At 33.5% G+C, this 69,744-nt stretch overlaps 6 protein-coding genes across 10 annotated transcripts; 3 read left to right on the forward strand and 3 right to left on the reverse strand.

Annotated features, from left to right (window-relative positions):
• Positions 1 to 383: 383 nt before the first annotated feature.
• On the forward strand, positions 384 to 10,381 carry LOC124543558 (DCN1-like protein 5). Of its 4 annotated transcripts, none has more exons than XR_006967483.1 (10): positions 384 to 488; positions 748 to 864; positions 1,598 to 1,719; positions 2,360 to 2,460; positions 2,570 to 2,698; positions 3,567 to 3,691; positions 4,007 to 4,214; positions 5,164 to 5,259; positions 6,099 to 6,159; positions 10,230 to 10,381. XR_006967483.1 is itself a non-coding variant. In XM_047121790.1 (9 exons), exons 3-8 carry the CDS (start codon positions 1,610 to 1,612, stop codon positions 5,238 to 5,240), a joined length of 750 nt encoding a protein of 249 aa, XP_046977746.1. In that variant the 5' UTR covers positions 384 to 488; positions 748 to 864; positions 1,598 to 1,609; the 3' UTR covers positions 5,241 to 5,259; positions 6,099 to 8,045. The 4 variants fall into 4 exon arrangements, 2 of the variants coding, with proteins under 2 accessions (XP_046977746.1, XP_046977747.1); XR_006967482.1 differs by lacking the exon at positions 10,230 to 10,381 and adding an exon at positions 7,180 to 8,045; XM_047121790.1 differs by lacking the exon at positions 10,230 to 10,381 and having other exon boundaries at positions 6,099 to 8,045.
• Positions 8,531 to 11,674, reverse strand: LOC124543557 (protein FRG1 homolog). Its single transcript, XM_047121789.1, has 4 exons — positions 11,432 to 11,674; positions 10,771 to 11,141; positions 9,080 to 9,269; positions 8,531 to 8,700 (listed from the first exon to the last, which is right to left on the reverse strand). Exons 1-4 carry the CDS (start codon positions 11,491 to 11,493, stop codon positions 8,553 to 8,555), a joined length of 771 nt encoding a protein of 256 aa, XP_046977745.1. The 5' UTR covers positions 11,494 to 11,674; the 3' UTR covers positions 8,531 to 8,552.
• Positions 11,675 to 12,367: 693 nt separating this feature from the next.
• Positions 12,368 to 29,975, forward strand: LOC124543244 (SR-related and CTD-associated factor 8). Of its 2 annotated transcripts, XM_047121391.1 has the most exons (23): positions 12,368 to 12,537; positions 12,610 to 12,900; positions 13,293 to 13,434; positions 13,670 to 13,767; positions 14,055 to 14,263; positions 14,889 to 14,970; positions 15,103 to 15,168; positions 15,275 to 15,396; positions 15,942 to 16,049; positions 16,919 to 17,031; positions 18,321 to 18,529; positions 19,308 to 19,499; positions 20,322 to 20,512; positions 20,945 to 21,009; positions 21,686 to 21,748; positions 22,175 to 22,290; positions 22,933 to 22,998; positions 23,939 to 24,201; positions 25,113 to 25,217; positions 25,974 to 26,173; positions 26,837 to 26,884; positions 27,087 to 27,128; positions 27,200 to 29,975. In XM_047121391.1, the coding sequence occupies exons 1-23, from the start codon at positions 12,502 to 12,504 to the stop codon at positions 28,579 to 28,581; spliced, it is 4,209 nt and encodes a 1,402-aa protein (XP_046977347.1). In that variant the 5' UTR covers positions 12,368 to 12,501; the 3' UTR covers positions 28,582 to 29,975. The 2 variants fall into 2 exon arrangements, with proteins under 2 accessions (XP_046977347.1, XP_046977357.1); XM_047121401.1 differs by lacking the exon at positions 25,113 to 25,217.
• Positions 29,976 to 32,123: 2,148 nt separating this feature from the next.
• Positions 32,124 to 36,194, forward strand: LOC124543776 (tubulin-folding cofactor B). The gene is made up of 5 exons (XM_047122075.1): positions 32,124 to 32,357; positions 33,463 to 33,662; positions 33,900 to 34,043; positions 34,455 to 34,613; positions 35,486 to 36,194. Exons 1-5 carry the CDS (start codon positions 32,235 to 32,237, stop codon positions 35,601 to 35,603), a joined length of 744 nt encoding a protein of 247 aa, XP_046978031.1. The 5' UTR covers positions 32,124 to 32,234; the 3' UTR covers positions 35,604 to 36,194.
• A 645-nt stretch (positions 36,195 to 36,839) lies between these two features.
• On the reverse strand, positions 36,840 to 55,801 carry LOC124543956 (pleiotropic regulator 1). The gene is made up of 8 exons (XM_047122296.1): positions 55,566 to 55,801; positions 53,444 to 53,568; positions 52,898 to 53,119; positions 52,573 to 52,659; positions 52,300 to 52,385; positions 46,436 to 46,630; positions 45,421 to 45,741; positions 36,840 to 37,060 (listed from the first exon to the last, which is right to left on the reverse strand). The coding sequence occupies exons 1-8, from the start codon at positions 55,679 to 55,681 to the stop codon at positions 36,869 to 36,871; spliced, it is 1,344 nt and encodes a 447-aa protein (XP_046978252.1). The 5' UTR covers positions 55,682 to 55,801; the 3' UTR covers positions 36,840 to 36,868.
• Positions 55,802 to 61,742: 5,941 nt separating this feature from the next.
• On the reverse strand, positions 61,743 to 65,026 carry LOC124543708. The gene is made up of 4 exons (XM_047121981.1): positions 64,946 to 65,026; positions 63,470 to 63,672; positions 63,077 to 63,182; positions 61,743 to 62,872 (listed from the first exon to the last, which is right to left on the reverse strand). Exons 2-4 carry the CDS (start codon positions 63,669 to 63,671, stop codon positions 62,401 to 62,403), a joined length of 780 nt encoding a protein of 259 aa, XP_046977937.1. The 5' UTR covers position 63,672; positions 64,946 to 65,026; the 3' UTR covers positions 61,743 to 62,400.
• Positions 65,027 to 69,744: the final 4,718 nt, after the last annotated feature.

Here is a 69,744-nt window from a genome sequence, read left to right on the forward strand (position 1 = left end):
ACATATAGGTTTTCAATATCTGGTGGCGTCCGCTTCTGTAACTTTAGTATGTTATATTAAAACTTTAATTTTAAACTTTCTAATTTGAAATAAATAAGAAATAAACGATAATTTTCGTGTTAAAAAGCTTTACAGACCACAAACCCGTATATATAATTATATATTATGCTCAAAATGTTACTCCATAATAATATTATAACGAATATCGTAACATAATATATTTTATTTGAGTAAACTTCACAAGGACGCGTATAAGTTTATTTAATATAAATAAATATAAACATGCTTTTATATATCTACCTACTTAATTTTTAAACTATTAATGCAAAATTTAAATACAACATATTACCTATGCAATATCGAAACGTAGCTTGGGTTTTATTTTGTTGTAATCTGTTGTCTAAAAAGTTTCGTTTTGAGTTTTTCTCCTCTCTGCCGCTGTGTTTGCACTTTAATTTTGTAAAAAATATTATTATTTGTTATGAACGGTATGTTTTATGTGTTATTAGGGCACTAAAAATATCGGTTGTATCCTTTTATTTCATATAATCTCGATATTATTAGTGTTATCATCGAATTATATCCAAGACATCAATACTGCTTATGATTTTAAATCACTTCGCTACTTGTTTTTTTATGAAATTTTTGTTATATTAATCTCAGGTACTTGTTAAATGCCCTTGTAATGTGATTGTTATATATGTTGTTCTCGTCTCCCTTTTTCCTCACATTGATTTTTTATTTCAGGTTATTATCGACCTGTCAAGTAGACATTTTTTCGTCAAGCTGTCTCCGCAAATTCGCAAAATAGGAGACGAAAATCCTTTCAAGTTCTCTAGTTTTATAACGAATCTGCCACCTATAGTAAGTATCAATCATATAAATATACCATTATTGGATTACAAATAGTTCTTTGTCAAAATTTTTTGATGAATTTGAAAAAAATATCATAACTAATGCTTGTCCGTGACTTTTCTCGCGTAGGTGTTAAGATCTAAACTTAAGTTCATGCTTGATATAACCTACAGATCTGTAAAACACTATTTCAATAAAATATGATCTATCTAAGAGCTACAACTGTAAAATAAAAGCAATTATGTTACAGGTATGGAATAGTACATTATAACAATATTTTTTATCATTTGCCCATGCATAAAAGTTATAGCAAGTAAAAAAAATGTGTAAATTAAAGTGACAAACATAAATAATATATGATTAGTCATTGGATGATTTGATGATGAGAAAAATTTGATATCCAAAGATTGTGCAGAACCACATTAATTCTGTCTGACAATTAAGAAGTATCAGCATTTAATAATTAAATGTAGGTTATTGGGGTCTGAAACAATGCAGCATTTATAATTTCGCCCGTATGCACTTTACAATATAAAAATAAGAAGTATATTATAAATGACATTAAAAAATATAACTTTTGAGATATCATATGGCAAAATTCATGTTAAGTGATGTTCATTAAATATTTGTTATGTGTAATAATATAGTTAAATATATTTTGTTTACATCTTTAAACAAATTTGAGATACATAGTTTTGCTATGCTATCTTCTTACAATAAATAATTCTTCTATTACCGACAGGGTGGTAGAACAATGCCGCGGTGCAGCAAGCGCACGCGCAGTGGCGCTCCCGCTGCAGAACTATTGCCTGGCACTACCTCCCTTGAAGATCACCATCACCACAAACGTTCCAGAAATACTAGGTAATATTACCATTAAATAATAATATAAAATTTGAAAACTGTCCTTCACTGCTGCTCATACAACAAATATAGTCTATTCCAACTATTAGATAAAAGAGAAAGAACCACATTAGACATTGAATTGATGCAATCTACTTTATAATTATAATTTATTCATAAATGAATGCCAAAAAATGCCATTTGGAATGCCAATAAAACCGCTATTGGCACTTTGAAACTAAAATTAAAATGGATATAAATATTTAATTTGTATAGTTGTATGTATTATAGTTGAATTATTAATAAATTGTTTTTAATCAAGAACTTTTAGTAGTGCACACCAATATCAGTCAAATGTAATATGTAAATCTTAGGATTATTAATCTTCATTCCTTCTTCAATTGAAATAGGAAGTAGATTCATGCCATATTTTTTTCATTATTTACTAGTAGAACATATTATGGTAATAAATGGTATATCAAGTAATCTTGCACAAAGCTTTACCATTACTTAAAGAATATTTGCAAGTTTTTTTATACCTTTTATGCCAATTAGTCAATTCAAAATCCTTTATTCAAAATATAAGCTATACAATTACTTAACAATTGTCAAATTTGAAACTGCCTATAATATTTCCTAATAATATTGTTTTTAAATCTAGTTCCAGAAGACATTCCAAATCAGAAGACACAAGTTTCAGTGTAAAAAAATGCCTAACTTGGTTTAAAGAATACACGACAGTTTCAGAACCAGATGTTTTAGGTAAGATTCTTATTTATATATAGCTATGTTATATAGTTCCACTTAAGTATATGAATGAATAAAATGTAAGAAACAGAACAGATGTAAAACAATTTTTTACTGTTTTTAGGACCAGAAGGCATGGAAAAGTTTTGTGAAGATCTGGGCGTTGATCCAGAAAATGTTGTGATGCTAGTCATTGCATATAAAATGGGTGCCAAACAAATGGGTTATTTTACACAAGAAGAATGGATAAAAGGTTAGATTTTGTGTTTTTATATATGCATCTACTAAAATAAGTTTTTCGAATTAACAACTTTCCTTTTTAGGAGAGTTAACTTTGTATGAAACTTTGTCTTTATTGTTTAAATTTACTTTTTTTTTCTATTTGGTAGGCTGATAAGCAATTGGTATATTGTCAATACCACCCATAGATATTAGCTAAATAAGAAATATTAAACATTCCTTACATTGCAAATGCACCATCTTGGGAGTTAAGCTGTTATATTCCTTGTGTCAGTTTCTACCCAGACCACCTTGCACAATCACACCACCGAGTAATGTTAATATTCAAATAGAAAAGTGATCATTCTCTTTGATTCTTAAAACTGAGTACATTAATTGCTTTTTTAATTTGTAATTATCCAATATAAATAAAATTTGACATGAACCAAATAAAGCACCATCCTTTAAAGCAAGACCACCTAGCATATGTAATATAATTTAGTTACAATATTTAATCATTCATATATGTATAAATTTTTTTTTTTTCATTATTTTTTATATGCCAAAACTATAAAAGTGTATATAGCTGGCTGGCTAATCATTAAGTACTACTTAATATAGAACCAGTTATATAAAGTACATTTATTAGATGGACTATTGACTAAATAAAACATCTAACAATAGGAGTACCATTTATAAATATAATAAAAAAAAAAAAAGTTTTGTGTGTAACATTTGTATATAATAAATTAATTTTGTATTTAATTTAATTTTTTTATGTATGTAGTACAAATATAATTATATTTCATATAAATTGCATATTTAATGAGGAGATATAGTTAATGCCATAAATAACATACCATAGACGAGTGTCTAAATAAAAGTATTAATTTTCTTTTCAGGTTTAACGGAACTTCAATGCGATAACGTGCACAAATTACAAAACAAATTAGAATATTTACGCAGTTTACTCAATGACCCCTATATATTTAAGGCAGTGTACAGATATTCATATGATTTTGCGAGAGTGAGTACTATTATCTATTTTTTTATTTATTTATTTATTTATTAAACCAAAAGAACAATACATTAATAATACACAAGAACGGTACAACAAAAACCACAGTCGGTTTTCCTGCACACCACGGATTAAAACGACGATATCAACATATTAAAATGATAACGAATTAACAATGAGTATGAGTAAAAATAATAAGTGTAACAGAAATACATAATTGGATATTATAAATAATCTATTCCAATGTTATTAAATGATGATCTCCTGGATTGTCCAATTTAAATGATCTCCTGTATCGCATAACTGCATTGTCGGCCGTTGCAGGACAAGGATCAGCGTTCGCTGGACACGAGCACGGCGCGCGCGCTGCTTGGCGTTCTGCTGCCGCGCTGGGCGCTCCGGGCTGCGCTGGGGGACTTCCTGTCGCGAGAGCGCCGATACCGCGTCGTCAACCGCGACCAGTGGTGCAACATCCTTGAGTTCAGCCGCACCGTCGACGCCCAGCTCACCACCTACGACGCTGACGGCGCCTGTGAGTCATTCACCCCATGTTGGGTGAAAATGCTTCTAACGCTCTGTTATTCTACCGCCAAATAACAGTACTAAGTAACGTTGTGTTCCGGTTTGAAGGGTGAGTGAGTGTAACTACAGGCACGAGGGACATAACATCTTAGTGACCAAGGTTGGTGGCGCATTGACGATGTAAGGAATAGTTAATATTTCTTACAGCGTCATTGTCTATGGGTGATGGTGACCACTTACCATCAGGTGGCCCATATGCTCGTCCGCTAACCTATACAATAAAATAAAAAAAAAAAACAAAACAAATCTTGGGTGGTTGTTATATTTGATGACCTCCATGATCGAGTAGTGTGTACACCGGTTTTCATGGGTACGCCACTCTGATGTCCCGGGTTCGATTCCCGGCCGAGTCGATGTAGATTACCATTAGTTTTCTACGTTGTCTTGGGTCTGGGTGTTTGTGGTACCGTCGTTACTTCTGATTTCCATAACATTCCATCCATAAGTGCTTAAGCTACTTACATTGGGATCAGAGTAATGAATGTGATGTTGTCTCATATTTTTTTATTTATTTATGTGGTCAGTTTGTAGATGTGGATACCAAAATTTACATTCTACTCTACCGATACCACACTGCACCAGTTAATTACTGAAGCTGTTCATTGTTATACTTAAACCATATGGGCACAAAGGATATGATGTATTTTTTGTGTGGTTATTATAATCTATATAATTATATAGAAGCTAGATTGGAGCATTTATGAAGAAATGTAATGAATTTCTTCCGCCATCTAAATTCTACCTCAAGTAAAAAATACCAAATAGAGTAAATAACTTTACTCAAACTCAAGTTTAAAACTTTATCTGAGGTTCCAAAGTAATATTATATTTAGATAGTTGACATTTCTAGTCAAATTTTTATTTATAAGGAATAAATGTTTTTTTTTTTTTTGTCACAGGGCCAGTAATGTTAGACGAATTTGTAGAATGGCTAAGAGCTGAACGAGGTGGTGATTCCTCAATGCTGGCCAGCTGAGACTGTCCACCTGTCAAAGGTAAATGATGTTTATTTGAATATTTATTGTAATTATAGGGAAACAAGTGTAAAATTGACTATGTATTATTGTCTCAGTATAAAAATATAACATTATTATTTGCACTGTTTAAAACATGTAAGAGCCATTCGCCTTATTAATCTCATCAATAACAATTTCAATCTCATTAAAATGATTACATGATATCAAATTTTGAAAAACATTTTTTATAATTTAAAATAATGTTTTAATAAACATTTAATAGATATTTATCTATTTGATGTTTATTAAAACTATATAGATAACTATATAAGATATTTAGTTTTTACCTATTTTTACCATTCTGGCCTGCTTGGAATTCTGTACGTTTTTGGAAAACATCATCATCAACGTCATTTAACACATTCCTAGGTAGGGAGTGTAAAGGTAGACAAATACCTTTTGAATAATGTGTCCATAGGAGGTATTTGACAGCATATGCTTAGACTCATTGGAGTAGAAGATAGAGAAAACAAACATTCCGATAATCGTTCTGACATTGAAAATGTTCAGCCCCAATTAATGGACATATATGCTAATATTAGGTATTTCGCATAGTGTTACAATAACCGAGTTCTTGCAATTTATGTAATCTTCATTTATTTCTGTGGATAATATTTTAAATGAAAATCAATATAAGATGCTTTCTTACCTTTACACTTCATAGTTCTATAATAATCATTAAGAAAGTTACAACAACAACTTCAAATTTAAACGGCGTTTTAATATTTTAAACCGTTGATGTAACTTGTGCCAACATTAAATAATAAATTTAAATTGTTACAAATCCAATGTGATAAATGTATTAAATTTGTCATCAGCCTCACAAGGGTCGGTCTGCCGGCGGCTCGACCGGCGACGTGGCCACGTTAAACTTTAATTGTAAGTCCTCATGTATATTATTAATGTTATGATTCATTTTATTTGTATTTATGTATATTATGATTTCAGCGTTCATTCACGCTTAATTCAATCTGAATCTAATGAATTACACATGAGATTATGTGTATGAGTTTTGACATGTGCATATATGTTGTGTTTTTTTGCAGTTATGTATTGTATTTCATTGTGTAAAGTTCGTTGTTATAAACATTCATATGTGTATAGATGCATGTATTATGCTATGTCATAATGTTAAGAACTTTAATTATTAACAGTAATATTGTGGTATTAATTTTAGTGTAATTCATCGGATTCAGAAATAATTTGCTTAATACACACCATTGTATTCCAATATTTTATTGTATCACTATCATTTAAATTGTATGCAATCTCAAATACTCTGAAATATATTTGATATCTGTTGAGACAATATTTGTATAAGATAATTTATTTAAATTTTAACGCCCACCGAATCAGTTATGTTATTTCAATAAAGAAATAGTACAAGCATTAATGAGTATAATTTTTTTTAAGTGGCAAGTGCAGTCTATGTTTTTTTTTAAAACTGATTTACCAAAATTAGGTAAAATTAGGCTGTTTAAAAAAAGTATCCTATCGATTTCAAAGACTATGTAAAAAAAAACTTTTGATGTATGTAGATGAACAAAATTGCAAATTAATGAGAAAATATAATATTGTATGTTAATATTTTAATAATTTTGATTGTGTCTAAATATTATAGTGAGTACTATGACTACCTGAACAAATATGTTAACTTTGATTGTAGGCCAACTATGTGGTAGAAAAAGGGGGTTGTAGTACTTAATATACACAAATAAAATCAATAATTAAAATGTGTGGTCCTGTCCTTATACGTATAACCATCCTCAAAATTAGGCAATAGAAATTATAAAAAAATATTTATCCCCACATTTATAATCTATGTTAACTGATGCTAGTTTTTAATTTTCTGCAATTTCATACTCGAATCATTGAATCTATCGAATTAAACAATTACAGATATACTTTGAGAAGATCAGAGATATATTATACTGCTATGAATTCTAACTTATGAAGGAAGAATGGTGGGACCTTGATAATTTAGCATTATGCCAAGTCTCGACGCGCACTGGTCCTCATTAGTGCCCAATTATATTATTTTGTCAACTTGTCTTGTAAATGTCCACAAAACACGCCTTAATATTTTTGTAATGAATAAACAGAATAATCTGAATGTGTAATAATAATAGTTTTATATATACAAGCAATAATAAATTCTCACCTCATTCCAATTTAAATATAGTATATGGGATAAATGTTACAAGTCAAGTTGTCAAATACTAAATGCCAGTATAATTAAAATATTAATTGTAGGTAATCGATATGTGATCGATATGAACTCGACTGAAAGCTTTCTACTTTAAGTGTCGCTTACTTCGGAGACTAATTTGCATTTTTGTATTTCGTCTAGTTCGCAAGCCTGTTTTATGAGCGACAGTTTAATTTATATGTAAAAAGTTATTAGCGCCTTTCAAATGAGGCGTTAAGATAAGATTCTGTTATTTCAGTCCCAAATTAAGTATAGGAAATTGTACTCATTCTAGTGTTTAATTAATTTAAGCGATATAACAGGCTTTTGAACTATTCAAAGATGAAACAATGCTCTGAATCAAGTTCCGATGGACTAGAACATCTAGTCTAATACTTTAGGTTTAGGTGTAGATATGGTTTTTTTATAAGACATGTAGGTAGTATTTTTCAAATTCTCTATGATTGTAACGAATACGGTGTTTCTGTAAGAAAGCGGTGTATACAAAAATTATCTCAAACGTTTAGGCCCCTTGTACCGAATGTCATTGCAAGAGAAATAAATCATTCAAAAATTATGCCTGTCTTTTAATCAATCGTACCTAACATTAAATCTTTATTTAGGGTAAGTGTCTAAGCAGCTTGTAAATGATTTGACATACTAATAGCTGGTGTCTATGGGTGAGTTTACATATTAATGGTTATCATGAAATGAATAATAAAAATATTTAAGACACAAAAACGAATCAAATATTACAAAACACAAACTGATGTAAAATATTAAATTTTATTTACCATTTTTCAAATGGAAGATGGAATTGATATACTAAAACTCCAAACTTTACACTTACAAAACTTGAGTGCTGACTTAATTATAAATGTTTACTAAATTGTTTGTTTCGACTGTAAGTTAAATTTTTTTATATGGAAGTTTGAGTACAGTTTACAATCTGTCTCGTGAGATTGTAATCTAACAAATTTTGTAATCTAATGGTGACATATACATCTTAGCTAATATTTAATTACTTAAGTAATAATAGGTATAAATAAATGAAATAGCTACTAAAAGGTATCTTTATATTAAGTTATTTACAATATCTGTCAGCTTTCATTTTACTTCTACGATCCAAGAGTGTTTCATGGAGATTTCCTTCAGTTTTGGCACGTTTCAGTTCAATAATACCACCATCATTGAGCCGTAATTTTTTGTCTTGGAATTTCTGGAACTTTTTTCTGAAGCAAAACATACATCTTGTTTAATACACAATGATCTGAGTTCTGATACAAAACAACAAATAACGTTATGCTATAATATAACATTTTTATTAGGAGAATTTTGTCTCCAATATATACATATATATATATATATATATATATATGACAAATACTAATTACTCGATTCTTATAAAATTAGAATTTGTAACAAAAATGACAATTTACACAAAGCAATACATTTGAATCAAAATAAATGTTAATATGATTACATTAATTTAGATTTTTCTTGTGTTTTGTTGTTTTTGGAAGTTAGAGAATTATTTTAAGTATATTTTTTTTAATTAGCTATCAAAGAATTCTTTCATCGCACAATCAAAAATTATTATATTTTACTTACACATAATTGACTTCTACTTCATTAAGATTCCCCTCTTCCTCGACTACCACAGACTTGCTGGTCTCACGGCTTTTATTACTGCGTATGTTACAGATGACATTATCATTAGCTGTTGGACTTTGAGCAACCACTGAATCATCTTCATCAACTGACATAAACTTATTCAGTGAACTAAGGATGGCTGTTTTACCTGAAATTTTAATATTTATATTTTAGTTAGTGTGTATTATACAGAATACAAACAATATTTTAATACAGACAAAATTGTGGCTTTAGTATTTTAAAAAAATTTAAGAGATGAATGCAAATATTTTGACACTGAAAAAAGCAGAACATTAGCTGGTCATGTGAAATTGATGTTAAAAGTTTCTTCACAAAGAAAAATGGAATGTAATCTTATTTTAGATTAATTTTAGTAAGAAATTCATATGGTACTTATAAGTAACAGAAAAAGTCAAATTTCTTTTAAATACAATATTATACTTAAGGCCAGAAATCCCTTTAGAAATATATATTTTTTTTACCTATTTTCAAAATGTAATACCCAAAAAATATACTGACCAAAGGGAAAGTCGAAATAAAGAATATTTGCGGAGTTATTGTATATTTTAGAGTGGAGCGACTAGCTCCGACCGTTAGAGGCGGAAAAACCTTTACATAACAATGCTCCCTTATTTACCTTTTTTAACTAGGTAGATGTTTAGAGGAATTTTATTAATAGGTAGGTTGTCCGTTGCCGAAAAAACAGATTCGGGTACGCGCGTACGGTATTCTATACGCGCCTGGCAAGTCAAGTAAGTCACTACAATTACTAGTTTTCACATGTCGAAACTTTAAACGCGATTATCTCGAAACAACATTCTCAAAAACTGCTCGTGTTCGTGCTCCAAAACTTATTGACCGATTTCGATGAAATTTTGGGAGATCACACTCAGTAATATTATCGGAAGGATGTAAACCCAAAGGTTTGAACGGTAGCGTGTAAACAAATACCTTTAAGAGGTAAATTTGGTCGAAATTTCGACCTTTAGAATATAATATAAAGAAGGGCGCCCAAATTTTCAATTTTGCACTTAGTCATCATTTTTTAGTTAAATCCTTCCCCTTAATATGTTAGTAAACAAATGACACTTGTTAATTTTTTTTTCAGATCAACAGCAAAAGAATGACAACTGCAACACTTTTGGATGTCACGGAAAATAGGCACCTGAGACCCTTAATAACGCCGCCATTTTGTGTATAATCGGAACAAAAAAAAAAACAATTATCATTTGGATTGCTCTAATAAAATTATTAATTTTTTTAGAAATTTTTCCCCTCTAAAAAAATTCTCCAAAAATACCTATTTTTCACACTTGTAAAGGAATTTCTGGCCTTAACAAAATATTAGATTCTACTATAAACTGTAATTACTGCCCCAAAATAATGCACCAAGTACGGATCTAGCTATAAAATTCAAACATTCAATTCTGCCTGTCAATAAGGATAGAAAATTCTGTAACTTCACAAAGTAAAACTAGCAATACATAAATAAAGTTTACTTTGTATGTTGACCATAAATACCATTTAAATATCCTTTGATTCTTTTTATAATTTCTTGAAGTCAATATTGTCAACAATATTAGCTACAGGTATAATTGTTAAAAATATTTGTTATAATGAAAACAAAAAGAATGTAAAAGTTAACTTGCCATCTTGCCAAACTGGCTCCCATTGTTCCATTGGGCCAACTGCATCTGACCGTCCAATAACAACACCCGTTTTTGATACACCGAGATATTTCCCATACCCTGATTTCAGTGCAAACTTATTTTCACCAGCTGGGAAAGCTGTGAATATTTCTTCTGGTGATGGCCCTTCACCGTCGCCATGAGGGGCTCCTATCGTAAAGAGGCCATTATCTAATGCTGATACATAGGCATTGTTTCCAAATTCAATAGCAATTGATCCAGAAATATCATCAATTTTTTCGACCTTCCACCATCCCGCATGTTTTACAGAATCCTCATCAATTCCATCACCTTCTGATTTTTCCTTTTTCTTATGTTTCCGTTTCTTTGCTCTATAATTATATCGAGATTTGAAAAACAGCATACTATTAAATTCATCAAAATAAGATTGTTGATTATTATTAATTCGCACGAAAAGACCAAATTGAAACTGGAAATCATCAAATTATTTAAGATATTAGACTTAAATGCAGGGATTATTAAAAAATCTAAAGCCTCATGTAGAGGGGAGCTGGTTAAATAAAAACCTACGGTAAGGCGCCCCTGAAGGTCTCAGAAACATATTTTATGCACCAACACAGCTAAGATAGGGCTAGGTTTATCATTCCTAATAATTACTTACTTCGGTTTATCCCCTTTAAGAATTAGCTTTCCACGTTTAACAGCTGCGTATTCATCAGTCATATTTATTTTATTTTGTATTACAATTGAGTTATAAGTACTAAAAACAAACTAACTAACAAAAACTTTATGAATGTCGTTTTTATATTTGTTTATTTATTATTCTGGCGTATATTATTTTGTAGTTAAATGCAAAACTAACAAATCAAACTATAGTCACTCTACCACTGACATTTAAAACTTATTTGACAGCTGATACACAAATGTAGTATCTAAATAGAATTTCACAGATTAATACGATGGAGAATTTTAATTTTTTGTTTGGTGCGATTCAAACAAAACAATCAATAAATAAAAAGGAAAACAAGTTATTGTTTCTTGTCCTTATTATAAGTTCAAAAGCTGATATTATTTATGATACATAAATCAATAATGAAAATATAATTGTTTTTCATTATGATAAATAATTCATTTTAATAGTGCAATAAAAATAGATCACTTAGTACTTCAAAGGTAATTTTACTAACTATCGTGTAAAACAAATCGAAATACTGTTCTTGTAAATTTTAGTAATTAATAAAATCAATTCATCTGACTATGAAACCAACATTCCAGCTAAAATTTGGATTTTATTTTCGTAGGCAAAATATTTGCAGTCTTTAAACTTTTTGTTATCTCATTTTTTCAAAAATACTGTATTAGATTTACACTATATCAGTGATGATTATAAACATTTTTTTTTTATTTCATATATCTTAGTTACTAATATTTCCTTTTTCTAAAACTTTGAAAGATAGATAGATAAATATAGAAAGATCTAATAGTATTACACCTAAATATGTACAGTTTTTATCAACTTTAGATTTATCTTTAGCGGAAAAAAAATCAAGTTTCGTTTCGTTGAGCGAGAGCGACACTAGACATAGTGCAAGTGGCAACCCTTTAATAAGCACGCCATTTTGTAATTCTGAGCATGTTGATGTGCTCACGAAGATGATTTTCTTAAGGCAAATAAATATTTTTAATAGTGTAGTTTGTTAATATTTAAGCTTTAGTGAATAAATTAACAAAATGGATATGCTGGAAGTAAAATCGTTCAACGCGGAGGTATTTTCCGTTAAATTATCGTATCGGTTTATGTTAACCGTGGCATCGTACTAACTAATGTTAAACTTTCAGTTATCCGGGTTGTACGAAAACAGGCCTCCTATTTCGAAGGCGAAGATGAGTGCTATCACGAGAGGTGCTATAAAGGCCATAAAATTCTATAAACATGTTGTACATAGTGTGGAAAAATTCATACAAAAGTGCAAACCAGAATACAAAGTGCCTGGTTTATACGTGATAGATTCTATAGTGAGGCAGTCCAGGCACCAATTCGGACAGGACAAGGATGTGTTCGCGCCAAGGTTTGCTAAAAACATGCAACAAACTTTTGCCAATCTCTTCAGATGTCCTGATGATGATAAGGTATATTATATAAAGTTACTTTTAGGTTATACACTGATCCTAATAAGCTTAATCTGTGATAACATTTGCTTTTCCATATAGTTTTTTCCATAAAAAATTAAAAATTGTCAATATATATAAATTTTGGTGTTTGATGAGTGAAGCCATTAAAAGTAAACAATAAACATTCATTAATTACTTTTTAGTATAGCCAGAATAACATAATTATAAAATAATGCTATCTATTCATGATAGACTATTCTTTTAATAACTTTATTTTAAGAATAATAAATGTTAACACATATTTTACTTAAATAGTATAATCATTATAATACATATTTATACATTATAAAATAAAATAGATTCTTCATTAGGTTGCAATTTTAAAAACATAATTATATCATTTATTTCAGCGTAATATAATAAGAGTTTTAAATCTATGGCAAAAGAATAATGTATTCAGCCCTGAGGTGATCCAACCATTGCTAGATATGGCTGACCCCAACCATCCACTCCACATGGAAATTATGCAGCAACAAAACAACACTGCCAATGGTAAAAAAACATATTTTTTTTTTCAATTTTGTTTACTTTTACTCTTTTAAATATGTTGATGAAGTTAAGTCATATTGACTTAACTAAATGCATTTTTTATCTTATCTTAATATTATTATTACAACACTCCAGCCAATACTGATCTTATACTTTATTGCATATATTATCTACTATAATAAAATGTGCAAAAATCCATTCTCAACTATGTTTTAATGCTGTTACTTATCTTTTACAGGAAGTAGTTTAAATGTCACTCACAATACATCGGACAGTAAAATGTCACCCATGCCTCGTCAAGACTCACCTCACACATCTTCGCCCATGGGTGATGCGGTAAATATACTTTTCTAACTGTAATGATCCATATAAAAAAATAGTAATATAACAAGACTCCAAGTTTTAAACTTTAATAATGTACAATAAGGAAAATGAAAGTAGAACCACCATGGTGCCATTATAGAGAAAAATATGAGAACAATTATGAAAATCTGCTTATAAACAAAAAGTTGCACCAGAAAATGGTTTAAAAATTTATACCGATGAATTGATAATCTCCACCTTTTTATTTGAACAATAATAATTAAAACATTGTTTGGAAATTTATATTTAATTCATTTCAGTTCCAGGATGACTCATCCAATCCTCCCCCAGCGAAGTTTAACCGTAAATTGCTCAATGACTTTGAATATGAGAGTGAAGATGAACAAACATCAGAGCCTCCTCCGCAGCACAACCCACATCCAGCTCATTCAACGCACAGCACACACTCTACGCACACAACTCACACATCCCACAATACTCATAGTAACCCCACAGATGCCCTTGGCAGGTAATCTTCCTCAAATATATTTAATTATATTTTAAACTATTCCAACTAAAGAAGAAGTAAAGACAAGACAAAACTTAGATATCCATTTTCTATAGAATTTGCTAATAACTGTTGTATTGTGTTCATCAAGTGATAAACAAGTTTTGATAAGTATATATTTTTAAATACTAAACAATTTCATTTTAATATGACTTTTTCATGATCTCAACCATTGGCATTTTGTCAACTCAATGACATAATTATTGATTTATCTTAACTCTTCTTGTGGTTGGACAAGGATATATAAATAAAAATTACAACAAGATTAATCAGCCCATGACTAACACCCAATATGAAACTAGCTATTTTTTCATTAATCAATTTTACATATTTAATATGCCACAATTTTGATTAATTAAGCCTATAGTATTATAAAATATTTGTTGTATGCACAGTAACTAAATTTGGGACCAAAATGCTACATAAGACTACTACTCTTGCACTGATGGAGTATTATGGAATGCTAGTTGAAATACAAAATAATCAGTTGTGTACTTTACACTTATTACAATTAACCATGTTATTTAATAATTTAACATGAGGATATGTTAATAAAATAATTTGATTGTATGTTGATTTATTTCAGTATATTAACAAATCCAGAAATAATGAGGCAACTACAAAGTTTACAAGCTCAGATGCAACTAATGACTGGAATGCAAATACCTGTAAGTTATCTGTTTTAAAATGGCATTAAACTAATATTTATAGTTATAGTATTCAAAGCTACTATGACTGAAATAGCTTTTAACTTATATAGAAACCTCAGTTTATTTTAATGACTTATGTTTATTTTTCAGAATTTAATGCCAATGATGTCAGATATGCAAATGCAACAAAATCAGAACCAAAATCTTCCTTTTTTAGTAAGATCATACTGTTATTTTAAATAAAATATTTACATTTATTATAAAATAATAATAGTAAGTGTTTATGTTCTAACAATTATAAAATACACGAATTATATTTTAGAATTCACAACCAGAACAACAGAAACAAAATGAATCAAAAGATGACATGGCAAATGAATCAGATATAGAGTTTGTTGAAACAGGTCCACAAGTTATAGAAATACCAGATGCTAATGACTCCAGGTGATGATTTAGTCAATTATTTTTTTATTCCATTACTAAATGCTTGCCAATTTTTTCGCATAGTTTTGCCCCTTACAAACTTTTAATTATACTATATAATTATCCACTTAATATCCACTTAGATTGGTTTATGTTTATTGTTCATGAAAATGTGCCCCAACATTATCTTCCCTAAATGTGACATGGTTAGGTAAAAAAAGTGCTTAACAATATAATTTATTTCTTTAATGAATTCTCGAAAACTGTCTTCGTCTTTAAATTTATATTTTTTTATTTATTTTCTTCAATTTTGTACATATATCTTGTGCTGCATATAGCCAATTAATAAAATATCCTCAAACTACTTTAACAAAACTATCTTAAATTATCAGGTATTGTTCGATCTACTGATATAAATGAATACAGATTCGTTAAAGTCTGTCAAATCCTTCTCACCTAACCTAATCACTGTATCGGCCTAAAGTAAGCATGTTAGAGGCGAGCGAATGATGCGCGTTAATTTAAACTTGCGGTGTGAGCGAGGTCTGTAGTGGGCGTGTCCGCAGGAGTCCGTCGCCGAAGCGCCGCCACCGCTCGCGCTCCAAGTCGCCGCGCCGCCGCCGCCGCAGCCGCAGCCGCTCGCCGCGACGCCGCCGCGACCGCGACCGCGACAGGTACATCACACGTACACCACACGTACATCACACGTACATCACACGTACATCCCACGTACATCCCATGCTCCCGTGGTACCTATATCTAGAGTGCCATTATCTACCCAAACTCCATTATGAGCTATGAGCAAAAAACGCGGTAAAAATTGTTAACTTATCGATAATAAGACCATGAAATAGGCTATTTGGCAATGCGAAAAATAAATTGAAAATTATTGTAATCAGTGTATATTATGAGTTTAAAAATGATTATTTACCAACGAAAGTTGAAAATAATAATTAATTTATTCAAAAATCCATAAATAAAAATGCAAATTTTTGAAAAGTTTGTCACGTAACACAAAACGCTCCTGATTGGCCGGGCTTATGATGAAGTCACTTTCTTGTAAACTTTGTTTTTCTACTAGATGTACTACAGATTAAAATACAGGAAAGTGACGTCACCGAGCCCATTGCAGCGCCATATTGTCCAAATAGCGTTTTTGCGCGCTATTTAAATATGGAATTTTTAATATGATATTTTTCGGCAAATATAGTACATATTAAATATAAAGCACAACTTTTACTGGGTTCCTTAACTTCTACTAAATAATATAAAATGGATTTTAAAAACCAGTCAAATAGCCTATTATTTCCAAAACTAATCAAGATATCAAAAATTATATTTGCCAATATGATGATAGATATATTTTTTTCTCATTAATATGTGATCAAAAGTTGGAAATTGGAAATCGATCAGATGTCAGATAATGGCAATTTATTTATGCCACGGCAAAATGGCGATTCATTATTCATTAAATTGCATAAAATTGCCACTAAACCAGATATTAGTTCTTTGATGTGGTATGTTTCATATTTTAATTCAACAGGGATAGAGATAGAGACCGGGAGAAGAGTTACAAGGAACGGGAGGCTGAAAAAGAAAAACAAAGGGAGAGGGAGAAGAAAGGATTACCACCTATTAAAAAGGAGAATCTTAGTGGTCAGTGGGAATAACTATTTAGTTATGGCATTGGACATTCATAAGATAAAATTAAGACATAAAAATATAGTCCATTCTCATGGTAGTATGTTCCCAATCTTCTGTCTTGTTTACACCAAACAACTGTTAGAGTTAAACAATATTTGTTTCATTATTATATGTTCTTTTGAATATCTACGAAGTTATTGGAACTTTGGAACAGTAGTGTTTTATTCCTGAAGAACTGTTAGTAGAGCCAGTCTATTTAAGTTTTAACATTCAGTATGTCTTAATAGTCTCGAATAGGAATTGGTATGCATTAAGTGACCTTATATTGTATCATTGTGTGAGCGCAACTAAAGTAAAGTAAAAAAAGACGTGTGGCACTCGGGGACTGCCGCGTTAAAGCTATTGCATAGTATTTTGTATCAACTTGTATGAAATTATATTTATTTATTTATTTTATTTATGCAGTATTTCTTTTTCTTTGATATTAATTCAAGTTACACTTTTTGAGCGTGGTGACCGATAAGAAAACATTTTTTTCTTTTATTAAATAAATAAAAAGTTAATATTGTTTAAAATATTTTTATTATTTTGCAATAAATAAAACCCACATAGGGTTTTATCATCTTACAGTAGCTGTTGGTTATTCAAGAGTATTTATCATTGAAACTATAGGTTTATGATAACTGAAATAAGAAACATAAATATTCGAGTTTCGTAGTCGTACAATACGTCTAATCGCACGCACACAACGCCGTGTCGAAGACTGCCGAACTGAAACGACGTTAGACGATGCACGGCCCGTCGGAGTGGGGAGCGTGAGGTTTTTTCGTTACGGAATTTCTGGATTCGGTCCCCGCGCTCAAGGCCCGCGATAGAAGCTATGCAATAGCTTAAAAAGTAAAGTAACAGCCTGTAAATTTCCCACTGCTGAGATAAGGCCTCCTCTTCCATTAAGGAGAGAGATTGGAACATATTCCACCACGCTGTTCCAATGCGGGTTGGTGGAATGCACATGTGACAGAATTTCGATGAAATTAGACACATGCAGGTTTCCTCACGATGTTTTCCTTCACCGCCGAGCACGAGATGAATTATAAACACAATTAAGCACATATATATAGTGGTGCTTGCCTGGGTTTGAACCCGCAATCATCGGTTAAGATGCACGCGTTCTAACCACTGGGCCATCTCAGCTCGTGAGCGCAACTAATACACATTTATTAATTAATTATATTTGGAGCAATTATATTTCAACTTGAAGGCTTTGTAAAATATTTATGGGTTTAATGTATATTTTCCAGTGTGCAGTACGACGCTATGGGTCGGGCACCTGTCAAAACTGGCTACGCAGGAGGAGCTATCAGACTTGTTCGGAGCCTTCGGGGGCGTCGTCTCCATCGACGTGGTCGCGCCACGCGGATGCGCCTTCGTCGTCATGGAGCGACGGCGGGACGCAGCCAAGGCACTCGCCAAGCTCAATAAACACAAGCTGCACTCCAAGGAGATCACAGTACGTATTAAACCACACGCTCACTACAATGTACATATGTTTAGAAAGTGTTTAGATGTTATTTATGACGAAGAATGATTGTATAGTTAATAATTATTTGTTGCACTTTTCTTCTCTATCTCATCTAGATTAAGTGGATTAATATTGTTATTAATTTAATTCTTAATTTTTAACTTTATTTGCACCTAGCTTTATTTTGTTTTGTGTTAGTTTTATACTATTTAGATGATACCTTAATAGCATCATGTAATCGCACACAAACAAATGCCAACAATGTTGTATACACCTGTAAAGGCAAATCATACTGGATTGTATATTTAGTGCATTATAATATTGTGTTAGTTATTTTGATAAGTCGATGGTGTATCTTAATAAATAAATAAATAAATAATAAATATGACGGCGTTTCCGTCCTATATCAGGTTGACAAGCTGTCAACCTAGTGAAGCGTCATTGTCGTTGGAGGCGAGCAGCCATCTTAAAAACGAGACGGCGCCCGTTCACCACACTTATGACGAATCGCTGTGATTGCCGCCATATTGCCGTTTTGTTTAAACTATCTTAGTTGATTTTTTTATGTGAAAGTGCTGTGTATTCGAACTATTCCTGTGACTACGGTGATTATTAAATTGTAATTAACATTTTGGACTGGATCGTTTATATAAATAAATAAAATGAAATGAGTTCTGGTGAAGGCCCTCCTTCTTCCGGTGAAAGCCCTCCTGGCCTTTCGAATAAATAATAATGCCAACCGACGAGTAACGTTGTCTCGCTGCAGGTGGCGTGGGCGGCCGGCAAGGGCGTGAAGGGCCGCGAGTGGAAGGACCACTGGGAGGCTGAGCTGGGCGTGGCCTACCTGCCGTGGGCGGCCTTGCACGCCCGCTGGCTGCTGGGCGCCTTGTCGCTCGACGCGCTCGAGGACGGCGGCGCCGTCGACGAGGACACGCTGCCGCCCTGGCTCCCGCCGCGAGTGAGTTTTTTTTATTTATGGTATAATATATTAATAATATTAATAATAACACAATACACACACATTGTGAGGAAGGCCTTGAGCATGGATGTGGATGGATATAGAGGTAGAGGACGACCAAGGAAACGATGGATGGATTGTGTGAAAGACGATATGGCTAGAAAGAATGTTACTTGTGAGATGACGTTTGACAGAGAAGTATGGAAGGAGAAGACATGCTGTGCCGACCCCAAATAAAATTGGGATAAGGGCAGGAGGATGATGATGATGAATAATATTAATATGAGACAACATTACATACATTACTCTCATCCCAATGTAAGTAGCTGAAGCACTTGTGTTATGGAAACGAGAAGTAACGACGGTACCACAAACACCCAGACCCAATACAACATAGAAAACTAATGGTAATCTACATCGACTCGGCCGGGAATCGAACCCGGGACCTCAGAGTGGCGTACCCATGAAAACCGGTGTACACACCACTCGACCATGGAGGTCGTCGTATAGTTTGGCGGACGACCATATGGGCCACCTGATGGTAAGTGGTCACCGTTACCCATAGACAATGACGCTGTAAGAAATATTAACTATTCCTTACATCGTCAATGCGCCACTAACCTTGGGAACTAAGACATTATGTCCCTTGTGCTTGTAGTTACAATGGCTCACCCTTCAAACCGGAACACAACTATACTGAGTACTGTTGTTTGGCGGTAGAATACCTGATGAGTGGGTGTACCATGTAACCTGAGTACCCTGCACCATCACCAGCAGCGTCGTTCGACTCGATCGCACGCTTATATTTTTCTCAACACGCAGATGATTCCTAAGGCGCTACCGGATGGCATGGCGATGATGCCAGGCGGGCCGGGCGCGATGCTGGCCGGACTGCCGCCGGGTCTGCCGCCGCCGGCTGGTATGCCCATGTCGGCGCCGGCTCTGCCCCCGGCACTTCCGCCGGCGCTGCCTGCCGGCCTACCGATGCCGGTTCCGCGAATGCCTCCCCCAGGGTGAGTCGTGACAGCTAGTATTTTTCGATTGTATATTTATATATATTATATTACTAGGCTACATACAAAGCCTGTCTATAAAATGATCGAACATTAGTCACATTTTTTTTTCTTCAAACTGTAAGCAATTATTATTTTATAAATATGTCAACTAGTGCTATGGACTGTCAAGTATAAGTTGGCGTTCCTGTGGCAGCACCTGCTACACCTTTGTCTTATCTCCCTAGAAAATAATTCTCTACGTTTCTTTTTTACTAGATTTTGGGTAAATTTTCTTAATAAGGGTAAATAAAACAAATAAGATATAAATGAACAAAAAAAATTAGTACATGTTTTTGCCACACGCCAACTTACACTTGACGCGCACTATATAACTATTGACTCGAAATCAATACTAGTACCTAAATAGAATTTTAATCGTTTCTTTTGCAGTATGACGGGTGGACTACCTCCGGGGCTGGCGGCAGGAGTACCGTCTATCAGGCCGCCGGTACCAGGTTAGTATAAAATGAATTTGATTAAATTTAATCAATTGTAGTGATCTTTCAATTAAACTTATTACTAAGATAAAATTACTTTATAATGTTATAATAGGCTATTTGACAATACGAAAAATAATTGTGAATTATTGTAATCAGTGCATATTATGAGTTTAAAAATGGCTAGTTACTAACGAAAGTTGAAAATAATACACAATTTATTCAAAAATCCATAAATAAAAATGCAAATTTTCAAACGTTTGTCACGTGACACAAAATGCTTCTGATTGGCCGGGCTTATGATGAAGTCACTTTCTTGTAAACTTTGCTTTTCTATTATATATGTATCACAGATTAAAATACAAGAAAGTGACGTCACCGACCCCATTGCAGCGCCATATTGTCCAAGTAGCGTTTTTGCGCACTATTTAAATATGGAATTTTTAATACGATATTCTTGGGCAAATATGTACTAAAAATAAAAAAACACAACTTTTACTGGGTTCCTTAACTTCTACTAACTAATATAAAATGGATTTTAAAAACCAGTCAAATAGCCTATTGTAGATCTTTCTATTAAACATATTACTAAGAATAAAAATAAAATTACTTATAAAGTAATGAAAAAAATAAAATTGCTTATAAATGTTATCATTTTAAATAAAAATCGAAACTAAACCGCTCTTCCCCGCAGGTCTACAGCGAGAGGGCGGATTGCCGCCGGCAGGCGCGCTACTGGGCTTCCCACCGCAAACAGGTAATCTGTCTAGCTTATACTTAAATTTTGATAATAATACTATACTCATTGCTCTTAGTTTATATGATAAATATCTTATCGTAATATTGTCATAAATTTGGTAATACTCATTAAGCTGGTCATTGTATTAGATTTTCTAAAATGAGATGGCGAATATTAAATACCGGTCAAAATCATAGAAACACTTAATAAATAAGCAAGAATAGGTTAGGTAAAATGATGACAATAAACCATTCACAGACCGTTGATTTTGTCCGATTCTGAAGGGGAGTACGAAAGGTTTTCTCTCGAACGACTCGAAATTTTCGGCAAATCTACGCCATGGTACAACTTTTGGTTCTGATATTATTGTAAATATCTTTTGACGAATTAAAAATATATAATTCAAAACATGTTGTAACATAATTTTTTTTTTTAATTATTTAGGCATGGTGGGTGGATTCCTAAGCGGCCTGATGGGTGTGGGAATGAACGTGGGCGGGCTCGTGTTGCCGCTGCACGCGCACACGCACGCGCCGCCAGCCCCGCTGTCGCACACACTTGTGAGTACACACAACAACAACAACAACAGCCTGTAAATTCCCACTGCTGGGCTAAAGGCCTCCTCTCCCTTTGAGGAGATGGTTTGGAACATATTCCACCACGCTGTTCCAATGCGGGTGGAATACACATGTGGCAGAATTTCTATGAAATTTGTCACATGCATCATCCTCACGATGTTTTCCTTCACCGCTGAGCACGATTATAAAGACAAATTAAGCACATGAATCAGCGGTGCTTGCCTGGGTTTGAACCCGCAATTATCGGTTAAGATGCGCGCGTTCTTACCACTGGGCCATCTCGACTCGTGAGTACACACACACAACCTAAAGCCTAAGGGATATACACATTGCATTGCCCGCCATGCCATATATAGTATTATATATTAAAATCTATACGAATATTATAAATCTGAAACTAACTTTGTCTGTCTGTCTGTCACTCTTTCACGACCAAACTAATGAACCGAATTTGATGAAATTTGTTGTGAAGTTCGAACTCCAAGGTAGTACTTGTTTACCTTTTCTACCTACCTACTTTTTTACCTAACTCATGAGAGCTAACCCACTAACGCGCGAGCGTAGACGCGGGCGACTACTATTATTCTTGATAATAATGTAATATTGTAACTTTACATTTCGCAGGCGGCGCCTGATGACGCCATGGACCTCGACCCCGACGAGCACGACGAACCGCTAGCCATGGATCAGGTAATCATCCTTTTTTTTATGTTATTAGTTGGCGGGCGAGCATATGGGCCACCTGATGGTAAGTGGTCACCATCACCCATTGACCATGAAGCTGTAAGAAATATTAACTATTCCTTACATCGTCAATATGCCACCAACCTTGGGAACTAAGATATGTTATGTCCCTTGTGCCAGTAGTTACACTGGCTCACTCACCCTTCAAACCGGAACACAACAATACTGAGTACTGATATTTGGCGGTAGAATAACTGATGAGTGGGTGGTACCTACCCAGACGGGCTTGCACAATTGCTACTGCTAACAACCACCCTAAATATATACGGATTATGATTGTGCTGAACACATTTTGATATAATTACACAGTCTACTCTTATTATGACATGTGTTATTTCAACAATGAAAAAGGCACATCTTGTAATCACGTCGTCGTTTTAAAATAATCTGTTCATACACCGCTACAAAACTATAGTACGACACAAATTAGATGTAGCATCGGAAAATGCAATGGAATGAAAATAAAACCGATTACTGCCGATTTACACAACCAATAGAAATAGCTCCCTATCGCGCCATTCGACGCTATTCGTCGCTATAGATTCACGCGACGAGAAAGCAAGTGCATGTAAATCGACGCGACAAATTGACGAATATTTTATTATATTAGGTCATATGATATTACAAGTTATTACGTTTGTGCAAAGATCATTTTCGCATGAGAAATAAATATTGATAATTTGGGATGGCGTACTTAATTCGGATGCGATCGGTTTTACGAATTTTGCCGATGCGACATCTAAGTTGTGTCGTACTATAACAGTTTATTGTACGTGATGCATCACATACTTAAGGATAAATTAGTTTGCCAGTAAAAAAAAAAGGAATAAGTCGATCTTAGTCCATAGGTTTTCTGTTAAATTTCATTTTGTTTTTTTTTTTACAGTTGCAAGCATTATTATCCAAGCCGCCGCCGACATTTAACTCGTCCGAACCACCACCTGGATTCAATCCTCAAGATCCACCAACGTTCGATACGACTCAACCTCCTCCAGACGATAAGCGGGGGGAGGACGATAGACGGGATCGGGATGGGAAGGACAGGCGTGACCGCGACAGGGATAGAGACCGAGACAGGAGGGACAGGGATAGGAGAGAACCGCGCGAACGGGATAGACGGGACCGCGACCGAGGACGGGATAGAGACAGGTTAGTGGAAAAATGAATTCAAACGATTTGCATCGATAATAATTCCATTTCGACCAATATGTTGTAAGCGTAACTGTGTGTGTTCTATTAAAATGTTGTATTGATTATAATTTCATTATATTAATTAAAATCATGTGTGTATAAGTCGTAACTTTTTAAAACATAACTCAGTATCAGCTGATGATACTACCATAATGCAAACACTTGTTGTTTCGACTGTGTGCTTTTGCTTATATTGATAGTGATATTCTTTTTGAGTCATAAGTGAAAACATATCTCAAAATGTGATTTTAAGCTAATTGAAACGAATTGATAGGTAATAAGTTTTGTTGGTTTCCAACAAAATATTCATCCAAAGCTCTATTTGTTTGACCGATGCTTGTGTTTCCAATAATAAATTTATATCACAGCAAGTGCTCATTAAGCGGATCCATTGATTCCATACTAATCGACGTACTTGCGATACATCGATACAACATATTATAAATTTCAATAAATACTACAAAAGTGTTGAAAAAAGTTGAAAGTTTTAAAATTTCTAACTAAATCACGAAAACCGCAATACTGACGATCCTCCATTCCTTCCACACTCATTACCGTTTATTTTTCATCTGTCACCTAATCTACTAATGACCTTAACCAACTTATTAATTTATTCGTATACTGATACACTCATCAGTTTACCAGTCAATCTATACACATACTGACACACCTTGTTCTATGAATATAACTAAAGATTCCAGACTTTTACCTCATTCGATTATATTCAATCGATTTTATCAAATTTATTTTTGATACTTCATAAGAATAATTACACTAGTTTTTATCTGGTCGTACTTGTTAGTGTGATTTTTTTGAGCATTTGATGGGTTATTAAGTAGGTGATTACAAGGAATTACTTTGTCAATCAGGGAAAAGGACGATCGCAGAGACCGTGACAGAGATCGGGGTCGGGATCGCCGCGACCGGGACCGCGATCGCGACCGGGACCGGTTCGGCTCCCGGGACGGCAACCGGTGAGCTATTTCATTGTTGACGATGATAACTGTTCGTTAGTCAGTCTTATTTACCAAAATAGCATGAAACCATTTTTAGACTAACTATAAATCAAATTAATAAAATCTACACTATCCGGTGTGTACAATTAAAATAAATGTCATTGCCGGTAATTTAATTGGTAACATAGATATAATCGCGTTTGTACAACTAGTGTTAGTGTGTCTTCTTGACAACAAAGAGTGCATAGTTTATCTTATCTATGAGCAATCTTGTGTTTATAATATACACATCTGATTTATCAGTAAAACCTTATAAATATATTTGTAATGGGTAATGTAGAGGATATAAATTAAATACGAAATTTTGAAAGTAGCATGCGATGCAAAAGGAGGCCTTATTGATAAAATAGTAATTCTTTCTAGGTCGTAATAAACGTTCAGTCTGATTTCTGTTCACTTCATAAAGAAAATGTAATGACAATTTGAAATATTCAAAAATCTTCCATTTAAATATATTTACTAATTACTACTAACAAACCTATATTATTTTGTATCGTTCACAATGTAAGCATTTTCTCTCGCAATATGAGACATAATAAATATCTCTTCGTTTTCCGTACATGATCCGAATTACCTACCTCATTCTTACCCTACCTTTCCCTTTGATGTATGATTGATGTAATGGTTTTATAGGTTGGAAGTAGTAAGATGCTAAAATACACAGTATATATAAACTTCTGTTTAATTTAAATCTTTTTTTTCTTTCTTTAACAGGGAAATAAGTAGAGATAAATCACCCCGTAGTCAAACAAATGACCAGAATCCAGAGAAGAGCCTACAGGAACGGTTGTGGGAGATGGCTAACGGAAAACCCGGCGACGTGTCCGACGAGCCGCCGCCGGAGCCCGACGTGCGGGAGAGGCCAGCGCTGCTGGAGCGCCCACCGCGCCTCGACGGCGTTCCCATGGATGCCAGTGAGTTTTAACGTCTTAACTACGATCCTGGCAACTTCGTTTTAATAAACACTCCTAGAAAATGTTTTAAATTTAATTAGGAGACGTAAATGACCTCTCAAAGAGGTCCTGACATTTTAAGAACATTACAAATTTATTTTATTACATTTTGATCTAGTAATTATAATAATAATCCATTTGAAAAGTACCAGATAAAAAATGTAAAATATTACGTGGCAACATCTTAGGTTCTAAGTATAGTGGTGCATTGACATTGACATTGTTAGGGAGTTCTGAGGGAGGCTTTCTTGTAGGCTTTGTGCAGCATATTTGCGAAATGAAACATTTCCAAATGAAGATTTTTTACGATTACACTTTTTTTTAAATGAGATATTACTTATAGTAATAGATTTTTCATGCTTAAATTGCAAATTTCCCACACATAACTTATAGTTTTGTATCTTTATAACAATATGTATAATATATATGATATCGTGTATACCTTTACATGTCTTTGTCTTTTTGGTTACCTGTTTTTTTTTTAAATTTATTTCTAATTTTGAAGTAACTTATATATATTTTGATATTTTTGTACGGTCCCAAATAAAAGTGTTCTTTCTTTCTTTCTTTCTTAACACTATCCTGTTGTTTTTCTTTGTGTAAATGTTTATATATATTTCGCAGGCGGTGCAGTCGGAGTGTCGCAAGCGCCGCGACCGCCCTTCGCTCCTGGTAAGAATGTAACCATTACATACTCGCTACTAAAATTGTATAGTCAAATTAGAAAATTTAACATTAAAATTTGCATAATGTTAAAAAATAAAGCATGCCCGTGATATATTTATAAAAATCCCTTACTCACAGAAAAAAATATATATCAATCAAAATACCCTTTTTAAACTTGTAAATCAAAATCATATCTTTATATTTGCAGAGTTAAGAATGAGAGGGCCACCAGCTAGGCAACCAATGAGAGGTATGATTTTATCTAACCTCCCCACTTTACCTAAGTTTATTTTGACATTGAAGAAAATTATCTCATTTCAGGACCGTGGATGGAAGTTCAAGGTCCAGGACCTGGGCCGTTTGGACCTAGATTTAATGGAATGGGTCCACCATTCAACCGACCGCCATTTGAAAGACCACCCTTCGAAGGAGGGCCACCTATCTTCGAGAGACCACCATTTAACCGTATGCCATTTGATGGCAATCGACCGCCGTTCGACGGCCCCCGTCCACCATTTGATGGACCTCGACCGCCTTTCGATGGCCCGAGACCGTTTGATGGGCCCAGACCGCCTTTTGATGGACCGAGGCCTCCATTCGATGGACCACGACCGCCATTCGAAGGATCGCGGCCACCATTTGATGGACCGAGACCTCCCTTTGATGGACCCAGGCCACCTTTCGACGGGCCGAGGCCACCTTTCGATGGACCTCGACCACCATTTGATGGACCTCGTCCACCGTTTGATGGTCCGAGACAATACGACGGTTTCGATGGAGATAGATCCTTTGAAGCTTCTAGGTTTGAAGGTCCCCCGGAGTATTATGAAAGAGGCAATAGAAGATTTGATGAAAGAGATCAATATAACGAAAGAGGTTGGACGGGAGACAGAGAGAGGGACTGGGATAGAAGGAACGAATGGGATGATAGAAGACGGGATCGTAGAAGCCGGGAACACGAAGATAGATTTAGAGACCGCAACGAAAGAAGAAGAAACTTTGAAGAAAGACCTAGACAATCAAGAGAACCTGAAAAGAATCCTAGGAGAGACAAAGATAGAAAATCTAGATGGGGCGCGGCTGATGAAGGCCCTACTCAGAGTGACGAGCAAGGAGAACATGCGCCAGAGGAGAAAACTAACGAGCCATCTAGTGATATTAGCAAACCACAGAACAATGAAGTTAATGATAGAATTAATCCTAGTCAAGATGAACAAAGTGTACAAGATAATAGTGCTAGTGAAAGTAATAACGAAGTATCGGAACCAAAAGTTGAAAGTAACGATAAATACGATCCGACGGAAATTGAAACAGAATCATCGGATCGGACATCGGATCAGAATGAACAAGAAACCAGCCAAAAGGAGATGGACGAAAACAGTTTAGACGTACCAAATGAACCGGAACCGGAAACTGAAACAAATCAGGCTCCAGCTGACTTATATGACGCGAACGAAGCAATCGACACAAGTTTCGCGATAACAACACCTAAAATTAACTCACCGCCGCAAAATTCTGAAGAAAAATCGAATCACGAACCGTCGGATGCGGCGAAATCCGAGGATATTTTCGATCAAGGATCTAAAACGAGTCCATCGCCTGATGTGACAGAAGGTACAGAGGAGAAGGAAGACGCAAAGGAAGACGCAAAAGAAGACGCGAAAGAAGACGCGAAAGATGATGCCAAGGACGACTCTGCTTGACCCCGGCGATGGCAGCGCCAATATTTCCAGTGGAAATGATTCGGGAGACGCGACGAGCCAACGCGTCGCGCCGACGTATAACGCCAAAGATTTATTTTATACAAAGTTGAAATATACGAGTGCCTTACTTGTTACGAGGTGTTTTGTTTGTTGGCGGGCGGCGGAAGAGGAACCCGCCTCGGCGCTCAAGTGGAGCGACCCGGGCCAGGTACGTACGCGCGTCTAGAACAAGTGCACTGACAACCTCTTTTTGACAATGCATCCTACTGTCTCAGGCTTCAAACTTCAAACATCGTTTTTCGTGGACTTATATTTTATCCAAAGTAAATTAAAAATATTTTCAAACAATTAAACACATTGACTTTTAAAACTATATTCTCATAGTGATGCATTATCGAAAATGAGTATAACTCATTTTTCTGTGTTTTTCAAAAAAAGAAAATCGGAAAAAGAGTACAGAAAATGTTGTAATACAAACATTAAACTGTTGTACAATTAAAACAAATAAAAATAGCAACATTTTCTGATAAAATTGAATGAATCTTGGCACTGTTGTACTCGGCGGGCGTCTAATTTTTATATTTACTGTATTGTGTCGGAATGATATTTTATTATAATTAACATTTAAAAGTGTTTAATTAAGTAACAATAATAATAATTCACTATATTTGTCGCGATTTTTCATTCCGACATGATAATGATATCGCTAGCAATGTGTGCAAAGGCCTCGACGATGACGTTCGCGTCGCCCGAATCAACTGGAAATATCTGGAACTCGTCGTATGAACAAAAATAAAGAAGAATTGAAGATTATTACGAGCGATTTACAGAACAACCTATTAAATCCTTTCATTCTTCGCTACATATTAAAACAAAACAAAAAAATAACTTGTATATTTTGACACTGTGAAGTAGATTTTATTTTTAGTTTCAAACTTGTATCGTTCAATATGTGAGGAGCGACATATCTTAGGTTATTTTTATTCAATGATATCAAAAAATTGATATTACTATTTTATTTTAATGTTTTATTCCTTACTTGGTGAAGGTAGACCCAATTGGAAGATAGTTTTCGTCTAATAAGCTAAATCGTAGATACTAACAACTTAATAAATTTATAGATGTATCTTTATTAATATTCGCAATGAATATTTTGTAGATTAGGGAGTGTTTATATAAAGATATTTTACATTTTAAATTGATATCATTCAGCTGTTTATATAATAATATGTAAAGTATATATTTTAATTATAGTTTTATAGGGGTCATAGAAGATTTAATAAAATATATGAGAAATCACATTAAATATCGTAGCTTATTATATACTTGAGCAAATATAATGCATGCTAAATGTTTGTCATACTTGTGCTTGAATAAAAAAATTATAAAATGCATCGCGGATTTTTTTAACGGATACATTTTCAGGGATCACACTCAAATAATATTCTCGTCGGGGTCAATTTTGCACGCATTGTATAGTTGTTTTTGTTTTTCTAGTTTGAGTTTCAGCTTTAAGCTGCTCGTTGAACCACGGGCTGTATCCAGTATGGGATTATGATGTCTACCATAATGAAGTCAACAAAAGGACTAGGGGAAAAATATATAGCTGTGTCCGTTTTGAAACATTATTTATCATATTACCATTAAATCCAATTTCATAATTACATTTTGATCATTATTTTGAATTGGAAAGTTATTTTTTTTTTAAACTTTGATCAGTTCAGATTTAAAGCTAAGCATCTGAAAGATATTAAAATGACCTTAAAACTGAATTTAGTAATAAACTACCTAATTTTAAATACACAATAACATAATTAATTTTAATTTAATATTAATTTACTAAGAGAAAGACGTTCTCAAGTTCCTCTATACCTGATAAAACCTGGTTAAAAATTTAAACTTCCATATTTATTTATTTATTCTTCATTGCACCCAATTCTAAAACTAAAAATATCATTTTCGTTACATATTAGTTGCACGAGGTGCAACAGGCGACATATTATGCATAAATATAGAAAGTATTTTTTTAAGTATATTAAATTGTAAATGTATTAAAAAATTACAATATGTGGCACCTTGCAGTTTATACTGGAAGATAAAATAACACTAAATATTCTCGATTGAAGTATTACAAGAGATAATCATAGTTGGCATTATAATACAAAAGGAAAGTATTTAAGATACAGTTTAAGTATAGTTAAATATATAAACTAGTAATGATATATTTCTTTGCATTTGCTATTAAATAAGTATTATATTATCAAGTTCATTTTATACTAAAAATACCATACCGAAATTAAAAAAAAACTTACTCGGTTGTGCTTAACGCTGAGAATACTAATTTTTTACAAAATTTAATGAATAAATTACAAACTTGAGCGCCGAGCAACGCAGGGTATTTACAAACGCAGTCATTTATTTTTTTTTAATAAAATTTGTATGAAATCCTAGTAGTTAACTAAAGTTCGATTACTTTTTAATGAAATAAAAAAGACTTCCAAATTCTATTGCTATGTTACGCACTATAAATATCTCTTAGTTAATAAAACAAGGTGCGGTCACAATATACATTTAAAAATGAAAGTGAACCACGATAGCAAAGTTTGGATGAGAGACGAGAGAGATGTTGTAGAGAGGTCATAATTTGTATTGTATATCAAGATCTCGAGAGTTTTCATTTTATTTTATAAATTCAGCATGAATAGCATATATTATTCATGATATATATCACGTCAAATCAATATTAAAATTGCATATTTATTTTGAAATACAATAAAGTAAATTCGATATTGAAAAATAAATTATGAAATTTGATTAATATTAAAATAAATTATGTAGAAATATCCTTAAATATTATCATTTTGAGTCATAAAAGCGCATAATTTATTAAACACTAGCCGCCATTACCGTGACGTCAGATAGGCAAAAACTGTTATTCCAATATAATCTGGCACGAATAAAAATTTCTTTTTGAAGTTTTAGTGTTAGTATTTGTACATTACACTCAAACGATGGTGATTTTAATTTTTTATTTTTTCCAAAAAATAATTAATGTTTTTAACATTCAATGAATGCGAGTCTTACATACACAACGGTTTTATCAATAAGGTCACCAAAATGACTAACAGCGTTTTTGCGGAAATAAAAAGACTTTAAATTAAATTTTAGAGTAAGAAAATGTGTTTATTTTGGCGAAACATGATTTTATGTAGCTTTTGAGTAGGAACATCAACATTTTGAATATATTTTTTTAAACATAGTAAAAACCCTATTTGTCTAACGTGTATTTGCATTTCTAGAACTTTTATAAAACCTCCAGTAATTCACACTAGTCTGACCGTAACAAGCGTGATTCCGAAGAACGTAGAAATCCATAAGGTTTCTCTTTCCTCTTAATTCTATTCATCATTTTTATTGATTCCGATTACGGTGGAATATATGTTACCAATAGACAAAACCGATAAGTAACTAAAACAATTATTAATTGTCTTCATAATTTATATATCTCTTTGGAATTCTCTTTGAAGTGTCAGAACTCAGACGTCAGTTGTCAGTAACATAAATAAATTTGTCATTGTCTTATTTTTTTTGATTACTGAAATTTTATCGGAACAAAGGGTTCTCTAAACCGGCATCTACATTTTTCTTAAATTATGGAAGGAATTCAGGTTATAACTCAAGACTTTATAAATGTACAAATAACGAAATCTGACAGCGACGATGCAGCTCCGGTGGAACGCAGATTTAAAAAGGGAATCACTATCCATGAATTTAAGGTTACTATGATTCATAAAAATTGTTTGCTCTCTTGATATAGAAATGTATTTTGGAATTGAAATATAAATTATTATGTAAGTACGATGAAAATTTAAATGATATCATATGGACAACAGAACGAAATAAATCATTTAAAATATTAGTCGATAATTTAGAAAAACATTCACTTAGTTTTAAAATAAATTCAATTTTTGGCTCACATTTAGATTAGAAAGCCACGAATTTCTGTTTCAAATGTTTACTGTTCGAAAGATTATATTTATTTAAGTATTTCCACAAAATATTAGGTTTCGGAAACACATAGTTTGATCGTAATTCATAATTAAAAATACAATAATTTACTAACTATTTTGACGTTTTTGTGGGTTACAAGGTTAGAAATCCACGAATTTCTGTTTCAAATGTTTACTGTTCGAAAGATTATATTTATTTAAGTATTTCCACAAAATATTAGGTTTCGGAATCACTTAGTTTGATCGAAATTAATAATTAAAAATACAATAATTTACTAACAATTTTGACGTTTTTATGGGTGACAATCGGTGACCGCCATTTTGTTTCATACTTAGTCAACCCCGACCCTGCATGATACTAGTATGCTCTACCCCTAGAGTGTATATAAAAGTCCGGAGGCGCGGAGGGAGAGCAGCCCCCGCCCGCCGTAACAGACTGCAGGCACCATGCGAGCCGAAGCGGCTGAGGCTGGTCGCCGCAGGCGACCAAAAAGCCGAAGCTGCGTAGGCGAGTATGAAGTGGCTGCAGACTGTTACGCAAGGGCGAAGGGGCTGCACTTCCCGCAGCGCTGGAGACGTTCGAAAGCCAGATTTCTAATTTTTTAAGTACTATAGTTCAAATGGCTCTATATTTTTCATACATTTTTAGGTTAGAAATCAAAGATTTAAAAAAAATCATGTCTCAAAAACTATGTGTTTCCGAGGGGGGGGAGTGGTACAGGGGGGTTCTCCACCATCCCCCCCTCCACCCCCAACCTCCCAAAATACGAATTTCGTGGCTTTCTAATCTAAATCCCTTCCCGACTACTAATATTATATCAACTTTGTTATCCATAAAATTTATTTTTATTAAATCACTATTTGTTTGTAGACTAAATTGGAGCTTTTAACTGGTGGCTCAGCTTCAACAATGAAACTTAAAGTTTTTGACAGCAAAAATAATTTTGTGTGTGACATAAACAATGATGATGCCTTGCTTGGTTCTTACCCCATTGATGATGGTATGCGGATACATGTCACAGATAATTTCACCTTGTTTAAAGATTTTGCAGATGCTGATAGTGCAGAAAGGTAATTACTAAAAATATTAGTATAGAAATTTTAAATACTGTTTATTTTTATATAGAATAATATAACATTTACTTGTTCTTTGTTTGATAGTTGGTGTAAAGTTATTATTGAGTGAGAGTGGTGCATTTTTCTCTTCTATAAATCCCAATTTTCCATTAAATTATGTAATATTCCTTCATGTATACAAATTACCAGTTACTAGAAAAAGAAATATTTGCAATCTTTCATATTTTGTAGATTCCGTTTGTCTGAAGAAGAATATGAAAAAAAAGGTGATACTCTACGTTCATTTCTCCAACGTAACAAACTTGGTAAATACAATGAAGAAGAAACAAACAAAATGAAAGAGCAACAGCAAAAGGAAGCAGAGGAAGAAGCTAAGTATGTAATATTTCTATTTTCTATGATGTGTGTAGATGGTTTATTTAGATAAATAAAAACTAATTACGTAAATAGTTAACATAACAAAATTTTTATACATAGATAGTTAAAATAACGAAATTTGTCATTTTTATTTAGAATATTGTGCACTGTGTAGGGAACATACAAATGTGTAGTTATTATTGAAAAAATGTACTTTTTTAAAAGATGCTTTGAATTGATGATATCAAATATATAATTAATAGGACAAGTAGGTTTTAAGCAATAGATATAACACTAAATGCAGGCAACCACTGAAGAAGCAGCATAAATATATTAAATAATATTCTTATAAAGCAATCTTTTAAATTATACCATATATATATGTTACCTGTGTTAAATTGTACCTATAACATATGTTGTTTATTATAGGTTAGCGGAAGCAGTTCTGGTGGGGGCGCGGTGCGAGGTTAGGGTGCCAGCACAGGGCACGCGTCGCGCCACCGTGCGTTACAACGGGCCGCTGGAAAATGCGCGTGGACTGTGGATTGGAGTGCAGTACGATGAGCCGCGCGGGAAGAACGATGGCTCGTGAGTACAATATAATATGTTATGCTGTCTGTTGTAGTTCTGTATTGTTTCACTATTTGACTGGTTTTTAAAATCCATTTTATATTATGTAGTAGAAGTTAAGGAACCCAGTAGAAGTTATATACACGTTTATTAACATAAGAATTAACAACATTAAATGCTTAAATATATATATACAAATATGAACTAAAACTAGTAGAAGTTGATATTATTTTTGCTAGTACATATTTACCGAAAAATATTATATTAAAAATTCCATATTTAAATAGCCCGCAAAAAGAAATTTGGACAATATGGCGCTGCAATGGGGTCAATGACGTCACTTTCTTGTATTTTAATCTGTTGTACATATAGTAGAAAAGCAAGGTTAACAAGAAAGTGACTTCATCATAAGCCCGGGCAATCAGGAGTGTTTTGTGTCATGTGAAAAACATTTGAAAAAATGTATTTTTATTTATAGATTTTTGAATAAATTAAGTATTACTTTCAACTTTCGTTACTAAATAACCATTTTTAAACTCATGATATATACACTGATTACAATAATTCACAATTTATTTTTCGCATTGTCAAATAGCCTATTGGGACTAGATAGTACCCATCTTTGTGTGTTGTTAGTGAAATTTCCTAAAACATATATTACTAGTTTTCGCCCGCCGCTTTGCTCGTGTTTCATGAGTTTGTTTGTCATGTATTAGGCAAAAAGTAGCCTATGGTCTTTCTCGGAGATTAAATACCAAATTTCATCAAATTTGGTTTAGCAGTTTGGTAGTGAAAGAGCGACCGACAAACGGACAGAGTTGCTTTTTTAACACATTTATAATATTAGTATAAATTGGAATCGGTTTTTTTTCAAAAGTTTATATTTTCAGGGTCAATGGCAAAAGGTATTTCACATGCCCACCTAAGTATGGAGGTTTCGTCAAACCAATGTATGTCACTGTGGGAGATTTTCCAGTGGAGGAGTTTGATTTGGAAGATGAGATATGAACACATCAAGCACAAAAAAAGAGAATAATGGTCAAAATTATTCATCAGTGGCATACTAACGTTTTTAAACAAGCTGGAGTATTCACATAATTGCTTTTTGCATTTAGTATCATATTTTTGATTACATATAACATTATATATGGCTAATATTACATAATTCATATTTAGAAGTACAATATCACAATAAATCTTAGGTGAATACAATTGGTCTAGATTGCCACTGATAAAATGCAATTATTTTTATATTATACTTATGTAGGTGCTTAAACATAATCATAGATTTAGTAAATGTATAACTATTGTCTAATTTATACTTTTTTACTGTTTGCCTGTGAGTTCATTTTAAGAACTTTCCTTTTTACTTTGCAAAATCATGTTTTCAAAAAAAAAAATTATTTACTAAAATTAAAATTTGTATTGTTAATTTTAATTGATTGTAATGCTATAACATGTCTCGTAAACTTATATGTATTAACATTCCACAGAATTATAACGCGATTCTAAAAGACTTGATCTACTAAAATTAAATTGTTGAGTTGCATTAAATTTAGTTACACTGTAATTTCAAATAAATGAGAAAAATGACAAATTTCCAATCTTTTATTTAATAACGGGTAGGTATATGTTTATTGTTATCTTACCTACTTACCAATTAGAAGAATATTTTCATTTTAAAGAAAATAATCTTTATTTAAAAAAATATAAAAAGCCTATGAGTCGTCATATAAGTGTTAAATGAAGCTATGTCTGATTCGAAAAACAGATTTTATTGAGAAGCCGGTTCTTCTCAAGCAAGGACACTCGGTAAGATTAATAAAACTATGTTGCGTAAATTTAAAGTTAAGTATATGTCAGGCTGTAAAAATACTGAAATCAAAATCATTCATTAGCGTTTGCATCAGTAGTTTAGGACCGGCTTATTTATTATTTGAATGTAGTGTACCGTTCGAGCAAGATTTATTTTCTTATCCGTAGCCCGTAACGTATAGTATGAAGTCGGACATTCTTATAACTACTTACCTGTTTTAAGATACAAGCAATGCTCTAAGGTTCCACAGACTAAAAATAAGGATTGTACGTGCTGGTGTTTGGAATATTTACCAATGTGTACCCATGGTCACTCTTGATTCATGCGAGTCTTAGCGTTAAATTACATGCCCAAATCGATTTCTGAGATGACATTATAATAATATATGTAAAGATAGATTTAAAATATATTCAAATAATAACAAAATATCAATGTCAAAAATATTCATTTAATCAGTCTAGAATTTTCGTCGCTTCAATATCTCTGGTCGCCAGTTGATGGGATGTGTCTCCTCGGAAGCTGTGTCGTCCTCGCGATAGATCTTGATGGTTTTGTCAGCCTCCGCCGTGATGAGTCTGGAGCCGGAATGGTCGAACGTCATCGCAAAGATGCCCGCCTCGCTGTCCATGGAACCAGGCTGTACTGCAGACTGTAACAAATACATTTTTTAATCAACTAATCTTAATCTTCAGTAATAATAAGTGAAACTTAAGCAGGGGTGTCAATTTGAGTGACACTCGCAAAAAATATATAATTTGAATTAAATGTTGATGTACATACAATAATAATATTTGAGGGAACATTGACATCATTTATTACTTGAATAAGTGTTTTAGTTATTAATCCTCAATTAATTCTTTCAATAATCGGTCGTTTTTGCCATTTAGGCTTGTCACAACTCAACTCTGAGTTTCTAACATATTTAAATCTCATTTGTCCCGGTAAAATTTAATTGTTCCTTATTTTAAAATATTGTAACGTAATTGTGGCGCACGTTACATGTTTCATCCATTTTTAAATAATTTCGTCAAAAAAAATATTAAATTTCTAACATAGGTTATCGGATGTCATCTGTCATTTGACTTTGACAACCATTTCTAAGGCTATGTTTATGCATAATTTAAAAATACCGCTAAATTTGACATTTAAAATAAAAATGCACTTTTTATGCATTATGCGTTCCTGACCTAATTGTGATTTATTATCTTTATATTATCTTTGAGATGATCTTTGACATTTGTCTAAGACCTCACTTTCCTTCCGCCTTTTAAGTCGAAATGTGACGCTAAATTATTTTCAAAGTTTTTGTAACTTTTATTTGGTTTAAATTATTGAATATTGTTGAAGATTGAATTTTAAGGCACGATATGTCTTAATTTCAAGAATTGGAATTAAATCCGTGTCGGATTACAAAAATAAATTTGGATATTTGTCGCCTCGTGGTAAGTCGAAAAACTTTCTTCGAAATTTGAATTTATTTCAATTGTTCGGTTTAGTAACAACAATTGTGGTTCTTTACAGGGAATCTTTAGAATATTTCCCATGATGCATTTTGTTATTTTTGGAAAATAACCGGGATTGACCGGGTAAGTTGGTTGGATTATTAAAGTGCAACTATAGATTTTCGAAATTCGTGTTAGGTTCTAATTAGAATTGTTTCTCTTTTTGCAGTTATTTTCTACAATTATTTTCAACAGTTTAATTTTCAATAAGTAATTTTTACGATTATTCCTCGAATTATTTTCTTTGGCTGTATCTTCGAGTGGATTATTTTCAAGGCTTTTTGAAGAACTTTTGAACTTTATTTCTTTGGATATTTTGAAGTTTTGGAAAGAAGCTTTCCTGGAGATTAAATTTTAGAAACCGTCAAGGAAGTGAAAACTTTATAACATTTATTTAACTTCTGGATTTCGGTATGTAATTTTTACATATTTATTTTTACCGCAATTTTGGAACTTCGTGGGATTTAGTATACATTTTTATAACTTTATGAAACATTGGCATTCAAACATTTTTTTTTAAGGATATTTATACATTATTGTAACGTTATTTAAACTTAATATTTGACTTGTGTGTAACTTTTATTACATAACTTAGTCTTAACTTTAAAATATTTCTTTGCTAACTTTAAAACATTTACAATTTTTATTTTTGAATTTAAATGGATGTAAACATCCAGGCGCCCGATTTTGTTACTGTTGTTACTTTAAGACTTTTTAATTGTTAAAATTGTTTTGATATTTTTTTTTTTTGAATAAATTAATTTATATCATGATTTGCCTTTTTTGTAAATCTACTTGTAATGTTGAAGGGTTATTTAACTGACTTCCGGAGCACTTTCTTTCGAGGATTTGTTTAATTTAAAAACCTTGTCCAGCTCTACCGAATTTTTAGTTTGCCTCGAAGAAAATTAATATTTTTTTTAAATTTAAATTTATTTTTAGCCAATTATATATATATTACAATTGGCCCCCCCTTCAATTAAACATTACAATTGGCGCCCTCAGCCAGGGACCTGAATTACAATTAAAGCTCTTGTAAAGCATTTAATATGTACTGTGTATTTTCATATGTATAATTTTTGTTAAAATCATTTTGTACTAAATACTAATGTTAAGTATTTATGTAATTTGAATGCCAAGTTTATAACTTTTTTATGTTTTGAATTAAAGCTTTTCGTTCCATTGTCAATTCTAATCTAGGACATAACCATGACTGACAGAGATGAATTAACTCTTAAACCATCTATTGATGATAGTGGTGACAAAAATTTAACACCTAATATAATTAATGCGGAACATTCTCAGATGTTAGAGACGAATATTTCTCAGGCGAAGCCTTCTGCTTCTAATGATATATATAAGCGTTTTGACAAACTAGATTTTGATTATCAACTTGAGTACAATTTAAGAATTAGAAAACAGAAACAAACTGAAACTTTATCAGATTTTATTATTGAAATTGTAGATATGTCAAACAGACTAACTTATCCCTTATCTGAACATACTTTGTTAGAAATAATGAAACATAATATGCTGCCAAGCTACTCTATTCATTTAGTAGGTCGTTCATTAAATTCTATTGATGATTTAGTAAAACTTTCAAATCAGATTGATGAATTTCGCATATTAAATAATAAATCTAATTATAATAACTCAGATTTCAAGACTAAGCATATTAATTCAGTTCAAACATTAACTTGTTTAAAATGTAAAGAAATTGGACATACTTATAAAAACTGTAAAAAGATTCCAGGCACTATATGTTTTAAATGTGGTAAATTTAATGTTATCACTAAATTTTGCAATAATTGTACTCTTTTAAAAAACGAGTAAGATTTTGTCAGGCTCAGGTTCTTAATAAAGAATCAGTTGATCTGACAAATACTAAAATTTCTAGACCCAATGCTTCTGAAATTCGTGAAGACTTCTCTAATTGGTGTAATTATTTAAAACTATTTTTCTCAATGAATAAATTTGCTCCCATTTTGTTTACTAAAAATAGTGACACACGTCCATTTTTAAAATTTCATGTTTGTGGTAAATCATTTACAGGTTTATTAGACAGTGGTGCTAATAAAAGTGTACTAGGTTGTAATAGTCACTTGCAATTCCTCAATTTAGGATTCAAACTTAAGACTAGTAGTTACAGAGCTTGTACTGCTGATGGTAGTTCACAAGACGTTTTAGGTACTATAGATATTCCAATTACTTGTGACAATGTAACTCGCATTGTAGAATTCATGGTAGTTCCTTCACTAAATCCAGAAATTATTCTGGGATTCGATTTTTGGCTCGCATTTAATTTAGCTCATGAATTATTTAAAAACATAACATTTGAAAATAAGAATTCAATAATTGTAAATTCTGTAACTTCTGTAGTTCAACTTTCTTCTTCTGAAAAAGAACAATTAAATAAAATTATAAAACTTTTTGAAGAAATTTCTTATGAAAAGAAAGGTTTAGGTTTAACACATTTAACTAAGCATAAAATTATAACTGTTGGTGAACCTATTAAACAACGTTATTGGCCTATTAGTCCTGCTAAACAAAAAGAACTTTATGATGAAGTTCAAGTTTTGCTTAGTGATGGTATTATTCAACCTTCTAAATCTCCCTGGTGTTCTCCAGTTTTAGCTGTCACAAAAAAAGATGGTGGTATAAGATTATGTTTAGATTCTAGAAAATTAAAGATGCATATCCTTTACCTTACACGTCGCGGATTTTGGATAATTTGCGTGGTGCTAAGTATATCACAGCAATCGATTTGTCTAAAGCTTTTTTGCAAATTCCTTTAGAAGAATCTTCCAGAGAGAAGACTGCTTTCGTAATTCCTGGAAAGGAACTATTCGAATTCGTTCGTATGCCCTTCGGTTTAACTAATGCTCCCGCTGAACTACAAAGATTAGTAGACAAACTTTTTGGTGTAGAATTTGATTCTAATGTATTTGTATATTTAGATGATTTAATAGCTATCTCTAGTGATTTTCAAACTCATTTAACTCTTTTAAGTAAAATTTATCATAAATTAAAAGATGCTGGTTTAACTATTAATTTGAAAAAATGTGAATTTTGTAAAGAACGTCTATGTTATTTAGGCTACGTTGTCGATAGCAATGGTTTACATACAGATCCTTCTAAGTTGTCTGTAATAGAAAATTTTCCTCGTCCTACAACTGTAAAACAAGTACGTAGTTTTCTTGGTATGTGTTCATATTATCGTAGATTCATAGAAAAATTTGCTGATATTGCTACTCCTTTAACTAATCTAACTCGCGGTAGTCGAAATAGTAAGCGTGCCAAATTAATACAGGAGCAGTTAATAATGCTTGTTTAAGTTTTATAAAAGAAGTTTCGCAATCTGTATTCAAATTAATGCTGTTGATATTCCATCAGAGATAACCCATCCTGATGAAGAAATTGAAGATCCTTGGTACAAAAATATATTTATAGGTTGTCAAAAATTTCCCCTAAGATATAAAAATTATAGAGTTGAAAACAAAGTTCTTTATAGATTTTGTAAACCCAAATTTCAATTGCAAAGTAATTTAGCATGGAAAATTGTTATTCCAAAAGAAAATGTAATAGATACTATTCGTAATAATCATGATTCATTAGATTCAAGTCACTTAGGTATTCATAAAACTTTAAATAAGTTAAAAATCCATCATTATTGGCCTAATATGTTTAAAAATGTAAAAGTAAAAATGTAAATGTAAAAATTGTGAAACTTGTAAAGCTTATAAGCACTCAAATGCTCCACCTTTTGGTATTATGACGAATCAAAAGATTGTTTCTCAACCTATGGTTATGCTATCCATTGATATAGTTGGTCCATTGCCAAAATCATATTCTGGACACAGATATATTTGCACAGTATTAGATGTATTTTCTAAGTATTGTTGGTTACATCCATTAAGTAATGCTACCACAAAATCCATATGTAGATTTTTAGAAAAGGATATTTTTCTTAAGTTTGGCTGTCCAAAAATCATAATTTGTGATAATGGTACTCAATTTACTTCTAAACATTTTGTAACATTTTTGAAAAGCTTTAATATAAATAAAATATTTTATAATACTTTATTTACACCTCAAAATAATCCAGTTGAATGTTATCATAAAACGTTAGAAACTTGCATAGCATGTTTTGTTCATGATGATCATAGAACTTGGTCAAAATTTTTATGTCATGTTCAATTAGCTTTGAATAGCATATTAATTTAGCTACTGAATTTACTCCCAATTTTCTTATGTTTGGTCGTGAAGTTATAATTGATGCTTCATTACATCGTTTCAGTAATTCATTTACAAATTTGAATGAAATCGAATTTGGTAATTGTCGAACTTATGCACAAAGTTTAGATTCCTTAAGTTCAATTTTTGATTTAGTAACCAAATCTTTATTTAAAGCTTATAAAAAGAATGCTTTATATTATAATAAAGGAAGGAAAGTCATTTCCTATGAGTCAGGTGATATAGTTTGGAGAAGAAATTTCATCTTGTCTAGTGCTTCTCAATATTTTTCGGCTAAACTTGCTCCTAAGTTTATCAAATCTCAAATAGTAGAGAAGATTTCTAATAATGTTTATATATTAAAAGATTTAGAGAAAGGTACTGTTGGTCGTTATCATATTAAAGATATTATTAAAATATAGTTTTGGATTAATTCTAAAATATTTTGTAGATTTATATTTGGATTTGGAATAACCATGGCTTTGTTAGAGAGGAATGAGCGAGAAGTATGATAGAGTTAGCCATGACTTGTGAGTAGGTTGAGTGATAGGATTCCAATTTGAATATTTTTTTCTACAAGTGTATTTTTGCTAAATTTAACTTAGGACATTTTGGATTCCATATAAAAGTAATTCCGAATATTTCTTTTGACTCATAAGATCTTATACATTTTTTTGTAATATTTTTTGAATATTGTTTTTACAATATTTTTGTGTTTATACTTTTGTATTATTTTGTTTGTGTGTTTTGTACATAACATTTTTGCTAGTTGTGTAGAACCTTATTGCATATTTTAGTAATAAGTTATTTTTGGTTGAAGTTTTGTAGAAGTAATCCTTTGGATTCGATTATTGACTATTACTTTAGTCCAGCTTGGTTTTGACTTTGTTTTGGATATTCCAATTTTGTGAATTTTCCAATAACACATTTTTGAAACAATTGTTGGTTATTTTGTTCTGTGCTCGGAAAGCTGGTGGAGTTGAGCCGGTCACAGACACCCATTTTTTAGAAGTTTTGTTTAACTGTGTTCGAAAAGCTGATGGTGTAGAGTCGGTCACAGTTAGAACTATTTTTTGTATGCTCTCGTGTTCGGAAAGTCGTATTGAGTTGCGTCGGCCACGTTAGTCATATCTTTTGTTTTTATTTGAAACCATTTTGAGGTTGGTGTTCTTGGTATGCCAATTAGTGTATGTTCCGTAGACCCAACATTTTATTAAAAAAAAATATATATTTTCCATCTTTCGAGTAAGGTAATACTTTATAATTTCCTACTCTAAATGAAACAAGTTTTATTAGACAGCTCATTGCTTTCGAGTGAGGCTATATTGAGTCCTCATCTCCAAGGTTAAGGTGTTTGATAATTACTTTTACTTATCACATTTTCTGAATAGAGTTAAATTAGACAACTTTTTGCTTTCGAGTGAGACTATATTAGAGTTCTCATCTCTAGGGTAGTGTTTAACTATTACTTTTGTTTCGAATTTTTTAGAAATGTTATGGTTTGTTGTTTTCCATATTTTTCTAACTTTTGTAGAGTTACTATTTGTTATGTCACTCTAATATTTTGATAGATAGAGTCGGTCTCTACCTCTTTTGTAGAGTCGAATAAAAGAGTCTCTCAGGTTGAGCTCCTCTTTTATTTTTTGGTTGGGGGGTAATGTAACGTAATTGTGGCGCACGTTACATGTTTCATCCATTTTTAAATAATTTCGTCAAAAAAAATATTAAATTTCTAACATAGGTTATCGGATGTCATCTGTCATTTGACTTTGACAACCATTTCTAATGCTATGTTTATGCATAATTTAAAAATACCGCTAAATTTGACATTTAAAATAAAAATGCACTTTTTATGCATTATGCGTTCCTGACCTAATTGTGATTTATTATCTTTATATTATCTTTGAGATGATCTTTGACATTTGTCTAAGACCTCACTTTCCTTCCGCCTTTTAAGTCGAAATGTGACGCTAAATTATTTTCAAAGTTTTTGTAACTTTTATCTGGTTTAAATTATTGAATATTGTTGAAGATTGAAGTTTTAAGGCACGATATGTCTTAATTTAAAGAATTGGAATTAAATCCATGTCGGATTACAAAAATAAATTTGGATATTTGTCGCCTCGTGGTAAGTCGAAAAACTTTCTTCGAAATTTGAATTTATTTCAATTGTTCGGTTTAGTAACAACGATTGTGGTTCTTTACAGGGAATCTTTAGAATATTTCCCATGATGCATTTTGTTATTTTTGGAAAATAACCGGGATTGACCGGGTAAGTTGGTTGGATTATTAAAGTGCAACTATAGATTTTCGAAATTCGTGTTAGGTTCTAATTAGAATTGTTTCTCTTTTTGCAGTTATTTTCTACAATTATTTTCAACAGTTTAATTTTCAATAAGTAATTTTTACGATTATTTTCGAAATTTATTTTCTACAACTGTATTTTCATGGATTATTCCTCGAATTATTTTCTTTGGCTGTATCTTCGAGTGGATTATTTTCAAGGCTTTTTGAAGAACTTTTGAACTTTATTTCTTTGGATATTTTGAAGTTTTGGAAAGAAGCTTTCCTGGAGATTAAATTTTAGAAACCGTCAAGGAAGTGAAAACTTTATAACATTTATTTAACTTCTGGATTTCGGTATGTAATTTTTACATATTTATTTTTACCGCAATTTTGGAACTTCGTGGGATTTAGTATACATTTTTATAACTTTATGAAACATTGGCATTCAAACATTTTTTTTTAAGGATATTTATACATTATTGTAACGTTATTTAAACTTAATATTTGACTTGTGTGTAACTTTTATTACATAACTTAGTCTAACTTTAAAATATTTCTTTGCTAACTTTAAAACATTTACAATTGGTAATTATTTAATTAAGATTAGTGAATTTAAATGGATGTAAACATCCAGGCGCCCGATTTTGTTACTCTTTAAATTTAAGATTTTACAATTGTTAAAATTATTTTTTTTATATTCTATTCTTGTGAATAAATTAATTTATAACATAGATTTGCCTTTTTTGTAAATCTACTTGTAATGTTGAAGGGTTATTTAACTGACTTCCGGAGCACTTTCTTTCGAGGATTTGTTTAATTTAAAAACCTTGTCCAGCTCTACCGAATTTTTAGTTTGCCTCGAAGAAAATTAATATTTTTTTTAAATTTAAATTTATTTTTAGCCAATTATATATATATTACAATTGGCCCCCCCCTTCAATTAAACATTACAATATGAATAATATAAATAAAATTTCTAACTACTCACTTGTAATCTCTGGAAATTGTATCCTGTCCTCCAATCCCAGCAGTACATGGTTCCGTTGTCCCCTCCACTAACCAGTACTCCTTCTGGATTGACCGCCATACAGTTTACTATTGCATTATGGCCTGACAAGTTCTGAATAAATTTCCCTTCTGGACATTTCCACTGCTTGATGTTGTCAGGAGACGCTGAAGCGAAGGTATAGAGAGATGGGTGGATGACGATGCTTCGAACGGACTTTTTATGATTGGTGAGCGTGCACATAGACTTGCCCGCTGCTAAATCCCAGAGCCGGATCGTGGAGTCATGGGAACCAGTAATTATCTAAAAATATAAATAAATCAGATTGTAAAAAAAATTGTACTTGAATTTTGTTTGTGCAATAACTGGAATTGAAGTAAATAATTTTTTGCAATCATTTATCACATTAGTGGCAACTTAAAGTAATTCCACCAGCTTGTAACCAATTGGTGTCAGAGTATAAGTTATTCAACAAGTTTTTTAAATGTTCAAAAAGAGTAACTACTGAGTTTCTTGCCGGTTCTTCTCGGTAGAATCTACTTTCCGAACCGGTGGTAGCTTCACTTAATTGTTAAATGATGATTCAAAAGTGCTTGTAAAAGCCCACTTTAATAAAGTATATTTTGATTTGATTTGATTTGAGTCGAGATGGCTCAGTGGTTAGAACGCGTGCATCTTAACCGATGATTGCGGGTTCAATTCCAGGCAAGCACCGCTGATTCATATGCTTAATTTGTCTTTATAATTCATCTCGTGCTCAGCGGTGAAGCAAAACATCGTGAGGAAACCTGCATGCGACAAATTTCATAGAAATTCTGCCACATGTGTATTCCACCAACCCGCATTGGAACAGCGTGGTGGAATATGTTCCAAACCTTCTCCTCAAAGGGAGTGGAAGCCTTTAGCCCAGCAGTGGGAATTTATAGGCTGTTGTTGTTGTTGATTTGATTCAACTTGGGATGTGAGGTACGGAGACGTTAATATAAGTCTGGGTCACCTGCGGCTCGGCCGACTGGCACGCCAGCGAGGCGACGGTGTCGGTGTGTCCGGCCAGCGTGTGCACGTTGGCCTTGCTGCGCAGGTCCCACACGCGCGCCGTGGCGTCGCGGCCCGCCGTCACCAGCACGTCGATGGTGGGGTGCAGCGCGAGCGTGTACACCGCCGACAGGTGCCCGTGGTAGTGCCGGATCACCTGTCACATTATGTCACCTGTCACATTATGACATTCATTCAAAATATCTTAACTCATAGATATCATTATGTTAGGAGAGGTTGGGTATTGTTTACTACACGTGCGCGATCTCATTAGATTTTTTTACTAATATCGCTTAGTTTCACTAATATTTGTATTGTCCTGTGTTGTTCCGTGTGTGTTACTTGTTGTGAGGTAAGTTTATCTTCAATTAGTTAGTAGTTGGTGATGGAATCTGAGGAGCCCCCGGATGGAGGCGGAGGTGACTCCATATGTCATGATGTAGAGATGGTTACTGAGGCTATAATTAGAGAAGACAGTAAAAAAGTCTTGAAGGCTACCAAACGCCCTCAAACCGCGGAAGAGAATAATATTATTATGAACAAAAAAGTTGCTTCCTGTCCTCCTAGCGCTTACATCCAGCACACCTTTACACTCCCCGAGTTTAGTGGCACTAAACTCAAGTATACCGACTCCGATCAAGGGCCTTTCATTGTCCATGTCTCTCGAGTGGAACCCGAGCCATCAGCTGGCTATAACATTAACCTGCTTAAATTTGCCCAAACTATTTACAAAAACAATGTCTCTGGTGTCCTCAAGGGAGGAATTAAATCAGCAGGACGCAACCGTGTTGTTGTTGAATTTCAGAATGCTTCCTCTGCCAATAATTTTATTGAGAATCCACTGTTTCAAGAGCTTAAATATAATATAATTATCCCAGCTTTCCATATTACCCGAATGGGTATTGTGAAGCAAATCCCCGTCGACTGGTCTATGGAGGAGTTCTTGAATTGTGTTGAATGCTACACCCCCGGTTGCCGGGCTATAAAAGCTAGAAGGCTAAATCGCAAATCTATTACTGATGGTAAAGCTGAGTGGCTACCAACTCAAACAGTTGTTGTTACATTTTTAGGTCAAACTCTGCCTGAGAGAATCTATTGCTGTTACACATCCCTTCCAGTAACCCTGTACTCCCTTCCCACTATCCAGTGCAATAATTGCTGCCGCTTTGGACATACCCAAGATAAATGCAGGTCCAAACCAAGGTGCTTTATCTGTGCTCAAGCTCATCCAGGACGTTCGTGTCAAATACCCCATAGTCAGGCTACATGTCTGTCCTGCTCCGGTTCACATATGGCTACTGACCCCAATTGTCCTGAACATATGAGACAAAAGCAAATAAAAATTGTAATGTCAGAGGAAAATATCCCATACCTTGAAGCCTCTCTCCGTTTTCGCCCTACCCGCCGCTCTTTTGCTGACTGCACACGCTCTTCTCCCAGCTCTTTGTCCACTCCCCCTCGCCCTACTATGAGCCCTCTCACTCCAATCTATGAAATCTCCAGCCCTTTACTCCCTCCTATTTCGTCCAAACGGACAACTTTATCTGTCAAGCAACAACCTCGTCCTCCCCTTACTAAGGGATTTGACAAAGACGCTCAATTTGCCCTTGTTTCTTCTCAAAAATCTTCCCAACCTAATGGCTGTGTTCTTACAACTTCAGATAATCATTCTAGACAAAATCCTGAATTATCCGACATCATCCAACTTTTGCTTTCTTTAATTGATATTATTACCCAGTATAATATCAGTTTACCGTACACTGTCACTGAAAAACTTAATCGGTTCACACCTAGTTCTTTTAATAAAAATGGTAACAATTCTTCAATGGAATTGCAAGAGCATTAGGCATAAAAAACATGAAATTATCTCTCTAATTAACTCTTATCATCCTCATATTTTGGCCATCTCAGAGACATGGTTAAAGCCGGGTTCGCGTTTTCGGGTTCCTGGATATTCATGTCTCCGCGATGATCATGTTAGTGGATGAGATGGAAGTGCCATTCTTCTTAAGCATTCCCTTACCTACTCCTTGATTCCTCTTCCTCACCACTCTCCCTCTTTTAATATTGTAGCCGTCAGGGCTATAAATACAACTGTCGTGTCAATTTATATTCCTAATCCTAATTCTGCCATTATTTCCGAATTAACCTCTATCCTCTTAACTCTTCCCACCCCTTTAGTTGTTTTAGGTGACTTCAACTGTCATCATACTATGTGGGGTTCCCTTCAGTGTGAGTACCCTTCTGCTCATCTCATTGATTTGTTTGATAATAATAACCTTTGTTTATTAAATGATAGCTCGCCTACTAGAAGAACTTCTCCATCTCAGAATCCCAGTTATGTTGACTTGTCCTTAACATCCCCTAATCTGGCCTCTCAGTGTAACTGGAAGGTATTATCCTGCTCATATGGTAGTGACCATCTCCCCATTCTTATTTCCTTATCTATATTTGTTCGTGGTCAGTCTACCCGCGACCACGAACACTGCAAAGTGCTCGAAACGTCGGGATGTTTAAAAAGAATTAATATACGCGATTCATCCGTTATAATTAGTTTTATTTAAAAGTTCAAGACTAATTTTACTCAGTATTTATAACAAAATTTACGAAACTGGGTTGGTCCCTGAATCATGGAAACATCAAATCATCATTCCTATTCTTAAATCCCATAAAGATCCTAAAGACCCCTCCTCCTATCGCCCTATTGCCTTATCGTCAGTTCTAGCCAAAATTATGGAACATTTAATAAAAAATAGACTGGAATGGATTCTCGAAAGTAGGAATATCTTGCCAAAATCGCAGTTTGGGTTTAGAAAAGGTGTAGGCACGATGGACAGCCTGAGCGTATTCTCTTCGGAAATTCGCCTGGCCCTCTCAAGGGAACACCATCTTGTTGGTGTCTTTCTTGACGTCACTTCAGCTTATGATAACGTTCTCCTCCCGCTACTCAGGCACAAAATGCTTTAGCTGAGTCTTCCCGCGGGGATGATTAATATCATATGCAACCTTTTCATGCAACGGTATATCTCTGTTCGAGTGCAAGGTACTATGTATCCCCCAAGAACAGTATGGAAGGGGTTACCACAGGGCTCGGTTTTAAGTCCCATTCTTTATAATTTATATATCTCTGATCTCGACTCTTCTTGTTCATCTGATTGTAACATATTACAATACGCAGACGATATAGCTCTTTATTATGCCTCAAAGTCTATGGATGATTGCTCAATTCGCCTTAATGCTGCCATAGAAAATCTTTATATCTGGCTAGCAGATCACGGCTTATCTCTATCTGGTCCTAAAAGCTCGGTAGTGGTGTTTTCCAGAAGAAGATTGATACCGGATATTGATATTGTTCTGGAAAATGAGACCATTCCAGTAAAAAATAAAGTAAAATTTTTGGGTGTGTATTTTGACTCCCGTATGAATGGCACGGTCCACCTTAATTACATTAAGGAAAAATGTGAGCTTGGGGTAAATGTTTTAAGGTCTCTATCAGGTGTGTGGTGGGGTGCTCACCCCTACACTCAAAAACTCCTTTATAACGCCATTGTTCGGAGTCATTTTGATTACGGTTCATTTTTGCTTGAACCGTGTAATAAATCTGCTTTAGCCGATTGGGACAAAATTCAAGCTAAGTGTCTCCGCATCATTTGTGGTGCTATGAAGTCTTCGCCCACCAAAGCTCTCCAAGTAGAATGTCTGGATCCTCCCTTATTTCTTCGTAGACAATATCTTTGTGATAGATTTCTCTACAAAGCTTTTCAAAATTCTTGCCACCCATTACTTACTTCTCTTCGTCACCTTTCAAACTATGTTTCATCTTCTTCTTACTGGGCTCATAAAGAAGTTCCTTGTCTTTTTAAAAGTTATGAAAAATTTATTGCAACATCTCCTCTTTTTCAATTTCCTGGTAATCCTTTGTTTGCTGTCCCTTTTGATGCACTTGCTTTTAGGCCCAATGTAATTACATGTTTTGGTATTAACAAAGAAGATCCTGGAGCCAACTTTCGGTTTAAAGAACTCTTAAACGAACAGTTTCCCGGGTGGCGAACTATGTTTACAGACGCCTCCAAACTATCTACAGATGCCCCTGTGGGTTCAGCTGTATGGGTTCCTGACATGAAGCTGACTCTTAGTTTTAAATGCTCACCCAGGATATCTGTTTTTTCTGTAGAAACAATAGCTATTTATGAAGCTGTATCCCTGATAGAATCACACAACCTTAATAAAACCATAATTTTTACAGATAGTCGCAGTTGTTTAGAGGATATTTTAAAATTTCCGTTACGTTCTAGAAATGTTCACCCTATTAACCTCAAAACTGGGGAACTTCTTTTTAAGTGTCACTCTGCTGGAATTGAGGTAGCCCTTGCGTGGATTCCTGGCCACTCCGGGATTTCTGGCAATGAACAGGCTGACATATGTGCTAAGTGGTCTATTCGTAATGGTACGGAGACTTATGCTAATTGCTTTGCCCAAGATTTACGTTCTCTCGCTAAAATTGATTTGAATAAGCAGTGGAGTGAGGTATGGAACTGTTCCCGTCATGTTAAAGGTAAATTCTATGGCAGTTTGCAACCTGATATTCCATTAAAACCCTGGTTCTTTAAGTTTCGTCAATGCTCTAAATTTTCTACTTCTACAATAATTCGGTTGCGTCTTGGTCATAACTGCAGCCCCCATTTTTTATCAAAGATCAGGGTTCGGGACCACTCCTTATGTGAATGTGGCCTTGATGAGGCTACTGTTGAACATATTTTCTTTGATTGCACCAGATTTCCTATTTCATTGTATGATCTTCTTCCTCCTACTTTTCCTCGCCCTTTCAACATGTCCTGCATTTTGTCATCTTCAGAAATTTCTATTATAACTATTTTATTTAAGTATATTGAAAGATATAATATCAAACTCTGAGTTAGTTTAAGTATATATTATTAATATAATAAGTATATCTATGTAGGTAGTTTTATTATTTTGTATCTTAGTGGGTGTTGGTGTATTATATTGTGATGTCCTATTTGTTTTAGATCGTGCTACTGGTCATTGGGCAGAACGAGAAAGAGCTGTATTAAGCAATCACGTGTATTTTTCAACCCTGACACTGGCAGAATTGTCAACCTATTGACAGAGGCCATAAATATAAAAAATTGAATTGAATTGAAAATCTCTTAACTTATAGATATCATTAACTATTATGATTATTATTTCTATCAAATTAAGGAAGGAATAGATAAACAAACCCTATATAGATTAAGTTATGCTAAGTAATAGGCGATTTGGTTAAGTAACCCAGTAAAAGTAGATTTTTTTTATTCTAATACATATTTGCCGAAAAATATCATATTAAAAATTCCATATTTAAATAGCGCGCAAAAACGCTACTTGGACAATATGGCGCTGCAATGGGGTCGGTGACGTCACTTTGCTGTATTTTAATCTGTAGTACTTATAGTAGAAAAGCAAGGTTTATAAGAGAGTGACTTCATCATAAGCCCGACCAATCAGGAGCGTTTTGTGTCACGTGACAAGCATTTTTATTTATTGATTTTTGAATAAATTAAGTATTATTTTCAAGTTTCGTTAGTAAATAACCATTTTTAAACTCATAATCTACAGTGATTACAATAATTCACAATTTATTTTTTGCATTGTCAAATAGCCTATTTGCTAACGGCTCAGTAATATTTGCATAACTAAGTTTTTGACTAGTATATGTTTATATAACTACTACTTAGCTGACCTCTTAGATTTGATTATATCTAATTTGACCATAAACTTGTAACAAATCAAAATCAAAACTAAGTACTATTTTATTTATTTAATTACCTTATTATATTCAAGATCCCAGCACTTTACTTGTCTATCTTCACCGCAACTGAATAAATATGGATGTCTAGAAGATACTTCCAGGCCTGCAAGAAATATTAAGTATAGTCATTACTAAGTTATTTATAAATAAACATTTTATTTAAGTGAGGCAGAAGATATAATTAAAATTCCTACAATATGTTTTTTCTTACAAAAAAAGACAGAAAAACAGATATTTTGTTTATTCTCTGTCAAATATTGTATATTATGATAATAAATACATAAATATACCTCTTACTGTGCTCACATGTCCTGTGAGAGATACTTTTAATTTTCCAGTTGCCAAGTCCCATATTTTTATAACTCTGTCGGCAGCACCTAAAAGAGAATGAATATAGAAATTAGATATTAAACATTTTTAATTTTATAGGAAGTTAGGAATTGAGATGTTACGTCTTTCTGGCTATAGTTACACTGGCTCATTCACCCATCAAACCGGCCCACAACACTACTAAGCATTGCTGCTTGGCAGTAGAATATGTGAGTACTGGGTTATTATCTCATGTAACCGAATAACCAAATGAAAATAGTAAGTTAGTACTGGAAAAAGAAATACCTGTAGCAAACCACTCATTGCCAGGCTCAACTGCAACACAGCGCACCCATCCTAGATGTCCAGATATAACTCTGAAAAGTTTCCAAGGTGCATGCCATTTGGGTCGTGGCATTGTGGGTGCTTTCCGTGGAGCTGAGATAATGGCAGTGGGCGTTGGGTTTGTAGGAGCACTGTACGGAAGCATAGCACCATCTGAACCTAAAGCTGCTGATTCTGCCATATCTATTTATCATACAAAAAAAAATAGAATTAATAACAGTTACAACTGGAAAATCAATTAAATAAAGACTGCCTTAGCTAGTAATTGGCAAATTGATGGCTAACCACAATCAGATTAAACAATAAATGTGATTTTTAAGTAATATTCTGTACTGGAATGCAAACATCAAAGTCTGTCATTGTTATAGATAAGCTAAATTATAATATTTTATAGTACATTGTAATATTAGCGTTGAATCAGCAATTGCACATATTTCAATCTACATACAATGATTTCCATGTTTTTATGCATTTTTAGTAGTTTCTACTTCACACAATAATTCTTACCAGTATCATGTGGAGTGTCTGGCCTATTCAATGCTTCCTGTTGCTTGATAGCTTGTGCTTTCTGTACCGCTGACATCACTTGTCCATAACTATCTCTTGCCTTTACAGATCTTAATATTTTCTCTCTATGAATATTTAATAATACATTTAGTATAATATTACTAATGTTTAAAAGCCTACATGTTTTAGTTGGCTGCATGATTATAGACTTCATGCATTATAATTTAATAGGTTTAAACCTAGACAAGCATTACCAAAATACACACTTGTCACTTAAATAGGTTTAAGTGGATGAATGAGTATACAACTACATATTTTATATTACACTCAGCGGCAGAAAATGTGGCCCAAGCTCTAAAATTGTTATAACATGCAATTTTGGTGTTGCGTATGAGAATTTTAAGTGGCAGCGTATCGTGGCGTTAGTTTTTGTTAATTTATGAGTTTCAAAGTTATAAAAAAAGGGTATTTGTTAAACGTAAGTGACACTTAACGTTATTAAGTGTAAAAACGCCCAAAACTCAGTTGAGTTAAAGTTCGATATTCAAACGGTCGTGCATTTAACCCTTATTGTTTTGTTTTTAATTTAATCTTTAGTCATTTTTCTTACTAAAAACTGAAAACTATGGCCTTAAGTTCAGCACAAATCGCTCAAGCTGTGTTACTTCGGAGTCAAGGTTTAACGCAGCGTGAAATCGCTGTATCTTTAAATGTACCACGTACAACTCTAAGATATGCCCTAAAAAGATACGATGAGACCGGCCTATACACGAGGAGACCAGGAAGTGGCAATATCAGATGTACATCAGCTCGAGATGACCGATTTATCATCCTCGCAATATTAAGAAATCGTTTCCTTACTGCGGGTGAAATAATGCTGCGTCTACAAACGACAAGAGGCGTCCGTGTAAGTGAGCGAACAATAAGAAGAAGAATGGAGGAACAAAACCTGCGTTCCCGAAGACCAGCACGAGGTCCAGAACTGCTCCGACATCATCGTATAGCTCGACTTCAATTCGCTCGCGAACACGCTAATTGGACTCATGAGTAGTGGGTTAAAGTTCTGTGGACCGATGAATGCAGAGTAGCCTTAAGGCATCCAGATGGTCGCGAACGTGTGTGGAGAAGGCGAGGAGAAAGGTTTTTACCCACCACTACCTGGCAAACAGTAAGTTTTCATGGTGGCTCTGTTATGGTCTGGGCAGGAATAAGTTCAGACGCACGTACGGAGTTAACAATAATCGAAGGTCGCTTAACAGCAGTGCGATACATCGAAGAGGTCCTCCAAGAACATGTTTTACCATACATGGAATTTATTGGAAGCCAGGAATTTCTTTTAATGCACGATAATGTGCGACCTCACACAGCATTTTGCGTGAATAGCTACCTATCGGAGGTAGGAATTTCAAAATTGGATTGGCCAGCACGAAGTCCGGATTTAAATCCAATAGAACATGTATGGGACATGCTTAAAAAACGCATCAGATCCAGCATCAACCCTCCAGAGTCTATCAGTGATTTAAAAAACCGCCTTGATAACCGCCTGGGAAGAAATACCCCAGGTTGACATAAAAAACATAATTAAATCTATGCCTGATAGCATGCAGGCAGTCATCAAGGCTAGAGGAGGCAATACCCGGTATTAATTTTAAGTCCCGTAAGTTTTTGTAATTTTTTTTTAAAACTTTCTTTTGTTTATTTTTTTCCAATTTTAGAGTTATTTGTTATTTTTAAGATAAAAAAATTAATTAATTGAGGTATTACTTTTTTTTAACTTAATATTCACTTTAATACCTTTAAATTTTATGTACAAAAAAAAATACCCCTATTTCGTGTTTAATTTTGGTGTTGAACTACATTATGTGTTTGGGCCACATTCTGTGCCGCTGAGTGTATTATGTTCACACCTTTAAATTGTGCTGCATCTTCTAGTACTTAGTTTTATATATAAACGTTAAATAGCTTTTTCAGTTGAGAATTACAAAATTATATATCAACATATAAAGAGTTGTTATGGGATATGTATTGAAATTTACGTATATGTTATTGTTAATATAAAGGTGATTTACTAAGTATTATATATGAAAGGCAGCATCGTAAGACACAATTCAATAATACTTACGCTTTTTCGTCAATAGGCGGCAACATACTTTGGTTAGAAAGAAACATATCATGCGATCTCTTTAGAGATCTAAATACAAGCGTATGCACTGAATGTTTTATAACTTCGTCAGCCATTTTGATGATTCTTTTATTTGCTTTATATCATAATATTCAAAGAAATTATGTTAAATTTATTTGTAAACTTCACTTTACTTAAAATATAAAAAGGTTAAAATGCACAAACGGCGTCAGTCTTTTTTTTTTTTTTTTTTTTTTTTTATATATGGCTTTTATTTGTGCCAAGAGAGCACAGATTATTTCGCCAATGTCACGTGCGATGGAGAAGACACGATGGAGATTGAACGGTGCGGTCGAGATTGCAGGCTTAAATTAATTTTAAGGGCACAATAGTAGTAGACTCTCTGTTAACCCATAACCTAAAACAATACAACTTAATTTTATTACGCTCAATATATTTACATAAAAATTTACAAAGTGGACTAAACACACACATTAACAAACATTCAACATTAATAGGGCGAGGAACTTTGGGAGGGAGAACGTCATATACGGGGTGGAGGAGATTGGGGCAAGAAAACAGTATATGGGATAAGGAACCTTCGTCAAGGCCACATTCACACAAAGAGTGATCTTTAACTCTAATTTTACAAAGATGAACGGGCGTACATGCATGTCCAAGGCGTAAACGGCAGATAGTTGTGGTGACCCAACGTTTAGCTTGCCTGTGATGAGAAAACCAAGGTCGCCTCGGAATAACTGGTTGTAGACTTGCGTAAAATCTACCTTTAGATTTTGATGAAACTTCCCAAACAGAGTTCCAGGATTTAACAAGATGAATTTTCGGTAGAGCACACAAGTCCTGTGTTGAGTTTTTAAAATGATCAAGAGAGCCAGTTGATATAGCAGATTTAGCAAATGAAGCTGCATCGTTGTCGGGAATACCAGAATGGCTTGGTATCCAGACAAGCGATAAATCTAGCCCTTTTTGATGACAAGAAAACAATGCTTCCCTGATCTTAAGGATGATGAAAAACTTTCGTTTACTACGAAACGGATTTTCCTTAATTGCCAACAGACAACTCAAAGAGTCTGTCAAAATTATCGTGTGTCTGAGGTCATGGGAGTGGACAAAAACGATGGCTTCTAAAATTGCAATCGCTTCACCGGTAAAGATGGATGATTCAGGAGGGGATTTAAATTGAAGGACAATTTTGAATTTGGGGATCCAACAGGCTGAGCCGACGCAGCTTTCAGGGGATAGTTTAGAGGCATCAGTAAATATAAGTAAATGATTTGACCAATTTTGATGAAGAAATCTTTGAAATTTTGAGTTTGTATCAGGGGCCCCTTTAATAAGACCAAGATCTGTAATGATTGACGGATTATAGACTAGAGATCTAAATGGAGTGGAAAAAAGAGGATTTGACTGGAATCTTAAGATAGGATGTGGGAGTGTAGTAAATTTTAAAAAACTGTCTAATAATAAGGATGGACTTCTAGAGCGAACGCAGAGTTGGGACAGTTCGCTTAGACGGGACCAAAGAGGATGAGAAGATAACTGTAAAGATTTTACTACAAAACGGTCGCATAAAAATTGTCTTCTCAGTTGAAGCGGAGGATCAACACATTCAACCTGCAGAGCGTTAGTGGGAGTAGTTTTCATAGCTCCTAGGATTATTCTGAGGCATTTGTATTGAATTTTATTAAGTTTTTCAGAAACGGATTTACTAAGTGGTTCTAAGACAAATAGTCCGTAGTCTAAATGACTACGAACTATTGCATTGTACAGTAGTTTAAGAGAATAGGGGTGAGCTCCCCACCAGACTCCTGAGACTGCTCTAAGGACGTTAATACCCTTTTCACATTTTTTAATAACATGCTCAGAGTGACAAATTCCATTCAGTTTGTTGTCGAGAATAATGCCTAGAAATTTCGTCTTGTTGGCAAAGTTGATGCGTTGATCCCCACAAAACAAGTCGAAGACAGGAATTTGTCTTTTCCTAGTGAACACAACTGCCTGAGTCTTATCAATAGACAAAGACAGGCCATGGTCAAAGAGCCATAGGTCAAGATAATGTAAAGCAGAGTTTAATCGCAAAGTTAAATTTTCAACAGATGTAGATTTAAAATATAAAACGATGTCATCAGCATATTGAAGTATGTTACAGAAATTATTCACAGACAATTCGAGATCATGGGTATAAATGCTATAAAGCAGAGGGCTAAGGACTGAACCTTGCGGGAGACCTTTCCAGACAATCCTGGGGGGAAGAATACAATTTTGGTATTTAACAGAAATTGATCTGCAAAAAAGCAGATTACATATGAAATGAGTAATCCTCGGAGGGATACTCAGCTGTTGCAATTTTTGCCTGAGTACCGGAAGAAGAACATTATCATATGCAGAAGTAATATCTAGAAAAACACCCACAAGGTACTCTCCGTTAGAGAAGGCTATTCGAATGTCTGTCGTAAGAATGCTGAGACTATCAAGAGTGCTCAAACCCTTTCGAAAGCCAAATTGAGAGGGCGAGAGAATATTTCTGCTTTCCATTATCCATTCCAAACGGTTTTTTAGGAGATGTTCAGTAACTTTCACTAGTGTAGACGATAAAGCAATGGGTCTATAAGAATTGGGGTCCAAAGGGCTTTTTCCCGGTTTTAGTATGGGGATAATAATTTGGGACTTCCAAGATTCCGGGACGATTCCTGTTTAGAAAAAAGCATTAATTATATTCAGATAGACGCATTTAGCTTTATCACTGAGGTTTATTATAAAGGAGTAGGGCACGCCATCTTCCCCTGGTGACGAGTCCTTCAGTCCGTTCAGAGCTGTGTGTAGCTCTGAGATAGTAAACGGACTATCCATATCATCTGAGGTAGATGATTGAGTAAAATTTATAAAACTATCTCGACATGGAACAAAGGGGGGAGCAAGTTTGGTAGTAAAATCATTAAGCCATACGGATGGATTATAGGCGTTTGGGTTATCAGAATCGAGGGAGCGGCGAAATCTCTTAAGATTTCTCCAAACTGTTTGAGGGGGAGACCGAGGACTAAGGGATTCACAGAAATTGGTCCATCCCTGTTTTTTCTTTCTGGAAAATAGTTTTTTAATTTTGGCATCTATATGCTGATATTTGATAAAATTTTGTGAAGTCATAGATACATTATATGACTCTTCGGCTTCAGATCTCTGTTGGACCAAGGAATTACACTCTTCATCCCACCAAGGCGGAGAGATGCAAATTTTTTTATTAAGATTTTTTTGTGGGAAATGGGAATCAGCAGAGGATTTAATAATATTAAGAAAAAGCTCGTAGTAAGCAAGAGCATTTTCACCGTTCACAAAATCAGGGAGAGAGCTTAACATGACATCAACAGAGTTAGAGTATGCTAACCAGTTAGCATTTTTAAGTTTATATTTAAGGAGAGGGGAGGATTTGGATGGAGCAATGGATCTGTTGTTTAATGAAAGAAGGATAGGGAAATGATCACTCCCAAACGTAGATGGAAGGATATTCCAAGATATTTGCGAGGAAAGGGATGGGGATGCTATGGATAAATCAATAGCAGAATTAGGATTCTGATTAGGATAAACCCTACGAGTCGGCGAACCATCATTGAGAATGCAAAAGTTTACATCATCAACAATGTCCACCAACAAGGGGGCAAATCCATCACAGAAATAGGAACCCCATAATGTATGGTGGGCATTAAAATCCCCCATAACAAGAACAGGGCTTGGGAGGGAAGAAAAAATGGAGTGTAATTCAGGAACAAGTGAAGGGTTAGGATGAGGAATGTAGATAGATAAAAAGGAGATGTTGAAGGCTTTGATAGCTACAGCATTGATTTGCTGGCTAAAAGGAGGTAAGGAAATTTGGGAGAAGGGAATGGAGTGCCTGATCAAGATGGCACAACCTGCATACCCATCATTTCTGTCATCCCTCAAACAGGAGAAACCCGGTACCCGAAAACGAGAGCCGGGAATCAGCCATGTCTCAGAGATGGCAATAATGACAGGTTTAAATGAATTAATAAGTGAGAGGAGTTCAGGTTTCTTACGACGGACGCTTTGACAGTTCCATTGAAGGAATCTGATTGGGGCCATTATTAAGGATTGTAAATAGCTGGGATAAATCATTGGCAACGTTGGACGGTAATGGGACATCATTACATGTACTGAGGATATTTAGGAGGATTTTGGTGAGTAATTCCAATAAATTAGGATTATTATTAGGTGGGGAAGGCTGAGGAACGTTTAGAGCGCAACCATTAGGAGAGGAGGAGGGGCAATTGGCAACTATGGCCTGATGGGCGTGTTTATCATACCCCTTTCCTTGAGGAAGTCTAGGGGAGGGAGAGCGGACAACGGTTTGTCTGTAAGATTTAGTAGGACTAGGGGTGGACCTCGAAGGACCAGGGATGGGTGGGACGTATGCAGGAACAGAGAACAACTCTTTTGCTACCTCAGCATAGGATCTGCGGACATTAGGGAAGCGAGAGGCAGCTTCCATGTATGAGACATTATCTTGTACCATTACAATTTTAATCGATTGCTGACGAGAATACTCAGGGCAATCCTTATCTGTGGCAAAGTGTTTGCCAGAACAATGTAAACATGTAGAATTATCTTTAATAACCTCACACGAATCACCCGTATGAGATTGAGAACATTTAAAGCACCTGGGAGTAGATCTACACTGAGTCCGAACGTGGCCATAACGACAACAGTTTAAACATATTATTGTGGGGAGATTGTATATTTCAACGGGAAGGGATGTATGAAATGAATATATTTTGCTAGGAAGGATTTGACCTTTAAAAGTTATGACTACCGATTGAGTTGGTACCCAAGACACAACTCCTTCGTTAATAGTCTTCCGGTTAAGACGCCTCAATTTTATTACTTCCCCACATCCATGAGGAAGCTCAATTGATTCAATTAGATCCTCCATAGACCAGTCTACCGGGATGCCTTTTATTAGACCCATTCTGGTAATATTATATGTGGGTAAGTTAGCAGCATATTTACAGAGTGCTAGAAGTGGGTTTTTTAGGAAACTATTTGCAGCTTGTGCTGAAGTAAACTGTATTTCTATTTTGTTCCTACCAACATTCTTAACACCATCATTCATAATAGAGCCAATCTTGTGTTTATGCAGAAATTGTCCGAATTTAATGGCTCTAATAGAATTACCTGCAGCTGGATCAGCTACTTCCCGAGAGACATGGACAATGAAGGGACCTTTGTCGTCATCCGTGTAACTTTTTGGGCCATCAATAAAGGAAGGATTAACATAAACATTCTGGATAGAGGCACTAGCGGTAGAAGGGTGGATAACTGTTTTCTTTGAAGAGGAATCAGGAGAGCAAGAAGACTTATCGCCGGAGCGTTTGCGAGAAGAGGATGTTGGAGGATCAGTCTGACATTCTGAACCCCCGGGATCAGGAGGTTCGGGAGGTGGATCGACATCCATTATAAACTAACTACTGTAACTTAACTAATATACTATAACTATAATCAAAAGAAAAATAACACTTACCGAAACCGAATTATGTTAGTAAAACCCAGAAACCATAAAATTAAACTATTTGCACTGAAAATTCATAAAAAAGTTACACAGAATTAATATAAAAACACAGATATCTCACTAACACGTGTGTCAACCAAAGCTAACGCAAGCGAAAAAAAAACTCAAGGCGTCAGTCTCCATACAAACTATTTGTCTGTCACCTGTCATGTGTCAACAGTACATTTGCACAGATTACTTATAAACACTGGTTATGTTTTGTTTTTACTTTTGTTTCTGTTGCGTTGGCCTTATGGTCTTTAATTTTAATTAAACATGAAAGTGCATGATTGACAACAAGGTAAGATAAACAAATTTTGACTAATTGATAATAAGTTAAGAAAACACTTATTCCCTATGAGTAACAAAACTCTTTCATTAAAGGAGTAAATGTATCGGTGAAGCTGATAGGCTTTTATTTTTTAATATATTGTAGATCATGGTATTATAATAATAAATAAACCATTTGAATAAATTAGTTTATTATAAAAGAAACAAGATATAATTTGTAGCCAATTTTATTCTGTATAAACTATATTTAATTTTATTAGACAATATTACGATATTATTACATATTTAAAATATTGTTGTATTGTAAACATATTAAATACACATAAGTTTATAAAATTCTAGTTTGTGAAGTACCTATTTTATAAATATTACAAAACTGCTTGATTTATGAACTATTCGTTATTTTAACTATTATTTTTGAAAATTTAATGACAGTGCCTAGATGTGATTAAGTATACATTTAAATTTAAAGTAGTTACAGCTAAGACATGAAAATTTCATTACAATTATGCTTTTTGACTAGGTATAAAATGTGATTGTTATGATCTAGGTCTATGGCTAGGCGGTTACAAGCATTTACATTGCACATTTCTTAGTATTATAATACCTAATAGTTTGTATTTACAGAAAATAATTCATTGTAATAAATATAAAGTATGTATAAGTCCCAAAACTTAACTTAATTTTAAGTATTTTTTGAAGTAGGTATATAAAATATAAATAAAGTTTGTTGCTTTAATAAATAAAGAAAAATAACTTATATTAGAAATCACATTAATAGTCATCACAAATATTAAAACCTTTTTTCATATCCACGTATTTTATCAGATTTATCGGTAATTTTTGTATTTGTTTTTTTTTTACAAATGCTCCTCAAACGAGTCGGTCCACATTGGAATCTGTTATCGACCATTCGTAATCGATATCGGTTGAATCGGCGACGGAAAAAACCGCGCCATTTTCGGTTCAGATGGCCGATTTTTCCGGATTGTTCGCATCACTTACTCGGCGGGAATGAGGGGCACGTCTAAGTGTTCTCGGTTGCAGATTCAACGGGGGAAGATTAGGTCTCTCGATTCTGGTCGGAGAGGAGACTAGAGGGCGGTTTCCCCGACGGAGGGTCTCCATTCCATTCCTGAAATACTCTTCTGTTCTGTCGGAGTAGCTTTCGATTAAGGGTGCAGGATCCTCGTATTCGACGTTAAAGTGTCTTGTGATGGTTAAATCTTCGGGTGGGCCGAGTTTGTATAGGGGTGGCTCGACGCACTCATAATGATGGTCCTCTGTCTCGTCGTGCGGGTAGGTGTCTGCGACGAAATGCCGAGTGCCGCGGGGGGTGAGCGCCGCCCACAGCACGCGCGAATCCAGCGCTGCGCTCCCATATAGGGCATTGGATCCGCCTGCCTTACCAGTACCAGATTTGCAACCACCCCGAGCTCTACAAGATCAATTAAAAAGCTTTATATTACTATTCATTTAATTAACCTATAATAATTATCATTTGTAAGATTTTTTATGGTTGAAATATTAAATATGAGTTCAGAATTTTCCAGCACAAAGTTTCCAATAATATTTAATGACTTATGATTGGTTAATGGAATTAAATGATAGTACATATTAATAAAACATAACGGTTACGTACTCTCGGCATTTGAGTAAAAACAATGCCAACAATGCTGCGATGCAGAGAACAGCGATACAGCAGGTAATAAGAACCAGGAACCACGTGTCGTCGCTTCCCGCTGGTTCTGTAGAAATTTAAAAATAATAATTGCATTTAGTTGCATAACCTAAATATCATAGATCTTGAAAAATATTTAAATCGAAATTAATCCAATTTATACAAAAAAAACCAATGCAGGAATAATTAATGAAAGGAAGCCTTTTTTGGCTTTTTGTCTTCTGTTTGTCTGTCTATTCACGTAAATCACGGCTTAGTGAATATAGGGTAAATTAATAGGCAGTAGTGAAAATTGGTATAATCTTCAGACGAATATAAACTTTTGGTGCGGGGTTTATACTTAATTATGCTTACCGTGTCGAGGCAGTTCATGGTATTCAACTCCGGGAAACAATGCGTTGTCTTCATGGTTTTGAAATGGGGGGCACTTGGAGGCGCGGCAGGGCGGTGTCAAGTTAGCAATGTTGGCCAGAAATGCTGGTAAGGGTGGCGGTGGCATGTGCACGATGGAGTCTGGTGGCGGACCGAGGGAGAGACATTCTGCCCCACACGACATTCTGTACAGAATATTTATTATAATTAAAATACTTACTTGATATAATTCTAGTATTAATACATATGAATTATATACGATTCAGCGGAATAGCTTCGAATACTTATATCTTTAAGAGGAATGGGGGCTTTTGCCCAACCAAGGGATATTTAGGAATTATTTTTAAAGTAAGAAACTGTAGTCAAAAATTCAAATATTTTCAATATTTTTATTACATACCAGAACTAACGATATTGTACCAAAAGTAATGGTAAAAATATTGTTTTATGTTTTATTTCAATTAGTCTCAAACACCTGTCACTTTAAGTTCATTACCTTTACGCTTCTGTGTATTCATACATGTACCTAGAAGTTCTAATGAAAGTTGTTATTGTCACCTTATCAAAGGTAGTTTTTGTTACTTAGGTACTATTACTATTAAACTTAATTCCGACAATATCCTGTATATTTAAATTTTGATTCAATCTAAATACAACAACAACAACAGCCTTTAAATTCCCACTGATGGGTTAGGGTTGCCTCTCCTTTTGAGGAGAAGGAACATATTCCACCACGCTGCTCCAATGCGGGTTGGTGGAATGCACATGTGGCAGAATTTCTATGAAATTTGTCACATGCAGGTTTCCTCACGATGTTTTCCTTCACCGCTGACCACGAGATTAATTATAAAGACAAAATTAAGCACATTAAAACAGCGGTGCTTGTCTGGGTTTGAACCCGCAATCATCGGTTAAGATGCACGCGTTCTAACCACTGGGCCATCTCGACTATAAATCTAAATACAATTACCTGGATAAACCAATATCTCACAATTTGTAATCAAGTAAAATATTTAGACAAATACCACGATTTCGGCAACACTTCAATCGAAAATTAAAGAATTTTAATTGTGCTCATTTCTAATTTTATGGTAGGTATATCTTATTGGTTTTATTAATTAGTATTTATTTTATAATATTTTAAAAATGTATTATTTTATCTATAATTATTGATTATGTTTAATTTATATTTTTAATACATGACAGTTAGACTAGGTACCTGTAAAGAGTACAACATTAGCAACAACAGTACAACATGGTAAATAATATTTAGTACGTGTGATATAACTGGAAACTCGCGCTTAGAAAAACCAAAATGTCGTATAAGAATCGATAACTCTTACAAAGTTTAGCAAATTTGTAAAATAAGGAAAATGTTATATTAAAATATAAAAGCTTAATTATATAAGAAGCTCATTACATTAATACTATATAACAATTATATCTAATATCACTTACATATGATTTTTCTAAGGATTTCCTCAAAAAAGCACCACTTTATGCCGTTATTTAGTAACACTTTCCCAAAATGGTCCATGGATGTAGAACGCAGGCGCAAACTTAGACCTCTACTCTATAAAAAATTAGACGTACAAAGACTAATTTAAAACAAAAAGCGATATACATTACTGGTTTTTATTATGCGCAATCTTAAAAGCAGCTAGTGGAAGAGGTAATGTATACTATGCAAAGTACTAAGAGTCATGTGATAGAATTGAATAGTCCGAGTTATTGATTCGCGCAAGCGCGGGAACAAATTTTGCGACCCCTTGTACTAGGGGTATGTGTTAGCTAGAAGTAAGAGTTAAGCGAATACTGCCGTCTCTTTTCATTGCTCTTAAATGCTGTAAGTTTGAGAGGGTTAAAACTATTGACAAAATTGTCGTATAACGTTGTTTAATGTGAATTCAAAGTAATGTGACAGCACTCTCTTATATGTGGGCTGAGGTATAATAATGATTTGCTAACGACGTTAAAGGATTTAGGACCTAGGTATAGGCAGTGAATCCTATATTTAGATATTCAGCCTATGATATGGTAGGGCTTTATATGAGAATTCACAATAGTTATTGAATATCAATATGGAAAGTGTCAGAGGAAATTTAACGTATAAATCATAAACATTGTAATATATCGTCTACCTACACTGGAAATAGCGCTTCATTTGGGTAGAAACAAATGATTTTGGGGGCCCATTGTTACTACTTTATATTGTAATATTACTGTGGTACTAATAATTATTATAAGAGACTTGACAGGTTCAAACTTGTGTGTCAAAATGTGTTTTATCTTTATGGATAAAATGTGTGTTTTTATGGATTGTCTAATAATAAATTTATGGTTACAATGTTATAGCCACAATCGCCCTCTGAGAGTCTCAAAATGTGTCTATACCATTTTATCTTCACTTGATACTGTAATTACTATTTTTTCGTCTCTTGTCATCTGCATACTTGGGCGAATTCTCTATTCGGTATCTGGTCAGCGTTACTACTCAGTGGCGGCCATGAAACCCATATGGTTTAGAAACAAATACCAATCATGGTTCTTTTGCAAGCAGAACATGGATGATTTTCGATATAAGGTTCAAGAAATTTGTAAATATTTCTTTAAAATGAAAACATCTATATAAAAAATGCAAAAGTAAAAAAAATTAAAACCAAGATCTTTAAGAGCGAATATCACTGAATCTAATCTAGTGAAATCCGACACAGAGAACGCTTGGACTATAAGGAACGAAAAATATTTCATTTTACCTTAACATTTGACGACCGAAAGCGCGAGCACCGTCGCGAGCGATAACTAGTTTCTAGTTCTTACATATAAATTCATGTTGAAACATGAGTACAAGTTTGTGCGTTGGTAGCTCTGATTTATAACCATAATCAATTTTATAGTTTATCGTTAGCCACACTTTCATTATCAGACATAATTAGAGGTGACATTAAAATATCAATATTTATACTTTATTACTTTTATACATAAGCGTTAGATAATTTAATGTATATGACTATAATAAATGCAAGTAACCCTGTCTGTTATGCTTTCACTGTCAAATCATTGAACCGAATTTGATGTAATTTGTTATGAAGCAAGTTTGAAAAAGGAAGGAACATAAATAATTACGTTAAACTGAATAAAACACATGTTACGAATTAATTGTATTTTTTTAATATAGATTTTAACGTTTTATTTAAAATTTTAACTTATTTTAATGTTCTTTTATTTTGATACGTCACACAAAGTTCGTTGACCCTTAAAGGTCATATATAAGTATTTGTATATTCTAAGTACATAGCAAACTTAACTCGTAATTGATAAGAAATATGTTTACTTAAATATCATATAGATAGCCTATAACTGTGTAACACAAAAAGACACTCTAATTAATAAATGATTGGTTAATTATTCCTTTATGTTTTGTAGAAACATGCATAGTTTTAAGGAAAAAGTTATATTTGTATAATTTATTGTAGGTAATGTATACAGGCCTTATTTAGATATAATTTTTATCTTTTACAATTTAATTTTATTGAACTGTATCTGAAAACTTTAATATGTATTATCACATCAAAGGCTATGAGTTATTTTCGTATATTGTTTCTATATATTATCTATGAGTAGTTCTATAACGGGTATCGTGTCGTAGATACAGGCTAAAAGGAATTTAATTAAGTAAGGCTTCCTCTGTAACATTATGCAGGTCTGCGCGTCTTTCATCTCGCATTTGTGAAGGCTTTTTCATTAAGGAAATGCATTTTCTACTCAACTTTCCAGCGACTTTCGAACTTACAATTGGATTACTTCAGAATTATTAGGGTTACGTGTGATAATTGTTCCAGCTTTGTTATTAATGTTTCCATTTTTTTTTTGGGATATTTCATAACATCTCAGAAATGAACATGAGATATTATTAATATAGAATCATTTAATTATTTTATAGTCAACTGGTAATTTTATGATGACTATCTAAATCTCGAGTAATTAATATGTATATGCCTACCGCTAATAGCTTACTTGAATTAAGAATATTTTGATATTATTTTGTGTTTAAAAGGGAACCAAAATAAACTTTAGAAAATGTACTCTTATTATTGATTATCTATTAAGAATGAAATCCGTTTACTAATCAATTTCATAAATGAAATATATCGGTAATAGAATACGAATCTGGGAATATTTATGTAAATCCAAATTTAAAAATAATAGAGAGAGATAGATGTATGTGATAGGTTAATGGCATTACTTTCATACTGTATCTAAAAAATAAAAATAAACAATAATTCTGTTACGACTTAAGTAAGAAATAACTAAATGTGGTCATAATAATGAATAACATGAAAATAAACAAATGAGACGCATTTGGTACACCTTGATCAGTCAAAGTCAAGGTCAAACTCTATATACAATATTAGACCCGTTACAAAATAAGACCTATTTCCACTTAGGTACTTCTCAGAGGATGTCTGGGCGAAGTCTCTTATTGGAATAAGTCCGCCTTTCTACACTTTTTTGTGTTTAGCTGAGTTTAGTTCTTATGAACTTGTCTTGAAAGATCTTTTGCGTGAAATAAAAGATTAAATTAGGACATGTTTCGATTTCAGAAGACAACAATGACTACTTATCGTAACTAATTGAACCTCAGAAGAACCAATTAAAACACTGAAGGGGCTCATTTCTTTTTCTAATAGCTTGTGGTATTTAAACCGATATTATAAACTATACTCGTATAATCAAGAGATTCAATACGATGCCGGCGTAAGAGATAAAAACTTATGGGATATGTAGAAACAAAATATTTTAAACATGTTTTCAATAATAATTGTAATCAAATTATATTACAGTAATTAAATCTATTTATTTTTACCATTCCATATCGTAATGCGCATTTGTTAGTTATTAAATTCATATATTCAAAAATCTATATATTATACGAAGAAATAATACATATACTTTTTATGATATTATTAAATACTTTGTCAGGAAGGACGATTTATGATATAATCGCATGTATAAGCCGTCCTCTGCTCATATTAATGCACAAATTAGCCTTAAACCAATGATGTTTTTGTAAACAGATATATTATTAACGCGTAAAAAATGAAGACTAGAAAACGTCCCAAATGAGACGTTTGCCTCTAGTCGTTTTACGTAGTAATACGTTATAATACATCATAATTACGTAGTAATACGTTTTGCGTAATTAAAACATCTAGTTATCCCTTTTACTTATTGTTTTTATCAAGCTATCCTTTTTCTTGTAACGAAATGTAAAATAAACGGTCCCCGGCGCGGCACACTTTTTTCTGTTTTTTAGTATGGATACAACATATCTGTTTAGTAGAATATTATTGCCTCAAACTATTAATATAAACTAGTAGCTAAATGTGACGACACAAATTGACACCACTGTGTTATTTTTGTTAAAATAGTATAAAAGTTAATAACATAATTACTTATATGTTTAAAAGTAAAAGAAGCTTTAGTATAATTGAAAGAAAATAAAGGTGGGATACCGCCATTATTTTTCAATTTTAATAAAAGTTTAATGACAATAGACGTTCACTTTATCACTTAAATCCTTATTCTTTTACAGTATTTTATAAAAACACATCTAAGTAAAAAATATATATTTTCAATGTTAACAAATATTTTTTCTAGACATAGAACTAAGTAAGTGTATTAAATTAAGCAACGATTCGTATTGTAGACTAAAATATAAAGTGCTTCGTAGCAAAAAAATTAATGATATTTTAGCTATTACGAGACGTGACTATGTAATAATAATTTGAATGAAAAAACTATTCAGAAAGTCGAAATCGAATGCGAAACAAAACAAATAATTACAGTTATCAAACATAAACAAACTCGAAAACCTTTGAAATAGCCGGCTTCTACCCTAAATTGGTCGAAGGAAAACAAACATTCAGTAAACGACGGCCATGGCTCTGACGTCAACAAGATGGCCGGCTCATTGATAAAGCGTCATGGCGGGCGATGAAGCGCGCATGCCCATCTATACATCCATTGATAGATAGAGATGGGGTATTTTATAGAAAACGATATTTTTTTTGTCATAACTGATATACTTACGTCAAAAACATATATAACCTACTTGCTACATAGTGCTGATGCATAAATAAGCTTTTTTTACTATCTACTTTTCATTTCTTATAGTTTTTTACATGATGACGCTTCTATAAAATTATCGTAGTCTTATTGAATGAATAAGTATAATATAATTTCTTTGTTCTAGA

This window comes from Vanessa cardui, chromosome 3 (assembly GCF_905220365.1).
Source record: "Vanessa cardui chromosome 3, ilVanCard2.1, whole genome shotgun sequence".
NCBI lineage: Eukaryota > Metazoa > Arthropoda > Insecta > Lepidoptera > Nymphalidae > Vanessa > Vanessa cardui.

Bases quoted from the DNA above. Each gene is read 5' to 3' on its own strand.
- LOC124543558 (XM_047121790.1), top strand. From the start codon at position 1,610: ATGCCGCGGTGCAGCAAGCGCACGCGCAGTGGCGCTCCCGCTGCAGAA. The intron at 2,461-2,569 runs GTAAGATTCTTA...TACTGTTTTTAG, and splicing joins TTCAGAACCAGATGTTTTAG to GACCAGAAGGCATGGAAAAG. The intron at 2,699-3,566 runs GTTAGATTTTGT...TTTTCTTTTCAG, and splicing joins ACAAGAAGAATGGATAAAAG to GTTTAACGGAACTTCAATGC.
- LOC124543708 (XM_047121981.1), bottom strand. From the start codon at position 63,671: ATGTCGTGTGGGGCAGAATGTCTCTCCCTCGGTCCGCCACCAGACTCC. The intron at 63,183-63,469 runs GTAAGCATAATT...AAATTTCTACAG, and splicing joins CCATGAACTGCCTCGACACG to AACCAGCGGGAAGCGACGAC. The intron at 62,873-63,076 runs GTACGTAACCGT...TTGATCTTGTAG, and splicing joins TTTTTACTCAAATGCCGAGA to AGCTCGGGGTGGTTGCAAAT.
- LOC124543244 (XM_047121391.1), top strand. From the start codon at position 12,502: ATGGATATGCTGGAAGTAAAATCGTTCAACGCGGAG. The intron at 15,169-15,274 runs GTAAGATCATAC...ATTATATTTTAG, and splicing joins ACCAAAATCTTCCTTTTTTA to AATTCACAACCAGAACAACA. The intron at 19,500-20,321 runs GTGAGTTTTTTT...CTCAACACGCAG, and splicing joins CGCCCTGGCTCCCGCCGCGA to ATGATTCCTAAGGCGCTACC.
- LOC124543776 (XM_047122075.1), top strand. From the start codon at position 32,235: ATGGAAGGAATTCAGGTTATAACTCAAGACTTTATAAATGTACAAATA. The intron at 34,044-34,454 runs GTATGTAATATT...TGTTTATTATAG, and splicing joins GAAGCAGAGGAAGAAGCTAA to GTTAGCGGAAGCAGTTCTGG. The intron at 34,614-35,485 runs GTGAGTACAATA...TTATATTTTCAG, and splicing joins CGCGGGAAGAACGATGGCTC to GGTCAATGGCAAAAGGTATT.
- LOC124543956 (XM_047122296.1), bottom strand. From the start codon at position 55,681: ATGGCTGACGAAGTTATAAAACATTCAGTGCATACGCTTGTATTTAGA. The intron at 52,660-52,897 runs GTATTTCTTTTT...ATTCTCTTTTAG, and splicing joins CAATGAGTGGTTTGCTACAG to GTGCTGCCGACAGAGTTATA. The intron at 52,386-52,572 runs GTATATTTATGT...TATTTCTTGCAG, and splicing joins ACATGTGAGCACAGTAAGAG to GCCTGGAAGTATCTTCTAGA.
- LOC124543557 (XM_047121789.1), bottom strand. From the start codon at position 11,493: ATGACTGATGAATACGCAGCTGTTAAACGTGGAAAGCTAATTCTTAAA. The intron at 11,142-11,431 runs GTAAGTAATTAT...ATATAATTATAG, and splicing joins CTTAAAGGGGATAAACCGAA to AGCAAAGAAACGGAAACATA. The intron at 8,701-9,079 runs GTAAGTAAAATA...GTTTTGCTTCAG, and splicing joins GAAGTAGAAGTCAATTATGT to AAAAAAGTTCCAGAAATTCC.